Raw genomic sequence first — 72,089 nt, 5'->3', positions numbered from 1 at the left:
GGGAGGTGGGCTGAGGTCGGGTAGCTTGGAGGACTCCGTGCCCTTCCGATGCCCGAGCCCACCCGACCAAGATGATGGTGCAGAAATGTGGGCTGAGGTTAGGTAGCTTGGAGGATATTATGCCCTTCGGATACCCGAGCCCGCCCGACCAAGTTGATGGCACAGGAAGGTGGGCTGAGGTCAGATAGCTTGGAGGACTCTATGCCCTTTCGATACCCGAGCCCGCCCAACCAAGTTGATTGCACCCTCAGGCTCTAGTGTCCGCTTGATAAGGGCGATGCGTCGTCGTTAAAGTCCGAGTAGTCAACAGCGACGGGAGCTCTCTGATAGATGGTGGCTAGTCCTCCTTCGACTTGTAGTAGACGATCTAAATCCTTCTCCGACTCAGAGAGGGACTTGTGCTACGGGACCTCGGACCAAGACGGACTCGGTTCAAGGGGTTCCAGGTAGTCGATAAAAGTCGTTGATTGCATGGTTGACACCATGGTGGGTGCTTCAGGCTGCTTCTAATTGGAAAGCTGAAGAATTGTTTCCGCGAGCCCGACGCATTTTGCGATGTTGCAGTCAACTCGATCGATGCCAGAGTAGATGTCGCCAGGAGTAGCGAAAAAAGTGCAAGAAATCTCAGGGCTAATTGGGGGAAGCTGGTCACCGAAGTGTTAAAGGGTAGCCTCTGCAAGCTTGATGCACGCAGCGATGTTGCGGTCGACCCGGTCCACTCCGGCGATCAGGTCATCAGCGTTGACCTGTGGACATGGGATCGCTCCGAGGTGACTCGCGTGTTTTCCGATTAGATCGGAAAATTGAATTCCGCCGAGACCGTCGGTGTCGCAACGTGATGGTGCAGTTGGCACCTCCGGCTCCTTGGTGTCGGCCAGGCGGCTGTTGTAGCCACCTGAACCGTTGGCAATGTAGACCTAGGAGCCGAAAATGAAAGTTGTGCCCTCGTCGAGCACGGCGCTAGTAAAGTCGAAAGATGCCATCGAGTTCTCCGGTGATGCTCGATGAACACCCCTACCTGGCGCGCCAGCTGTTGGTGTTTTACCGCCAAGCCCACTGAGAGATACCCCCGAGGTGGTGAGTTGTAGGTGGGGTGTCGCCGAGATCAGGAACTCGAAGGTGCAAGGAACATAAAGTATAAATAGGTTTGGGCCACCGAGAGCATAATACCCTACGTCCTGTGTGGTGATTTATATTGCCTTAGGCGTATCTCTGTTTGAAGAGGGTCCCTGCCCGCCCTATATAAACTGGGGGGACAGGGTTACATCGAAATCATGGCCAGATACGAGCTTAGGAGTCCTACCCGAATACTATTCGGGTAGTTTCCTTCCCGACTAGTTCTAGTTCGGTATGAGTAGTTACAACTGATATAGGGCGTGGACCACGTCCCATCCCTTATCTTAGAATATGTAAGCCATGTGCGCACTCCTGTGGTCCCGGGTCTGACATAAAGGATATTTGAAAGAAATTATCCTTCAATATAATTAACTCTTATTATATTTGCATTTATGAAAACGATGTAGAACTTAGTCCAATTTTATTTGTAATTGTCTATGTATATATTACACTAATTAAATAATTAGTTAGAAAAGAAACTGGTGAGAGCATCTAAACGTCGAACTTTAGGGTTCGTGTTGAACTAAACAAATTAAATTACAAACACATTTTAGTTGATATTAATCAAGTTAACATTAATTATGAAAACCGGAGTAAAGACTTAATTAGATTTTATTTAGGAAAAATAGATGAGAGGATATTAATAAGATTAATTCTAATTTTAATTATGAAACTCAAGCTACGGTACAACAACGCTACTACACGATAGCTCATGCTAAAACAAAGCTAACGTAGCAAGAACGGATCAAAACGGATCTAAAACGTGGAACCTACGATAGGAACGAGGCTGCAAGGACCTAGTCGCGATTAAACGTAGACGCGAAGGACTAGCTGAAAACTTTTGCAAGACACACGAAATAGTGCTCGCAAATTAGTCGAAGGACAAGGTTAGATCTTGAAAAAGACCATGGGTGGGGCTGGGTTGAAAATATCTAATCTATTAGGGGGTTTTCTACAGACTTTGTAAGGCACAAAAAGAAATGTAGAAGTTACAGATTCCTCCAGGGACTAAATTGCAAAAGCTCGAAATAGCCCCATGGCAGACCTGTGGGTACTATAGCACCAATCCCCGGCCTTCTAGGACACGGCAGAGCACGGGAAGATGAGGAAAAGAGAGAGGACGCCGAGGGGTTTCCGTTGTATGTCTTACCGCCGACGGAGACTCACCGTGGCGGCAAGAATCAAAGCCGGAAGGGGTCGGGGGCGCGGTCTGTTCTATGAGGACACGAGTGGCGGCGCCAGCCTGGATGACGCGCGAGCACAGGGGCTGCGTCGACACGGCAGTAGGAGGCGCAGGGCCGAGGGCGCGGCAAAAGGGAGGGCGAGGGCGGAGGGGCGCTGCATCCTGGCGGCGCCCGCTCACGACTCTTGGCGACGGGAGGCGAACACGCCTAGGCAGCGACGCTGGGTAGGGGGCGTGCGGCGGCAGGGTAGGGCGCAGTGCAGATGGAACGAACGCGGTAATAGGTGGGGGCGACGCACGGTTGGGGGGATGATGGGAACGATGGTGGTGGTTGTGCGGCAACCGAGGCAAGGGGGCTGCTGCTGCAGGGGGCACATGGGGAGTCTCACGGGCAGAGCGCAGCAGCGGGGTGCAGGAAGGCGACGGCCGCAGGGTAGGGTGGCGCCCAGCAGGGAGAGTGCGGCGGCAGGGTAGGGCGCCTGGGCAGCAGGGCTTTGCGTTTTATAGGGATAGAACGTCCAGGCTCGGCATGGCATGAATGCCACGGTTCCAGCAGCAACGCAGGCACGATGCAGGCTGTGCAGAGGCTGATCTGGCCTGGAAGCTATTGGCAGGATCGGGTTAGGCCAAGATAGGTTTGTGTGGGCCGAACTGAAAATGGGTCGACTGAAAAAAGGTAGAGGCGCGGGCTGGCGAGCAGGATAGATCCGAGAGCAGACTGGAAAGAGAAAGAAGGGAGAAAAGGGTCGAGCGGGCTGCACTTTTTCATAAGGTGTGAACAGTCGGGTTTGCATGACGCATACGTCGAGGATAGCAGTGTGAGTCGTTTAGTCTCGAATGAAGTTCAAAATGAGCACACGGCGAAATGCTACCTCGGCCTGCAGGTGGCATACAGGCATACAGGCGTACGATGAGGACGAACAAGCATGGCCAAATTGAACTCGGCCAACAAGTCATAGCACGCACGCGTAGGAAAACCGAGCATTGCATGGTATGGTTATCGCGGTGAAAACAAAACGGATAAGAGGAGATGACAAGAGGGACCACAACGTCATAGAGAGAGAAGGCAAGGGAGAAGGGCATAGGTTGGCCATTGTTTCGAGGAAGAGAGAAGAAACGAAGGGCGCTCGGTTGGGCTGAGATTGATTCGTGCCAATGGGTAGAATTCAGGCCTGGAGAGAAGGGTAAAGAGAGAAGGAAAAAGGCTGGGGGCTGAGGGGGATCAACTTGAGTCTAGGATTTTAGAGCGACAGTGCTGGTCATCGAAGTTGACGGTGACGACAATGAAGGACCAGCACAAGACACTGAAACGAGCCACGGGACATCGTTTCAAGCATGACTTGTTGGAGGAGAAAGGGTAGAGAACGGGGAAACTGGAATAGGCATTTTAGGGTGTTGGCTACGACATAGTAAAAAGGGAGGATGGGAATGCAGTGGCTTGGCCTGCCTACAACAAGAAATGATGAACAAAAAATGAGGTAAAGAAAGGGAAATGGCTTGGGAGCTTCCTCATCTCACATGAAAGCTTCTGGATACATAACTCCAATTCGGTGGAGGAAGGCAATCGGCAGTTAGAGGCGGTCAGCTGTCACACCCGATTTTGGAAGGAACCGAATGCATCTCATGTGTGCGCCAGGATCAAGTTCACACATATGATAGATAATACAAGTATATATCCGAAACAATATCATAACGAAAAAGAGTATTACAGTACTTTATTACATGACTGGAAGTCTTAATCTTAAGCGAATGAATAAATGTTTATAACTGGCAGCGGAACTTCAACTTCACATGCAGATGACTGAAAGACATACGTCTGGAACTCCTCAAAATCTTCAGAGAACTTCGGATAATTATCTTGTTCTGAGCAGCATTGGTTTCAATAAAGCAAGCGTGAGTACAATTATGGTTGGTACTCAGCAAGTGGAGTAAATTATATGACATGCAAGGCCACAATCAAGAAATAGGTGACATGGTTTGACTACGATAAGCATTTTTAGTTGGCAAAGTTTTATTTAGTAAGCATTAACTAAGTGTAAGTATATACCAACCCTTAAATAAAAGAGATAAATAACAACAACATAAATAAAGAATATCAATTTAGATCATCCTCAAGTCAATTATCATGTGAGGGTTCAAACCGCTCTTAACCGTGAGCATTGTTGATATATGAGTTTTTACTCTGCAGAGGTTGTACACTTTACCCACAACTCGTATTTCCCTTAGTGGCCGAATTTGCAAGACCCTTAAACACTTTCGAGGTGAGTGGTAGGGATTTACTATGAGGCCTTTATAAAGATTTCCTAACTTATGGCAATCCGCTAAGATTTCGAGTCAAAGCGGTCGTAACCCTTCCTAATGAGAAAGTACCTTAACCAAGGACCACATATCATAAAGCCTCAAGAGAACCGAGCTATACCCCAACGATGCAACCCCTTTTGCCCTTTCGGTAAGATTATCATAAGCTAAAATTTCTAATTAATTAGCCAAGACCACAGCCATGTAGTATTGTGGTTGCACTGTTTTCCTGGTTGGCTCTCCATGTTCCAATTAATGCAATGATTAAAGTTATCACCATAAAGGTATTTCAGAACATGAAGTAAAACCAGTGTAGCGCGGTTTCCAAGTTATCCAACCAAATTCTAAGAAAAAACAACTAGTCTAGCTACAACATAAAGTAAACAACATAGGTTTAATCAAGAAAGTTCAAAAGAAATTAGACATATCCTTAGTTTGGGATCCATCATTTTATACACACATGCATGTATATAAAGTAAATATATGTATTTAGAAATTTATTAGGACCAAAATATGATCAAGAACCACTTGCCTTCTTCAAAGTACTGCTGCTGCTGCTCAAGGGCGTCTTCAAAGCCTTGCTCTTGCGGACCCTCGAACTATGCACCGTCTATCGCAACACACAAGTAGATACAAACAAATAAATATAATAAATAAGAAACAGTATACCAAACAATGTAAACATAGCAAAACAACATTATAACGCTATTGTACACGTTGCAAGGATCGCGTGAGCGCGAGAATTGGTGAAAACAAAGTTAAAACGGAGAAGTGATGGATAAAACATGATTCCAGGGGCTTATTTGTAGAAGATTTGAAACTAAAAGGGCTCTGAACAAAGAAACCAAGGGCTAAAATATAATTAAATCTTAAATCTAGGGTTTAGATTAAAAAGCAGAGGGAGGGGCTAGAGACGGCAGGTTCTATTTTAGAAAAAAGATAGGGGCTAGAGCGGAAGAAAAAGAATCTGTTTGTGAATAATTTTGAACAATCGTGGATCATGGGTTGATTTCGGTAAAACTCAGGGTTTGACCGGTACACTGGTTTCGACTCGGGTTAGATACATCTAACCCGTTGGATCGAGATCTGATGGCTGCGCGGGACTGGGGTGGCACGGGCGACGGTGCACGGTGGGGGGCGGCGGCGAGCTCGCCGGACTTGGCCGAAAACGGCCATCCGGGCTCGGTTTCAAGCGCGGGCAGCACGAGGAGAATGAGGGCGCTATGGGGAACGCATCTAGAGGCTCGGGTTGGCAAGACGAGGGCCGGAGCGGGCTGCCCACGGGGAGGCGCGGCGAGGCGGCGACGGCAAGCAATTGCCGCGACGGGAAGGGAAGAAGAAGGGGGGAAGTAGGCCGGCGAGGATCCTTACCCCAAGGCGAAACTCCGGCGGTGGCTCGCGGCGACAGAGGAGCGGCGAGGCGGCGAGGCGTCGGGCGGCCAAGGTGCGGCGGCGGCAAGCTCGGCACGGCTAGGGTTTGCGAGGTGAAGGGCGACGGCTGCGGCTTGACGAGGGGTCAAAGGCACGGGTGCGGCACCTTAAATTGGAGCCTAGGGGAGGCCTCGACGCGCGGGCTCAGGGTGCCGCGCGGTGAAGGCGGCGTGCCGCAGCTGGACTCGGGGTCGAACCCGAGTCTGGCTCGAGGTCAAGGATGGACCCGATGGGCGGGTCAATCTGGCGGTGAGGGAGAAAGGGTGAGAAGAGGAGGGGGCGGACTAGGCCGCTGGGCTGGGAAAGAGGGAGGCGAAACGGCCGGCTGGCTGGGCCGCGCGAGAGGAAGGAGGGGGAGAAGGGGTTGGGCCGGCTGGGTCAAGTAGGGGAGAAGGAAAAGGCCTGCTGGGCTAGGCCTTGCGGGAGGAAGGGAAAGGGAAAGGAAAAAGGGAGAGAGGGAAGTGGGCCGGGGCTAAGAGGAGAAAAAGAGAGAGAGAAAAAGAATTGCATTCAAATATAATTAAATTTGAATTTAAAATTTAAATTCAAATAAAAGATAAGCAATAAAATAATGCAATACGGCATGAAATGCACCAGACCTATATTTCCTTATATTTCTTTTTATGGTTAAGAAATTATTGTTAATTCACGGTAAATATTCTAAAATTAAAAGAATTTGAATAAAACCTTATGGATCCTGCAAAAAATCTAGCAAAATTTATGTAGATTCCTAATTTGAAAATTAGGGTGTTACATCAGCCAGCTCCGACAAGCAATTTAAGCTACGGAAAGGAAGGGCAAAAGCAAAAAATATAAGTGTTTGCTTCGGTACTTCAACTAGAAGCTTTGGATTTATATTTTCTTTTGTCGATAGGAAAACAATAAACGATGGAAGGACGGTGGCCAAGCTCAAGCTTGCGCGGGGCATGATTCTAGAATTTAGGGCAGACTAGACCCAAAACGAGTTGAATCCGGCTCGAGATGAAAAGAAAACGAATTTATTTTTGAAAAGATATATCCAGACTTAAAATAATCTAGAAAAGTCTAGATAAATATTTTAAACTACGAAAAATATATCCTGAGGATCCGAAAAATTTTGGAAAAAATCGTAGGACAGACGAGTCCAAATCAAATACTTGGATCTCGTGAAAAAGATTTTAGAGCCTTCAAATAAATGAATTTTACTCTAGAGAAAATGAGAATAATTGCTAGAAAAATCTGAAAAATTCCCGAAAATCCTATCGATGGGTGAACACATTCTAAAAGATATTCACATACTAAAATTAAATATTTTAGAGTGTGACAGTCCATCTGAGCTCCAGCGATTTAAAATTACTCCGCTGCATTCGCAGTGAGTGAAAAAGGTTTTTGCAGGTGCCTACAAGATCGGATTAAATGCCCAGTTGACCGATCAACTGGAATTTGCTCTTTTAATTCCATGCGTGCTGTGGAGTGACTTGAATGGCTCCCGTGAATATGATTATCGCTCAATTAACGGTGCTCGCAATCATTGCTGGAATTAAAATCCCCTGATGAAACCCAATTACGTTTACTATCGTTTATGATGAATTTCATGAGTTCATATCTATCCCTGTCATGTACGTTTTACGGCCTGGACAGGTTTTGATGCCTCCGCAGCCGTAAAAATTATTTCAGGGAGGAATATATGGGTGCATTAATTGAGTTGCTACTCATATTGGTGGATTCGTATGCATAGATCTCTGAAATTTATTTCCATGTGATTGGTTCAAACTTTCAAAGTGGGATACGCCTGGGAGTAATTACCATACAAACAAGGAGTACTTATGCATAACACAAAATAATTTGACTCAATATATTTTATAGACTGCTGAGCAGGGAGTAACTAGTATTGAAACTTGAAATGCTTAGTCGTAGACGTTTGTATATGTAAACAGAATTGTGAAAATTTATTTGTTATTATACAAGGTTACTCCTCAAGTCTCTAAAATATTAATCCTTGCGTATTTGACCAATTATTCCCAGAAGCATTTTCTTTATTTTCTATGAGCAATATTCATTTCTCAACAATCCCCAAGATGTAATTTTTTGGGGTAAGTAATATTCATTTCTTTATTTTAAATTTTATTTTTTCCAATCTACGATGACTTGAAGTAATTTTTAAAACTTAGAGCAGTATTTTAACTACAACTTGACCGTAATAATCTTTTTAACTTCAAAATTGCACCACCAAACAAGAAGTAATATCTGTTACATGTAACAAAGATCTCAAAAATCACTTGGCCGATCACATAGAATTTGATTCAACCAAGTTTAAGTGCCGTACAAGCTTATCACACAAACATATTGAAATTGCCCACTTTTTCCTAGAGTGAGCACAACATGCTGTTATAATAGACAAAATTTAAGTGTAGTTTGTGCTGGGAATGTTGTGAATTGATGATGAAGCCAAGCGGTGCAGCGGTATGGTAGATGGCAGATAAGCCCTCCTACACGAACTTCCTAGTTTCCGTTCTATTCCCCACCATGGCTGGAGTCTGAGGGGGTCTACAGTTTGCATATCTGATGCAATCTGCATGTACGACAAGGGGGAATTAGTCCTTGGATAAAATAAAAGTATGTTGGTAGAGAACATGCCGTAATTTTGCATGTCGCTGAATAAAATGCAGGCCAAGTAGAGTTTTTCAACCAACAGAGATGTAGGGTCCAATCATTTTCAAAATATGCAAGAAAAAAATATTTTAGAATTATTTCCACCATAGTATGACTTCAAATGGACCGCTGAAGTGGTCGTACAGTTGTGTGTGGCAGCATGACCTCATGATCGCATGATTCACAAGTTATAAATGTGGCAGAACCAACTCGAATTACACCGGCTCAAGTACGCGAGTCCACTTTTGCGGGCTCCGACGTGCTTCAAACGGTATAATCTCTTGGCCTGTCGGGTAACGTCCCGATAAACCACCAAAAACAGGATCAACAAGGTACCCCGCACGAAGGCGAGTCCAGAGATACAAATGCCATCACATTTTACATCACAGGCAGATATATTACATGAGTGTTTAAAAGTGACATAGCTTTCCCAACTGGGGAAAATATTACAAAACGGATGTAAGTTTCAGGTCAAGCAGCGGAATTCAAAGTACGGTATTGTACATGTCGTCATTGTGGATGTCATGCTCGCCCTGGCATGACATCATTCGAAGGAGTCTGCGTTGGCCGGGGACGGGTCCCACTCCACGGACCAACCATCAGGCAGGGGATACGGCCACGGTACAGGCAGTGCTGAGTCATCAGGAGGATTACCTGAACAAAAGTTACAAGGCAAGACTGAGTATTCTAATACTCAGCAAAGCTTACCCGGGATTGGGTATACTTTAGCCCGTAACTAGACTCATGAAGGCATTTCAATGGTTCTGGGTTTATTTTCAGCTGAAAAGCAACAAAGAGTAGATCCTTAATTTCAAAATTTAGCCTTCAGGTTCTAGTTGATTATCTATTCTAGGTAAGCACCTATAACTACTCAAGCATGGTAAAATCTTTAACCAAACATCATCTTTGATAATCATAACATTGCTCTTGTTACTCTGTGGTAAAGGGATCAAGTAGTCTCAATCTCCGCGAGAAACGGACGATTCTGAATCGAATTTTCAATCTTGCAAGGATAAACCTAACTCACACGCTTGGAACACCAAAGGGTCGTTCCGAAGCAACCGTTTGCCTTTCATTCCGACTCGTGGATCAGAGCCACTACAAGCGACTGCAGGACCATACGCACTTCCAAAGTGCAGGACATACGCCTGTAACGCGACTACATGACCGTACTCCTGGTTGCCCAGCAACACGTATTCCTACACATCGAATCGAGTAACAGGAAGAACCAAAATACGAGTGGTGGGAGGTATGTCCACTCCTCGGGCCGATTGGTCACTAGGCTTACCGCTTACCATATTTTGCGGCATGTGGCTAGTACTTTCAAACGCTTAACCACCGCTACCACACACTGCGACCTTATCAAATTCCGCAACACAGACAGGGTACCATCTCAACCATGATACTTCATATTCTTCCCGTCTGTCATCCTTATAGTGATTGCAGGAATATAAACATTACAACTCCTATGTCGCGCGAGTGACAGGAAATCACCCGACTTCTACCGGTCCTATTAGCGTAGCAGCTATTCGGACTCAAGTGCTAGTATCCATCACATTGGTTCCTAGGAGAATGCAACTAAGGTTTCAAGCAACTCCTGAGAACTTAATGCATAGAAATCTGTAATAGATATAGATTGCAGTGTAAATAAAATAGTGGGTTATATCCGGGGCTTGCCTTCTTGCGTAGGGTTCGGGGCAGTAGGGTCAAGGTTTTCCGAACTTTGGTTTGGAGCTTCAGTTAGACTTTCGACGGCGTCTCCGGGGTCTGCAGGAATTTCCACGGCTTGGTCCGCGATCAGCTCGTAATCACCGTTGGCGAAAGTAGTTGGGTCTACATGATATGCAAAGATATAAAATTAAGGAATGTATACCCTTTTATTTTATTTTACAATAAGTTGTAATCCAAAAAGGCTAACACTCAAGTACTCATGGCACAAAAAGGAATCCTAGTTTTGAATTATCATTTATATTCAACTTAGGACTATAGCATTAAACTAATTGAAAACAAGCATTAAAATATTTTAAGTTTAGACTCAAAATCAAATTTGAATTTTAATCCTTGGGTAAATAAAATTATAAAGTTTTGAAAATTTAAACATAGATCAATTACATACTTAAAAGATTATGACCAAGAGATCTAATTGGTTAAGTTTTAATAGGTATGCTTAGGTAATTCTATTATAAAACAAATTGAATTTGATCAACTTAAAAGAATTTAAGTTACAAGATAAAATTAGGTTTGAAAATTTCACAGCAATTCATACATAATTTATAGAAATTGTATACCTAAAATCATGATCAACAAAGTTAACATGTAAAAGCCATGGACATTATACTCCCTTATCTTAGATTTAAAATAGATTCAAAAATACTCAGATTCAAACCAAATTCATTTAACAAAAGTTGTAGGATTTAAAATCTAGTTTCTAGTAAAATTAGTTTTGTAATTTTTGGATTTTTCTACCGTTTGTTATGAAATTTACAAGACGGCAGCAGCATCACATGAAATAATAGCAAACTTAGGGGGGGGGGGGTCTCGGGCGTTCTTGCACTGGGGTCCCTGGGGCGAGAAATCTATTTGCAGATGGGTCCCTGCCCGACCTTGGCGATGGCCGGCCGATCGGCTTAGGTGGTGTTCTCGCTGGCGGCGAGCTTTCCGGCGAGGAGGACGGGCTAAACACGACCTACGGGACCCAGGGAGTGCACGGGAAGGGGGTGTGCTCGATGGGTAGCAGTGGGACATGGCCGACGACGGGAGGGTGCGGCGGCCGTGGCGGCGCATCGCCGTTCCCGGCGAAGGGCCGGCGAACATGGAGGTCAAACACGCGCACGAGCATCGGTGTGCTACGGGGAGTCGATCTGTATACCTGGAGGAGCCGGAGTTCAAGCGGAGGGAGCTGTCGACGACGGGGTCGAGCTCGGACGGCTCCGGTGAGCGGCGGCTCGGGGTGAGGGCAATTCCGGCGGAGGAAGGTTGGGGACTGGGCTAGATCAAGTCGAGGAGCTGGGGAAGAGGGTGGAGAAGCAGCTGGCCAATTGAATTTGGGCGAGGTGGTGCGCTTGGGGAGTATTCCGGTGAGAAACAACGACGGCGGCTCGGTGTCGCGAGGAGGAAGAAGGGCAATGCAGCTAAAGGAAAAAGGGAAAGTTCGGTCGGGTTTGTAGCCTCACTGGGTTTGCAGAAGAGAAGAAAAAGAATAGAGAAAGGGATGGCCACGGCTGCGCTCCGGATGGCGGGCGGCGAGGTGGCGGCCGGCAAGCACTCAGGAGCACTGTGGCGCGCAGGAGAGGACACCGGGGAAGGGCTACAGCGGCGGCAGGAGTAGGGGGACGCGTGGGGAGAGAGTAGGTAGGAGCTGAACGGCGGCGAGGGTAGGCAGCGGCCAGGGGGAATGTCCTGCGCCGGCGGCAGAGCGGGAAGCAGAGGGAGCAGAGGTGTTCAGAGGCAGGAGGAGAGGGCAAAAGTCCAGGGATTGGTTTGTAAAACTTGAAAAGTTCAGGGGTCTCTTAGTAAACTAAAATTTCTCACTGATCTAAAGATCAAATGAGGAAAAGTCCAAAATGAAAGTTGTAGAGTTTTTCAAACTCTACAAACTTGCTTTAGGACTCAAATTCAAAAACTCAAAGCTTGCAATATTACATGTTGAATTTTAAGCAAGGTAGAATTTAAATTACCCCTGTCCTTACCAAAAGAGATTTTGATTAAATTTTTGATATATTTGCAAATATTCATGAAATGTCATGATGACTAGTACTTTTACAAGTAGGCCCTCAGGTAAACATGAAAGTTACTTTTATTTCACAGCTACTTTGCATAAAAGATCTTATGGTTTATGTTTATTATCAAGTAGGTCCCTATTCATACTTAAGGGCTTATTTTTCTTATAATAACATAAATTTAACACCTAATATTATATTTCCCCTAGGTTTCAAAGCTACCTTCCAATCCACACATCTTGCACTTAAAAACCTATATTGCATAGAAATTACAAATATACCCCTAGCCCTTTATCCTACCCATATCAAACATGTCTATTTCACACTAGAGTTTAGTATTTATATCCCTTATTACCTGGATGTCACAATAAACTACTATAAAGCGCAAAAAGTACTACTCTATATTATAAAAATTACTACTCAAAGTTACGAAAATACTTCTCTAAATTGTGAAAAATAAACTACTTGAATATGAATAGAATACTACACTGAATTATGAAAAATACTACTATAGATGCATCTGCCTTGCGAGTTGCGATGTGGAAGCACAATGATGATTTTTGATGATTTGAAAATTACGACTACATTATTGCTTGTACTAAAACCATTCTAGCTTGATATTGCCCCAATTGACGTAGCCATTGGGGAAAAATGAGTTTTTTCATCTTTATGAAGGCAACGCTTGTACCCTCCAAATCCCACAAGAAAGCTACTAATAGTACAGGTTAATTGCCTAAAAGTGGATAAATTAGAGTGGAAAACATGGACTAGTTAGCGTGCAATTTGGAATTGAGGGCACACAAGAACAGATCTGAGGGGGAACGAATTGCAGAACTCATTCGAAAATGAAACAATCTAATCAAAGAACCAAGAAAGGAAATGATATACCTTAAAAACGGATATCACCGCTAACGAAACCTCCCAAGTTGGGTTTGGCAATAGGATCCCCATGGCTGTCAAGGTTCCATGAGGATGTGCCCCCCCCAAAAGAGGTGCTGCAAGCACCAGTAGAGGCAATCAGGCAGTCGTGCGTGAGGGAGAAGGGCGCGCCAGTGGTTCGGCCGGCGTGCTGCCGCCACCACGATGCTTCAAGAGGATAGGCTACAGCTGCTACATGCAGGTCAGAAATATTTAACGATTCGAACGTAATAGATAACTCTCCTCTGTAAAGAGTCCATGATCAAAAACAGCAAACGAGAAATCAAGGCTGCATCGAGGAGAAAAGGGGCTCACTATCATATCCTGAAGAGAGTTGGAATGGAATGCTCAACGATTGATTCATCTGAGCAGACTGTTACATATACATGTGCGTGAGCCATGAGCTGCTAACTAAGCTCCTAGATTCTAGCTAACGTGCATACAGAGGCCGGGAGAATAGCTCCAGGGCGTTACAATGGAGAACGGTCAGGATGACCGTGTCATCTGTTTCTACACCCCCACTCAGTGTGTGCATCGAGTGCTCGAATGCAGAGACTGTTTCGGAACTCATCAAATGCAGCAGATGGAAGCCCTTTAGTCATGATGTCTGCAAATTGCTGCTATGTTGGTACGTGGAGAACACGTAGTTGACCCAAAGCAACCTTTTCACGGACAAAATGGACATCGAGCTCAACATGTTTAGTCCGACAATGATTCACTGGATTCGCTGCGAGATATGATGCTGACACATTGTCACAGTAAACGATTGTGGCCTTGTCGACGGTGATGTGCATCTCATGAAGAAGATTTCTGATCTAGCAGCACTCAGCAGTTGCATTTGCCACAGCGTGGTACTCAGCTTCAGCGCTAGAGCGAGACACGGTCGTTTGCCGACAAGAGGACCATGAGATCAAGGAGTCGCCAAAGAATACACAATAGCCGGATGTTGATCGCCGAGTGTCCGGGCAGCCAGCCCAATCGGCGTCGGAATAGGCCACCAAGCTCGCTGAGGAAGAACCATGTAACTGAATGCCATGAGCAGTGGTGCCGCGAATGTACCTGAGGATCCGTTTGACGAGTAGCCGGTGCTTGTCAGTCGGAGCGTGAATATGGAGGCAGATTTGACGTGCTGCATATGCAAGTTCCGGATGGGTCAGGGTCAAGTATTGTAGCGCACCCACGATGCTTCTGTAGAAGCTTGCATCAGTTGCAGGTGTACCATCGAGGCTGACGTCTTTTGCTTTGGTGTCGACAGGTGTTAGAAGCAGGCTTGCAGTTGCTCATCCCAGCTCGATCAAAGACCTCGTCAGCGTACTTGGATTGATGAAGGAAGAACCCGTCTTTGGTTCTGGTGACATGAATGCCAAGAAAGAAGCTGAGAGCACCGAGATCTTTCATTGCAAACTCTTTGTTGAGGCTGGCAATGATCTGATGTAGCAGGTGAGGTGACGAAGCTGTCAACACTATGTCGTCAACATAGAGCAAAAAGATAAGCTGTGGCAGTGCCTTGCCGATACACAAACAATGATGTGTCAGATGTGGTCGCAGAGAAGCCGAGAGACCGGAGATGACCGGCAAACCGTTGATACCAGGCGCGGGGAGCTTGTTTTAGGCCGTAGAGCGACTTGGTGAGGAGGCACACATCATCTGGTCGCGAGGCATCCAGAAAACCAGCTGGTTGTTGGCAGTACACGCGCTCCATAAGATGACTATGGAGAAACGCGTTTTTGACATCCAGTTGATGCACAGGCCACTGTTTTGATGCAGCAACGGTGAGGACGCCGCGAATCGAGGCAGGCTTGACGACGGGGGAGAACGTTTGATCAAAGTCCACGCCGGCGCGCTGGTTGAATCCGCGCACAACCCAACGAGCTTTGCGACGATCAAGAGTACCATCCGGCTTCGTTTTGACCCTGAACACCCACTTGCCGCTGATGATGTTGGCACCATGAGGGCGAGGCACCAATGACCAGGTGCGATTGTCCTGCAGTGCACGGAATTCATCTTCCATGGCGGCACGGACAGAGCGCGGCACCGAGGGAAGGGCATCCGCAGTGACCACGTGTGCGTAGCGGGGGTTGGGGACGATGGTGCCCCCTTTGCACGTGTGACCATGTGGTGCGTTGGGTTCGGAGGTGCTGCAGACGGAGATGATACCGGCGACGGCGTGGCGGCCGGTGTCGATGGCGAAGGCGATGCCGATGGTGCCGCGGGTGGGGATGCAGTGGAGGTCGGGTTGGTGACGACTGGTGGCGAGTCGAGCTGGGCGTGGTTGTCGTGGCTCGGCGACGCGGGGGCGGCCCCAGGTTGTTGTAGAGGGGCGGCCGTTGGAGCGCCGTGCGGGTTCTGGGGACCGGGCACGCCATGCCGTGCGCGTCGCGGCGCGGCCGGTGCGGGTAAGGAAAAATTGTCTCGTCGAAAAGAACGTGACGAGAGGTTAGTCCGCGACGAGAAACCGGATCACAACATCTGTATCCCTTTGACTCGGCTGGATAGCCGATGAAAACGCACGGAATAGAACGGGGGGCGAGTTTATGAGGGGATGAGGATGTTGTGTTTGGATAGCACTTGCAACCGAAAACGCGAAGCCGATCATACTCCGGCGAGCGCCCGAAGAGGAGAGTGAAAGGGAGAAGCGCTATTTCTCGTCCGGCACGGGCGTCGGTTCAGCAGGAAAGTTGCCGTAGCGAGGGCGTCAGGCCAAAAACTGAGTGGTAGAGCGACGTCAACGAGCAATGTGCGGACCATGTCATTGAGGGTACGCAAGACTCGTTCAGCTCGGCCGTTTTGCGGTGATGTGTATGGACAAGTGAGGCGCAGCTGAATACCCTGGGTGCGGAGGAAGGATCGGCAAGCGTGGTTGTCAAATTCTTTGCCATTGTCGGTTTGAAAGCAAAGAATGGGCAGCTGAAACTGTGTGGCAACGTAGGCGTGGAATGAGATGAGCGTGGCCAAAACGTCGGATTTGTGACGTAACGGAAAGGTCCATGCAAAATGTGTGCAGTCATAGAGTATCACAAGATAATACTTGTAGCCTGAATTACTGAGCACGGGCGACGTCCAAACATCACAGTGAAGCAAGTGAAAAGGAAGAAAAGCAATGCTGTTTGATTGTGCAAAAGGTAATCTCACATGTTTGCCCAGCCGGCATGCTTGGCAAGAGTGATCACTTTCTTTATGACAGATGAAATCAAAAGAAGATAAAATGCGAGACAAAGTAGCAGCGCTAGGATGGCCCAGACGTGCATGCTAGAGCTCGGTGGAGTGCACGGCCTGGAGGTTATGATAAGCTGTGTTGTTGGCGGGGAGGCGCAGCGGATAGAGGCCCCCGGAGCTATCACAGCGGAGAAGAATCGTCCTGGTGTGAAGATCCTTGATGAAGAAGCCAAGATGATCAAATTCCACGGTAACAGAGTTGTCACGGGTTAGTGCACGAATAGAGATAAGATTTTTAACAAGAGTATCAAAATGTTGTTCAGATGCAAAGTGGAATTTGGAGTGGGAATAGAGACTTGTGCCGTATGGTGAACAGGGAGTGTTGCACCATTACCGAAAACAATGTGGGAAGAGGATGAACAGGGAGCAGTAATGGAGAAATTACCAGGGTTGAACGCCATGTGTGTGGAGGCGCCGGTGTCGAGAAACCAGTCCCCGCCGCCGGAGTAGCTGCCAAGAGCAGGGCCGCCCTGGAGGGCGGCGAGCAGCTGTGGTGACGCCAAGAGTTGCTGCTGTGGAGGCGGGAGGATGCCGGCAGAAGGAGCAGCAGCTTGGTACGATGCCGTCAGGGCCTGATTGGCGTTTGGGCGAGGGCCAAGAACGCTGCTGCCGGGGGCGTGCCACGGAGGCATGGACCAGAATTGGACAACGCCGGTCCAGGGATTGTATGCGGTGCCCCAGGGCTGTTGTTGGGGAGGTGCTTGGCCCTGTTGGGGAGCATCAGCATTGTTGCGACTGCGACCATCATAGGACTTCTTCTTTTTCTTGGATCCGAACTTGTTGGGGGAGAAGTTGGAGGCAGGTGACGTGGACTTGCCCGGGCTAGAGGAAGTGGACGAGCCGGTGGCGAGGAGGGCTGTCGCAGCCTCCATCTTGTGAGTGTTCGCCATACGGCGTTCCTCCTGGATCAAGTATGAACGAACGAAGAGGAAGTCGGGGGGCGGAGTCCTGGAGCCGAGTACGGAGATGGCGTTGGTGAACTTGGGGTTGAGCCCGCGGAGAGTGCTCACCACGAGCGCGGCGTTAGACACCGGGTGGCCGACGTCGCGCAGGATGTCGAAGAGTTTCTTGAGGCGGCTGCAGTAGTCGTTGACGGTCATGTCGCCCTGGAACAGGCTGTGGAATTCTTGAAGGGAGTAGACCGTACGGTGCATGGCGTTGTCGAGGAAGTGGTTGCGGATCGTTGTTCACAGGGAGAACGCCGTGCGCCGAGGCTAGAAGACGGTGTCCATGATGCCCTTGGTCACCGTGGAGTAGAGCCAAAGAAACGATGCAATGATCGATCTGGGTCCACTCTGGATCGTGGAGGCGGTTCTGGGCGTCGACCATGCCGTCAACATGGTCGATGATGCCGAACTTCAGGAAGGTGTTGTCGAGGAAGGCGCTCCATTGGGCGTAGTTTCCCTCGTCGAAGTCCAGCGTCACCGGAACATGGGTCTTGATGTTGATGAGGTTGACAGAGGCAGCAAGAATTGGCACCGGCGGCGCCTGGAAGAAGGGGTTGGAGCTGTGCGCCGAGGAGCCGTCAGAGGATGACGAACGCGACGCCATGGGAGAGCGCAGCCGGGAAAAATAGGATCGTGGTTAGACTGATACCATGAAGAGAGTTGGAATGGAATGCTCAACGATTGATTCATCTGAACAGACCGTTACATATACATGTGCGTGAGCCATGAGCTGCTAGCTAAGCTCCTAGATTCTAGCTAACGTGCATACAGAGGCCGGGAGAATAGCTCCAGGGCGTTACAATGGAGAACGGTCAGGATGACCGTGTCATCTGTTTCTACACTAGTGGATTGCGCGCGCGTTGCGCGCGCGTAGATCGGAGGTGTTTATTGGTTTAATTATTAATTTGTAATATACGATGGTAAAAAAAGTGTAAGGGATCTCAATTTAGATGAAGTCGAATATTCATGTGATGGACCATGTAATCTGTAATGGGCTGCAGTCCATATTAAATGGCCCAAAAAAAGAGTATACTTTTGGGGGCTCTGTTTCATGAGATGTGCTATGTAATTTGTAATGGGCTGCAGTCTATATGTAATGGGTAAAAAAAAGTACATTTGGGAGCTTTGTAACATTCAAGGGGTAAGATATAGTTTAGATTTAGTAGACTGCTATATCAGCTTAATAATAGGTATTCCTCGGTACATTGATTATTTGGAAGCAAATATATGATGCTCGAAATGGGATTAGTGCACGATAATATTAGCTTAGTACACAGAGTGTAGACAGTGCTAGAGTTCTTCAAAGTACAATGACAGCTAATACTTGCAGAATGATTCAGCTATTGTTACTGCTAATCATCACTAAGAGGGATGTGCATCTATACCGCTTTTCTACCAAAGTGGTTTCCCACTACGGCACTGCATATTCTAACTTGGATAAAATAAACTACGATGCATTGTTGCTGGTTGTAACTTGATGAAGTTCTGCTCTTCCACAGCAGCCTTGGAGCATGTGAATTTTCTTATTTCTTCTGGCTTCGTAATCCCTTGGAGGATGTAGCTTTGGGGACAGTAAGTGGTTCTGATTCTGTAGCTCCTCTGAGAGAGTACAAATTGTAATAATCAGAAATAAGTAAAGTAAACACATTACAGAAACGTACCTTTTAACACCAGCATGAACAACATCTTCAGAGTTATTGGTATTGGGTGATAAGTTTTGTGCAGCTGTATCTGCATTTGTGTCTTCTTCCTAGAAAAGAAGATGAAATATTATCATATTACCCAAAGTTTTGTAGATAAACAAAGAATGGAGTATCAATATGCATACCAAATTTATTTCTTCCAGAAGTAATTTTCTCTTTGTCTTTTCGTGAGCTTCATCTTCGGGATTCGGACTTTAAGTTTGCAATAAAATTGTAGACCATTAGGAAAGTACCACAGCAAAACATTTGTCTCAAATATTCCGTTAACAATACTATCGTTGACAGTATCTTACCTTGCAAGTGTGCGGCTAACTTCCTTTGAAGGAGGCGTCTGCAGGTAAACTTCATTAATGGGCAGAAGTTTAGATGGTGTATTAGCACAACTTGAGGAGCCTGCTATTTCAGTTTGACTGCTCTGAATCTGATTTGGCAAATGGTATGGAATATTCTTTTGTTTCCCAAATGCTGTAATTATTGCTGTAATCTGATATGTTTTCTTTGGGTTCCTAAAGCTTTTTTCACTCATGGTTACAGCGAGAGTGAACTTTGAAGAAACTATAGCTGCAATATCCATAGGAAGTCCATCACGACTTCTAGGGGCTCTCATGATAGTTTCAACAGATTTACCGACAATTCAACGGCCAATCTCACCAAAACATATCATTTCAGCTTCATCAGTCCCATCAGTGGCAATGAAACATAGTTTGTACCTGTAGGTAGGGCTTTGTGTTAATTAAGAAACTGTCTACTGGTGTGCAATATCTTCAAATAACCAGCATATTCAGATAGAGGAACATACTTGTATGTATATTTGTTAGTTGTGCCACATTCATAACATGTATAGTCTGCACCATCAGCTTTGTAAGATCTGTTGCATAAGTTGCACGAAGGAAACCACCATGTTCGATCGTCAATCAACCTTGAGATTGTGACAGTACATGTGCAACCTTTTTCCTGCAGAAGTAAATCACGTGGCAATTCTATTTAATTTTGAGATGAATACTAATGTGGCATTCTAAACTGTAAAGAATGTCAGGGTTCTATCTTACTGGAAATTCATATGGATCGATCTCCTGCATTTTTTGTAAAGTCATACTTTGCGCAACAGGTCTAGGCGCTGGTTGAGTTGCATCAACAAGAGGAGTACCAACACGTCTTATTGCTATGTCACTTCCATGCAAGCTAAAATCCAAAAACAAACAGAGTTTGGCGATTAAAAATTATTTAAAATTAATTAATTTAGTTCATCTGCAAATAATAGAGAGTTCTTTTATTTAAATGCTTACGATCTGAGTAGAACTTCTGCTTCAGGTATATTTGGATTAAAATACCAATGGCATGCAGAACTTCCACTCAGGTAAGGTTGGCCTTTATTAATTAAAACACGAAATAATTAGTCAACATGCGTATTTCGTCTTGCCGAATGCGGTCTAAATTAAAATCAAATTGCATTTCCAATTGTGGGAAAAAAGTTTATATTACCTTGGTATAACTTGACTAAACATCCAGTTAGAAGCAGAATAATGGGATTATTGCTAGATTCTATTGCCATATCAGTGGGCAAGAAATCTCTAACACGACGACCCCATATAGATACTTTTAGTTCCACATGCCTATTTAAGCAAAGAGCAATTAAAAGAGCATTACGAGCAAAAATGTTGTGTGAGCATGAGAATTGCGGAAATTAAAAATATATCCAAAATGATTGTGAAATATGGAATGCTGTTGTACTGTACTTGTCATCTCTAATGACTATGTCCCTTCGCAATGCAGGCGTTGCTTGGTTAGCAAAATGAACCCATTCTGGTTCATTGATTTGTACAAGGAAGCCAAGTACATCTACATAAAACAAATAGAATTATTCCTGAACAACTGTTCTAGCTGTTTCTTATGATGTAGATAGTAAAGGTGGTTACCATGAAATTTTTTCTTGTCTCCAATATATCCTGGAATCTCATCAAAAGGTGTTAAGAAGTAAACATACTCTGGAAATGTTGCTGTTTCACGTGCTAAATTAATCCGAGTGTGGCATGTAATCTCCAACATGTAAGGGCCTGGTAAAGACTTGCAATAATTCTTGGCATTGCAAACTCTGAATCTGCTCATAATATATATTTTCCCTTCTTCAAGAGTTGAGCTGTGTCTTTCTGCCTCAGATGCTGGGATCTCAGCATAAATAGAATTACCCTGAGTGAAAAAATGGAAAATTTAAATAGTTAGAATCCATTATTATATGTCCTATAAAGTCACTGTGTTTAAAAAGTCAATTGATGGCATAGTACAAAAATAACAATCAGAAGTGCACAGGTGCGCAACCTGATCATCTACAAGCACTAGATCAACATGCTGCAGAGGTCCATCATCGTTAAGCCCTCGAAACTCCCATTTTCTTGATACTTTCACACAAATTGTTTTCAGCTTATCTTTAGGAGTTAAACTAGAGAGCTGGCTGAAAGACATAGTGGTCCTGCATTTTAAACAGTTTGTGTTTAGTAAACAATTTATTGGAAAAATACATCTGCAGGGAAAGCACAAAAGGAGTAATCACCTTTTCACATAATATTTTAGTTGTTTATAGGAATACATTCAATTACAGCAGTAGCTATATATTAGAAAAAATTTCGGAGTAAACAATATTTCTTGTGGTGTCTGTACAATTTCCATCATCATCCTCTATTAGCATCTTCAGCCCTTTTTCGAATTGACACGAGAGACAGCAACATAGAGTTGACCATGGGTGAAGACAGGTTTTTAAGATAAACACCAACAGAGGATAAAGTCTGACCCTGGCTCTTGTTGATAGTCATAGCTTAGCATATTTTAATAGGGAGTTGCCTCCTTTCCATTGTAAAAGGTAATTTTGTATTCTTAAGAGTTTGGCTAATACGAGGTATCAAAACTGTACGTCCTGTGTGCGTTCCAGTCATAATTTGGGCCTCAATAACCATATTCCCAAGAGCTGTAACAATGAGTCTTGTACCATTACATAGACCAATAGACTGATTTATATTTCGCAGCAACATAATAGGTACTCCTTTTTTGAGGATCAACTCATGTGTTGGGAAATTGTTGCCATTTAAAGAATTCAAAAATTCAACAAGGTAAAGTATATCCAAGGATTCATGACTACCAGGTGCTTTAGATATTCTATCACAGCTTAAGTACTGTTTTGCTTCACCAGGAATCAAAGATACAACGTGATTATTGACTAAATCAACAATATCATTAGTTGGTGTCAATATTGCTCGTTCTCGTAAATAAGATGCGTCCATATATTTTTCAGTCAAATCATTATAAATGCTATTCACAATACATGCAATTTTATCACCATCAGTCCTAAGTATCAGGTCTTCTGGTATTTGTATCCATGTAGCTTCTGATTCTCCTTGCTTTGAAAAAGCAGGAACCTTCCCCTCTCCAATATCAAGGATCCATTTACTAAACATTTCTAATTCTTTAGCTGCTTCCTTGTTTGGTCCAGGTGATTTTAATCTCATATTTGTTGTTAGAGTTAGGATTTGGACATTGGACCAGAGAGATGAATTAATTATAGCTGCATTAACTATCTGTTGCTGAGAACCATTTTCAATCACCGGTAATATTTGCCGTGGATCACCTCCTAGGACAACCACCTTACCCCCAAAAGGAATATTAACTGCTTCTTCAGTTTGAACTGAAAGAATGTCACGGAAAGTTCTGTCTAGAGTTTCAAAAGCAATGCGATGGGTCATTAAAGCTTCATCCCAGATAACCAAAGATGTTTTCTTTATTAATTCAGCAAGCATACTACCTCGTTTAATATCGCAGACAGCTCCCTCTTCTAAATCACATGGTATTTTGAATCTTGAATGAGCAGTTCTACCACCAGGCAAGAGCAAAGAAGCAACACCGGAAGAAGCAACTGTAAGAACTATGTGCTGGTGCGCACGAATATAAGAAATCACTGCATTCCATAGATATGTTTTCCCAGTTCCACCGTAACCAGATACAAAGAAGAAACCAGGTTTATTATTTAAAACGGTCTCTGTAATGCTGTAAAAAGCTTCAAGCTGCTCGTTATTTAGACTTACCATTAAAGTTTCAGATTCTAATAGTAGCTCAGATGTATTGTAGGAAAGCTCTTCATCAACAAGGCGATTACCAGAGTTACGATGAGATGATCCAATCTTCTTAGGTAGATTAAAGTCTTCTATTCTGCTCCCATTTTTCAAGAAGAGTTCAGATAAATTGTCAATCAAAAAATCTTTTAAGTCTTTTTCAGACAAATAAAATGCTGGGTTTCCAATTGTTTCACGGAATTGATATTGTATGTCGTCTGAAAGAAGACGCCACACTTTTTCAAAGAAAGCGTATTCATCTGTAACCTCACAAAATAAAAGCATAGTAACAAATAGTTGTCGCAACTGAGATGAAGTAGCCCAGCTAGCAGCCTCATCAAAAGCATTGTACCATTCTTGATCATTTCCCAATAAACCACGTGCATTGCAAGCTTGTTTAAATGTTTCATATATTATACCTTCATATGTTCTTACATCCTCAAAGCACGTAGCTCCCTTGACAGTCATAAGCAACATTCTAAGATAATACCTCTCACCAACACTCGGGTGGACATAGTATATGCGGCCAATTTTACCACCGAGACATCTAGGTTCCCAAGCACGTCTATCTTCCATCCATCGCCATTTTGATGGGAATTCTAAATATGTTAGTGTTCTAGCTTCTGGATATTGTGTATTCGCTTCAAACCATTGAGTCAACATTGTTCTTCTTAGGAATTCATTTGAAACAACTTCAACCATGTTCGTCTCTTCATTGTACACTATGTTATTTTCACCAGGCAAATGAACAGGGAGCCGTTCGACAGATGGGAAATGCCTATGTATATCATAACCAAATACTCGCCAGCATGCATCTTGTTCACATATATAACGACAATCAAGATATTCTTGCACCTCATTCCTAGTTTGGGCCGTCTCATCAATTGCAACTTCTTCTCCCTTTTTTGTGTGTTCGATATATGCTTTACTACAATCTAGGCCCTTAGTAACATATTTGAAAAGATATTTAATAAAAATTCCTTTGTTGCACCACTCAACATTTATATGAGCTTGAAATTTCATTAATAGGTATGGATTGTAAGGGACAACCCACCTATTATCCAAACGACATTGACCTTTTTGAACAAAGCGGCCGTTGTCAGGCCTTTTATAAACAGCAAAACCATTTTTATCAATAGTCGTTTCCGACTGAAAAGATTTAGGAAACCCTTTCGAGCACTTTCCAGTCTTCATGCAAGGAGATTTTGGGTTATCAGGCCCACAAGGACCATGAATCATATGTTCAGCAACAAGAGTATATAGCAGAGGATCTTCATTCGGGTCAGGAATTTCAGCACTAATAAAATTATCAATAAAAGCTGCCGTTGGAGTAGAAGTATCCTCAGAAACCCAGAAAATAATATGTGCATGAGGTAATCCACGTTTTTGGAACTCAACAGTGTGGAGGACTGCAAACAGGCTGAAATTCCTGTGTGTTTTATATACCTGCAACAACAGTCCCAAAAATATTCCCATTTCTAATGTCTTCTAACATTTCCTCTAGTTTCATGTTATATACCCGAACAATTATATCTGCCCTATCACTTGGTTTTTGCCCTGGTTCAAGAATTCCAAGAAACATTTCTGGCCAATTGGAGTTACATGTGAATGTGACAAAGAAGTCAGGTGGTCCGAATACTCTGCATATTGCTATGCCATCGTGGTAATTTTGAACCATGTATCTACGGCCACCGGTACGTGAAGCTGGAAGCACAGTTAGCTTGCCCATTTCACTCCCATCTATACAACCACGGCCAACAGCATCAGCAATACCTTGCAGATTTTCAATTCTTAGTTTGGATTGGTTTTTTAATACATACCATAATCTATTTTCGTCTATAGCAGCTCGAGCATCAACTTTGATTTGGCTAGATAGAAGACCATAACAGAGAAATGGGTTGGGATGGCCCCGACGATAATGGAAATTATATCAAAAATAATCTTGCATAGTTATTGTTTTCCTCTTCTTTTTACTGTTCTGTTCAGGACCACTATAAAGAACACCAACTTGGAAACCTCGCTCGCCAAAAGGGAATAACAAAGGATATTGCAAAGCCATATAGGCTGGGTGCAGTGAAGAAATACGCCTGAGATAACCAGACTTAGTTTCTATAATTATGTCTCGTTGGAAGGAATCAGCTGAGAAATCACCCACAATAAGCATTGCAAGCTGTTCAGTTGATGGTAGATTATACTGAGCAGGATCTCCCTCTTGAGGACCAACGATTCTAATAACAAAATTTTCATCACTGTGTTGTTACAATCGATCTCTAGCCATTCTGAATTTTTGTGCTAATGGATTATGAGTATCAAGCATTTGTATTAAACTGGAAACAATTGTTGGATCAATAGGATCAGTTGGCATTTCATCAGGACAGAGAGCATTAATCCGATTCTGTACTTCATTAGAGGTATCATATATATAGAGCTGCAAAAATTTGGGAGCATTTCCATCAGCAGGTAGTAAAGATCCAATTCGGTGATGTACCTGCCCACTGATTTTGAATATAGGAGAGCCACGACCATCATTAACAGAGTGATCTATATTTGCACCCATTGATGTAAAAGCAAATAAGCAGTTGTATTGTCTTATATTTTTCATAAATTTTTTTGAGCGTGAGCCACCATCAAACCGAGCCAATGAAGAAAGAGGTTCAGGCCTCGGTGGAAAAGGAGGTATGACAACTCTCCCTCCTTTACAGCAATTATTGTAGATGATTCTGTTTCCACGCTGGGAAGAAGCACACTTTACTCTCTCTTGAAACCAAAAAACAGCATGACAATGGGGGCACTCATAATCAGGTGAGCCATAATAAGATCTCCCAGTGTATGATTCTGTATTTTTTTCCCCATAAGTTAATATTAGATTTCTGCACTGAAAAAATAGCAAACATGGAATTGACCTAGACAATTCCATACCTTTCAACGCATCTATCAATTCCTTTGGAAAATGGCCACAATTTAGAGGGGCACCAGCAAGACCATTTTGTACTGAAGAGAAGTCAGCACACATTTTCCGAGCAATCATGCATTATTTTATTTATTTGTGTACCAACAATAAATTGAATTAATACCTGCTTGTTTCATTTTCTTTTGGTTCAAATATTTCCTACGCTTGTGGCGAGCTTCCACGGGATCAGAAACAATAGGTGTGTGTATAGCTGGAGTGGCTGGATAACAAATTGCAAATGTTAATTAAAAATGAATATAATTTAGTAGGTTTTACTTTCTGTAGTTAAAAAAACCTTTTTGCATTACTTTGGTTTCTATCATAGAGGTTGGAGTTTCGTCGTTTGCGCCCCCCCTCCATCTCAGTTTTGTTTTTTTCTCTACAAAGGCGAATTAACTATGTACTTAGAATGGTCCTATTCATTCCTATCATTTACTGGATATATAAAGGCGATGCAGAAAAGCTTTTGCCTGCAAAGCAGACTGCTCGTAAGCCACAGCAAAAAATGTGGTAACAGTAGTCCAAAAAAATTAGCGATGTCGAGGTATAACAAGCTCTAGTTGAGGCAATTCCAATTCAACTCCGCATAATATATCCCCATCAAATCCAATCTCGGCTATCAATGAGGCATATGGAAGGCAGTAATGTCTATACAAGGTAGCAAGAAAATCTACGGAGCTCCCACCGGGCGGAGTCCTACTGTTTACACATAGACAGCGATCTAAGGTAGTTACTGAAAAAAAATGGAAACGGGCATATTAAAGTGATGTACCTGAATAATTAAAGTAGAACCAAGGCACAAACGAGATGTGAATAGTTTGATAGATGTAACCTACCAGGTTTTCAGGGAGGAAGCTAATTAGTAACCTCCAAGCATTTAGTAACAGAATTTTATAGATGTAGTAGAAATAACTGAGATACACATAATAACTGTACAGGTACGGATATTAAGCAATATGAAGAACACTAATACATATGTAATCTAATCTTAACGATCACGAGGTACGCATGCACATAATTAGGGTAGTCTTCTCAGTGTAATCGGTTCATAGGTCTAGATTATTGTCACTTTATAATAAGCTAACTAACTGGTAAGCATCCCTATGTAATTAGGTTATGCCAGCCTAATTAGGTTACCCTTATGTATCCAGTCGCTAGACAAGATTAGGTTACTGTTTTTCGCACTAAATGGCCGAAAAAAACAGTTTTTTTTTGTATAAATATAGCATTGATTTCCACAATGACCATGCCTATACAACTAAATTAAAAACTCAGCAAACCATTTTTTTCCCTGCCGCTAACTAAAACACATGGAATCGGGAAATATGTGCAAATCAGACATCTCTATGTCAGGATATTTGAAGCCAACGCTAGAATGAGCAGCACTGTAAACATTACTCAATAAATATAAATCAATCATAAAGATCTTCAGTTCAGAAAAGTAAACAACCTGTTAAACCGAGTTCAATGTTCGTTTCAGCACTCAGTTATCCAAAAAACAAATGGGAGGATCAGATCTGGAAACTGTGGCGTTTGGAAATATCACGGACAGAAGATCAAGACGCGCGACTGAATTGCAAACCTTTGCACTCAACGAGCAGCAAAAATATAAATCAAAAGCTTGAATGTTTCCATAAGGACTAGGCGCGCAGACTTGAAAGAACAAATGGAAGGGGAATAGTTGCTTACCAAATCGATGATAAATCCCTCAGTAAGAACCTTGAACCGAGCGAACGAGAAATCCCGAGGAAGAAGCCTCAGCCCAGTGTATCGAAATGCAGGACAAATCGATGGGAAATCCCTTAGCAAGAACCTTCAGCCGAGCAAATGAGAGCTCTGTCCGAGTGAATCAAAATGCAGGAGAGAACCGCAAAGAAGGATGCCAACGGGAGAGTAGAGAGACGCGGGTTGACGGGAGCTGCTAGGAAGAGGAGCTCGCTGTAGGGTCTGGTGATTTGAAAGGTCAGTGGAGTGAAGCTCGAGGCGGGCTGTTCACTTTAGGACTCCACGCCACCACTTCAAGCATGGTGTGAATACGGAGAAAAATTGGTGCGCAGTTATTACCTCGGTGTGAACACTAAAGACATGGTAAACGGCGCTACAGTTTCAACCGTGGAGAACTATGCCCGCGTCTAGTTCGTAAAAAGTTGGGTGAAAAGTTCCTGTAGTTTCGTTGTTACTTGACAAATAATATCCAATCATAAACTAATCAGGCTTTAAAAATTCATCTCCTACTAATCAGTTAGACTGTGTAATTAGTTTTTTTTCAACTACATTCAATGCTTCATGCATGTGTCGAAAGATTCGATGTGACGTGTACTTTAGAAAAAATTTTGGGTATGGCCGTGTTTAGTTCGTAAAAAGTTGGGTGAAAAGTTCTTGTAGCACGTTTCGTTTTTGCTCGACAAATAATGTTCAATCATAAACTAATTAGGTTTAAAAAATTTATCTCGTACTGATCAGTTAGTCTGTGTAATTAGTTATTTTTGCAACTACATTTAATGCTTCATGCGTCGAAAGATTCGATGTGATGGGTACTGTAGGGAAAATTTTGGAACTAAACGGGGCCTATAATGTCCAATCATGAATTAATTAGGTTTAAAAAATTTGTCTCGTACTGATCAGTTATTCTTTGTAATTAGTTATTTTTGCAACTATATTTAATGCTTCATGCATGTGTCGAAAGATTCGATGTGACGGGTACTGTAGGGAAAATTTTAGGAACTAAACGGGGCCTATTTTTACCGTCCGATAAACATCGAATGGGCAGTAAAATTGACGCGGGTTCACAGGGGCCTTGTTTGGTTTGGGAAGAATTGTAGAGCTAGTGAATAGTAACAAACTTTGACCACTAATTATGATGTCAAACAAAGTCAGTTTACAAAACCAACTTCAGAACCCCGCGCTAGTGACCCTGAAGAATCTAATGAGCCTTTCGCGATTAGAGAATGGTTACTGTAGCATCACTATAGCTAATTATCAATTAATTACTGTCATTAAATTCGTCGCGAAAAGTTACACCCATCCCTAAAAAAATTTTGCAAATAGACTTTATTTAGTGATTCATGCATGCGAGATTTTTTTTTTCGGGATGTGTGCGTGCTAGAATTCTAGCATTGCCAAACAAGGCCAGGAGCTGCTAGGAAGAGGAGCTCGCTGCAGGATCTGGTGATTTGAAAGTTCAGTGGAGTGAAGCTCGAGGCGGGCTGTTCACTTTACGACTCCACGCCACCACTTCAAGCATGGTGTCAACGCGGAGAAAAGTTGGTGGGCAGTTATTACCTCGGTGTGATCTTTACCGTCCGATATACATCGAATGGGCAGTAAATTTTTTTGCTGACGTGGACACGTTCGTCGCGAAAAGTTACACCCATCCCTAAAAAAATTTTGCAAATAGACTTTATTTAGTGATTCATGCATGCGAGATTTTTTTTCGGGATGTGTGCGTGCTAGAATTCTAGCATTGCCAAACAAGGCCAGGAGCTGCTAGGAAGAGGAGCTCGCTGCAGGGTCTGGTGATTTGAAAGTTCAGTGGAGTGAAGCTCGAGGCGGGCTGTTCACTTTACGACTCCACGCCACCACTTCAAGCATGGTGTCAACGTGAAGAAAAGTTGGTGAGCAGTTATTATCTTGGTGTGATCTTTACCGTCCGATATACATCGAATGGGCAGTAAATTTTTTGCTGACGCGGACACACTGAGCATCCACGGAGCCGCGGGGGTCTCATATATAGAAAAGAAATATCCAATGCTCACCAGCAAACCATAAGAATAGTGGCGCTGGGGGATGCTGGAGGATCCTGTATCTCGGATGCAGTGCGTACGAGGAGAGAGAAAGAGAGTATAAAAATGAGAGAGAAGGTGCAAGGAAGTTATATACTCGCTGGAAGTAAATATGTAGCTTATTTTACGGTTTCATTCCAAAGTTTTACCGTTGCGGAGGGGGTGGCCGGATTTTTTCTGACAGGGACGCTCCGCCTGTGCATTGAATAATATTAATTGCGCTGTGAGTAGATTTTGCTATTGGATTGGGAGGAGAAAAATCCAATAGCAACCAATGGCTTGATTCCCGAGAGGTTTGAACAATCCCGGTATTCTATCCAAAAAAAACACCCCCGATCATAAAAGGTGGTCTACGTTTTTAGTCATTTGGTTTGCTTGCCTGGCTGTTAAACATGGTCATCGTTATTAAGGTATTTGCATTAATTGCGCTTCTACGGGTGGGGAGTAATTGGGGGCTCCGGGTCGGTTTAAATTTCCGCTTGCCGGAGTTGTGGGCGGCGGCGCCGGTATGTTGAATAATAATCAACACACTATGAGTGGAATAGTAATTATATAGAGAGAGAGGTTGTAACAAGTCGGAAAGTGAAGCACCTCCCCATTCACCGTGCGCGGCACTCCCGTTGCATGGCTGTAACACCACAACCCAGCACCACGTTATTTCCATCTTCGCGACTTCGCCTCTACTCTAATTCTTTGGCAGATAGCCGCGTCCTACAGTAAGTTTGGTTTCTTACGAGACTCATGGCAGAATTTACCGTTACCGTCGCCGGGAGGAAATCAAGTGGCAGACATTGTTTTCAACTCGTTTGCATTGATACATGTGTGTACTAAATAAAGAAGTCATGGCAAAATTTACAGCCATTCGGAAATAGATCTTAGACACTTTTTTTTGAGTGGAGACCTTGGACACATTTTGGTTAAATGAAAACAACATATGGATAAATTAATCTGACAAAAATAATAAAGATTTCAATGAAACCATGGATCACTGCAAGTTTCAGTGGGCTGCGGCCTTGCGGGCCTCGTGGACCACATATATGGATTGGGTTAAGAAGTACTCCCGGCACGAGGCCTCGTGTACTAACACCTCTTCGTTGTTGCTTTGGGACTTTTTTAAAAAAAAGGCTAAAAAAATTGAATTCGAAAAAAGGTGCCGTTTTGGAAAATTTCAAAAAATGGGTGCCTCCCGCCCGATCAACGGGCGGGAGGCGTGGGGCCGGCGACCTCTCGCCCATCCAACGGGCGGAAGGTGGCAAAATTTTTGCCAGGCCCCTCCCAAGGATCTCTTCACGAATAAGAAACTTTTCTTATTCGCGAAGAGGCCCCCTGACGCGGCTGCGGCAGCATCCCGCCCCTCCAACGGGTGGGAGGTTCCCCGAGGGGCATCCTGCCCTCCCAATGGGCGGGAGGTTACCCGGAGGGGCATCCCGCCCGCCCAACGGGCGGGACGTTCCACCACCACTATTTAAGCCCTCACCTACCCCAAATTCCCATATTATTCAGTAAAAATCAAGAAAAAAAGAAAGAGAGGAGAGGAAGCGGCGAAGCTCTGTTCACACGTCAGTTTGGAGGTATATTCTTGTTCTAGTCGTATAATTACTTGAAAATAACTATATTGTGTAATTTTGCAGATGAGCTGGGCATATCGGCAGGTCCGAAAAGCATACTCGCAGTTCGCGTCCGAATTTGATCGGATGCGGCCACAGGATGTCATCTGGACCCTGTACACCGCTGCGGCTGTCCAGACACGTGCGCCGCACGGGTTGTCCTCCCTCTGCACGCGCGACGAGGCGTACTGGCTCACAAAGGCGAACCTAGTGTTCGATATTGTCGTCGAGCCGTACTGCGTCGAGCGAATGATGAGGAAGTTCGGACGACAACAACACTTCCCTCTCCTACCTCGAGTGTTCCAGACCGTGCCGCGCAGCGTACACGAGTAAGTTTGTGATAACTCGTTTTGTATTGATTATATAACCGTAATTATGAAATAATGTTATTTTTCAAATATTTGCAACAGATATTCACGCAGGGGATATCATGCCAACGAAGTCAACTGGGTTGTCAAGCAGGAGTACGTAGGAGGGTGGCTAGACGCACCTGACGATGTGTGGGACGAGCCGCAGCCACACACGGAGGCGTCTTACGGCGCATACCTCCGCTTGGTACCTCACTCGCACGCGTCCGTATATCACTCTTTCACGTATTGATGACGCGGAGCATCAGCACCCGCCGACCATCTCGGACACGTATCCCGTGTACCGTGATCAGGCGCAGCGTGGCGCGGTACGTCTTTTGCAACTTCAATTATTAAATCTTTTTTATACAAAATCGATAACAATATTACTCTGCTTCACATTACTCATGCAGATCGATCTGATCAACTGCGTGGAGGTCGAAGCTGCATCTCAGATCACGTTGTTTGAACGTGGAGTACGTGTACCGGACGCACAGTACAAAGAGAGCTTTTGTCGGATTCATGACAACTTGACGCGAGCGTTACGTGCACTGACGTGTCGCAGCAGAGATGACGTGGGGGCCTCCAGTTCATCTCATGCGTCCGCCAACATGCACACAGCTGGCCCGTCGACCTCTGCAGCACCGCACGCAGCGTCCAGCGGTACTGCCGCCAGTTCGAGCTGTAAGTCCTTTATAATTGCTATTTCGATCAACTTTGATTTACACGACTAATTTTGTTTATTTTTATAGTCATGCACTTGACGGTAATGGGGCCTCCTCCTGCAAGAATGGAGCCTCAAACGTTTGGCGCCTATGCTCTAGGAACGTCTCTCCCGTCAGGTTCGACGCCAGCTGCTCCGTATTCTCAGGGCTATACTCAGCATGCTTGGTCGATGGGAGCTTCTGCACACGGTGGTCTATTCGGTGTGCCGGACTGGGACGACTAGGACTGCGGCTCCGTCAGTTTCTCGGAGTTGGTGGGCGGCGGTGCCGGGCCTAACATCATTGGTCCCTCCCAGACGTATGACGCTCCAGCTCCACATCCCAGGATGACCCGTTCACGCCGGCGCCTCCTCCGCCTCGTCCTCACCGTGCTCCAGATGCACTCACGTACTCGGAGGGGCACATACGCCGACGGCCTAGGATTAGGGGGGAGGACCAAGAGAGCGCGAGGTCCGGGACAGGCGGAGTAGATACTCCTGATTCGGTGGATTCTATATATTTAAACTGTTTTTTGTATGATACTATTTTATTTTTAATGGGTTGATGTATCGTACTATCGTAATATTTGGATTCTACGTTGCAAAACGTTATCGTTTAACTATCTTCATACGAGTTTTAGATACAGTAATCTTCTTCGTAAAATTGAATTAAAATTTTATATGTATACAAAAAAGTATGGCGAATATATCTTGTATTTGAAAAAAGTATAAATTTTAAATAGTTTGTAAAACATAAATTCGAACAAAAAATAAGAAAATGGGAACTTTCCGCCCGTTGGGCGGGCGGGATGCCTCGGGGGCCTCTTCACGAATAAGAAACTTTTCTTATTCGCGAAGAGGCTCTTGGGAGGGGCCTGGGAAAAATTTTAGGACCTCCCGCCCGTCCACGCCTCCCGCCCGTTGATCGGGCGGGAGGCACCCATTTTTCTAAAATTTCCAAAATGGCACCCTTTTTCGAATTTAATTTTTTAACCTTTTTTTTAAAAAAAAACTCTGTTGCTTTGCCTCGTTTCGGCCCAAGTAGCCCGGTTAGCTTCTCCGGTTCTGTGGCGTCGGAAACATTTTCCATGCAAGTGGGCCATTGAGTCCGTCCTTGCAGCGAGCGAGCGATCGACACGGGCTCGGTAGTTCCGTCCACCTCGCCGTGCACCGGCGGACTGCTGACCCCAGCAGCCAAGTAGTGGCAGCGAGCGCAAGCCAATCGAGCGCCGGCAGGGCCTGGCGCGAGGCCGCCCGCACTTCAACGTCGGCGCGGCGAGAAATCCAGGGCGCCGGCGGAGCCGACCGGGACAAGTGTCTTCCCGGCACGCGGCCCTGGCAAGTGACCGCGCCTGCATGGGCAAGTGTCAAATCGAGCAGCTGCACGCAGCGTGGCAGCCGATAACTACTTCCGGGGCCGTGTCAGCCCCAGCCCTCTCCTCGTCTCCGATCCGTCTCCGTGCAAAGTCCAGCAGGACCTCGTGTTCGACCGGTTCGCATGCGCTGGACGCGCCCCGCCGATGTTCCTCCGTGCTACGACGACGGGTCACTTCACCGGCAAATTAAACCATCAGAGTTCCTGGCGATGGGGCACATGCGTCACGTCAAGCTAGGAGCCGCAGCGACTTTGAGATCAGATCAACAAGGGAAGTGTTGCCCATGCTTTCCTTAATTTAACCTGTAACCCAGCCGAAAATTGGATGCATCTACCTCTGAAATGGGAAATCCTCTCTCAATGGCATCAAGGTTGGATCGTGTGAAATCACTGGCTGTTAACTTGTTATATTTAGCATCTAAGTGAACCGTGATAAAACACTCGCAATGTCATTTTCCCCCCTGAGATACATGTAATTTTGCTTTTCAAAATTTAAGGTTACTTGCAATTCTCCGTGCTTTAAGGGCAGACCCAATGCAGTGACTAGAATGATTTCCATATCATTTAATTTAATATGATGCCATGTAGGCTGTTTTGCTGATTTGGCAATACAATAAAGAGGAGAGAGAGAGGAAAAGTCTAAGAAACTGGGTCTCATGCAAGAAATAGTTTCCTGCACAAAAATTAAAGTTTAAGAAACTACACGATACATATTGGGATGGATATCACAGATACCAAGATAGAATTAAATAGTGGGAAGGAAGGGGATTGGTAGAGGGAGGAGAAAGGTCATTGGAGGAATTTATTTTATAATCACGATTAAAAATTATACATTGAGAACTATAATTTTTTCATGACATGTCATAAACACTACCGTATAGTTTTTTTTGGTGGGGACTGTAGTCATATACCTGGACACCGTCCACAAAAGAACTGTGTATAGCTACGACTTTGGGAGCACAGGGGACATGATTGTTTGGTACGGGCAGCAGTGCAGCCAATCAAACGCGGCACAATATACGGGCACCCGGAGACCACGCCCACATGGAAGTCGGCAGAGGTCGCATGCACATCACACACACACGCTCCATGGCCACAAGGGGCTCGGCCCCAAGCCCGCTTTACTCGCCCTGCCTTTTGCGCAGCCCCACGGCGAAAACAGGCGCCGGGAAAAAGTCGGAGGAGAAAGACGATTGCATGATGCTAATAAGTGAGGAGAGAAGGAAAGATGGATGATGATGATCATGATACGGAGGAGGTGAGGGGGGAGGGGGAGCACGGTCACGTGACCGGAGCATCGCCCACTCTTTCCCCTGCCAAAAAGGCCGCGATAGGGCCAAGTCACGTGCTGGCCCACCCACCATTCCCGGCTCTCTCACCCTCCCTCCCTGTCCTCTCGTCTCCCTTCTTTTCCGCCATGGAAAAAGCTTGACCTACCGGTGAGGAAAAAAGAAGCATGGAGTAGTAGGAGTAATAACCACGAGGAAAGCTAGCCGCTGCAACCCGATGAGAGCAAAGTACTCCGATGCAGCTAAGAGAAAGGAGAAATCTCACCTAGAAATAACAGAAAACTGAAGGACAAACTGATGAGCATACATACAATGCAAGTATCCTAGAGTTTCCGTCTCTTCGAAACTTGTCGAGGAGATCTGTCACTCACTTAAGAAGATGGCACTCGCGCTCGCGGTGCACGCATACACGTACAAGTATGGAGCAGTGCGGACGGGGTGCGCGCCATAACTGATGATATGCTCGCTAAATCACAATCAGGACCATCCGTGTACGCGATACATGGCGTTTTTAGGCGCGTGATTGCTCACAAAGCGACCACAATTATACCAACAGAATTCATTGATCTCTCATAGAACTTGGAAGCGGGGAGGTAGTAGGTACCAACAATTTAATAGTAATTAACAAAAGGAGAAAGGAAAAATATCTGGAATACGCATGGCGATCGATCGAAGAAAGAAAAGAAGAAACGGCGGCAGAATTTCGTTCGCAAAAGGATCTAGAGGGCTCCATGCATGCAACGCACGGCCAGCTCCCCGGGCCGGGCCTCTCCGGCCGGCTGGCTATCAACACACGCCGTAGTCGCGGAACATGAGCTCCGGCCTCGGCCCGGCGGACCCGGCCGCCGCCGAGGCGGCAGCGGCGGCCGCGGCCGCGTCGCGGTGGCTGCCGCGGATGAGGATCAGCTCCTTCTGGCGGCGCAGCTCCATGACCTTGCGGTGCGAGTTCGAGTGCTGCGTCAGCACGAACGTGGGGCTGGCCGCCGGCCGGTACTCCGGCATGAGACGCCCGGACTTGAACCGCACGCCGCACGCGTTGCACAGGGTCTTGGGGCCCAGGGGCCCGGTCCGCCACTGCGGCGTCTTCTCCGACGCGCAGTGCGTGCACCGCCGGACGCCGCCCTCCATGCCCACCTCCGGCGCGGCCCCGCCGGGGCCCGGGCTCTTCTTGCCGCGGCTGCCGTTGGCGCCGTTCGGACGCCCAGGCTTGTTCGACGACGGGAAGTCCGAGGACGAGCAGGACGATGATGGCGACGACTGCGACGGTGGGCGCGGCACGAGGGAGTGCCACGCCGCGGCAGCCGCGGCGGTCGCGCGGGACCGCTTGCTACGCGCGCCGCGGCCGGGCGCCGCCGTGACGCAGCTGTCCTGACCGACCGAGTTGCCACCACCGTTGCCGGCCGCGTTAGCGGCAGCAGCCGCTGCCATTGCGGCATGCGCTGCCGACGAGTAATTCGGCATGTCGGAGTAGGAGTCGTCCACGAACTTGGATAGCCACTCCAGCTCCGCAGCTTCCTCGCTCTGCATCATCATCATGTATCGCGCGCAATTGTTCAGCGATCTCATGTCTCTCAAAGTAGCTAGGTAACTAAGCTACCAGGAAGGCAGAAACACATTCATATAGGTAGCTAGTGATGTAGATGCATGCTGGTTTTGCGATCGCTATTAATTTGGTGCTTACGGGTATGTAGAACTCGTCGGCGAAGGAGAGGAGCGACGTCTGGTGATCCGACGAGTTGGCGGTGGGCGACGGCTCACCCATGGCCCCCGAGTGATGCCCGTTGTCCGTGGCCGCGGCCGCCGCGGCGGTGGGGAAGAAGTCGTGGGCGCCGGCGCCGGTGGAGAGGTCGAGGAGCTCGTCGACCCGCATGGCGTCGCCCACGGGCGGCATCCCGTAGTAATGGTGGTGGTGCGGCGTGGAGAAGCTGGCGGCGCCGCTGTGGTGGCTGCTCATCGGCGCGGTGGTGATGCTGGAGGCGTTGTGGTGGTGGCCGTGGTACGTGCCCATGCCCATGCCGAGCTCCACCCCCATGGCCATTTCCCACTCCGACGCCATCGCACGCGGGCACTAGAGCTAGCCGTACGGCGTGGTACTTAAATTGGCACTGGGCAGTTCCTTGAGGCCGGCGAGCGAGCAGTGACAGTGTGCTCGTTTTAGTACGAGCTAGCAGCTAGAGCCTTGGTAGTAGCTGTGGCGAGAGTGAGAGGCGGGAGGAGGGGAGGGAGTGGCGTGATGAGAGGGGGAGAGGTGCGAGGAGGGGGAGAAGAAATAGTGCTGGGCTTTGGAGGGCTCCAGTCACTCGATCACCAGTAACGGAGCAAGGGGTTGTTGCGAAGTAATTAATATAGAGGGAAGCGGGGGAGGGAGAGGGAGAGAGGGGCGGAGCTAGCTAGTGGCGCCAGTGCATGTGTGTGCACAAAACTATGTTTGACAAAAGCTGTGCAGAAGATAGCATTAGGGGGGTGCGATTAGGGGGAGTATAGAATTAGCGTGCAGAGGGAGAGGAAGCTGCAGCCCAGCACGGCAGCAGGCCCCAACGTGACCCATCCCATGCACTGCATCCATCCTCTCTCTCTCTCTCTCTCTCTGCCCACCCACATTCATATGCTCCACCATCTCTCTCTCTCTCTCTCTCTCACCCCCTTACCTAGCATAATTCCGTTAGCTACTGGCTGTACTAGTAGCAGCAGTCTCAGTATTTTTTCTTTTGGAGAGAGAGGGGGTGGGGAGGGCCGGGGGAGAAAGAAAGAAAGAAAGAATCCTGTTACTTTAACCGTAATGCATGCACACGACCACGTGACTCCATGAGCTGTAGCCTGTGCAAGTGTCCATGGAAGTGGATGCCGAAGCATCCTGGCGGAAATCAATGCTGCTCACCTCGCAGGGGCATTCGTACGCGGCAGCAGGGGGAAAAGTCTGCCACGCACCGAGAATGGTTAATCGGTCAATTTCCCTCTGTCCTCTCCTCCGCCCTGTCTATCTACCCGACCCGACGGAAGTGACTGCCTGCCGTTCCCGGAGGGCGGGCTCGATTGGCTGGCGCCTTCGCCGCCTCGGCCGCTCGTCTTTGCCGGTCTCGGCATGCAATAAAGCCGCCACCCCCCCCCCCCGCCGTCAGACGGTGGCCTGCCGCGGCGCGCGCCCGCCTCGACGGATTTGGGAGCGGAGGCCCGGCCGGCCGGGCTCGCCGCGCCGGACCCCCTCGGGGAATCTTTCTTTATCCGGGGTGCGGGCGGAGCAGAGGCCAGCTGCGCCCGCCTGCGCGCATGCTTCGGTATGCGGCGACTGGGCACATGCGCCATCAAGGCCGCCCGGCCGGCCGGCGTGAGTACGTCGACGCGCAGCGAGCTAGCTAGCGTAAAGGCGAGCCTTCCCGCGCCACCACACGCTGCTTGGCCGCTCCGGCGAGCGCAGCGCTCGTAATAACTCGCGGTCGCCGCAGCGCAGCACAGGATCAGAGCGCACCGCGCGCCGCTGCGACACTAAATTTTTCCGATCGAACTGCGCTAGCCGCAGGGCTCCGCAGCCTTTTCGGTTAACGATCGCCGGCGCCGGCTCGTTCGAGCGAGCGAGAAAGTGAGAGAGGGCGCGTGGTACGTGGCCTCGTACGGTGAATGGATCATGGGCTCATTGATTATTACTGGCTGTAACCCAGTTCGTTTCCACCACCCCAATTAAAACCGGCCGCGTGGGGGCAGCTAGCTAGCTTGCTGCAGGTTGAAAAGAAAGCTTCCGCGCAGATGTGCACCACGCAGTAGCCAGTACTGCGACAAAGCCCGACACGGGACATGTTGACACATGGTGCCTCTGACACACGCGGAATATTGATACGTGAGCTAATGATGCGAAGCTGTCGTTTTACGCGCACCCCGCCCTCTCTCTCCCCCCCCCCTCATGTGTCATGTAGGAGGAGCGAGGAGGAGAAGTACTGCAAACATTTAGGTGAAGCCAGGGATCTGCCCAGATTTCTCCTGATTAAAGTAACTGGTGGTTCGTTAAAGCGCCCGTTAAACTTTTAACCTAGTACACTAGTACCCTACCCGCCCAGTAACCAGCGGCCGAAGTAACAGCTGGTACGGTGCGTAGTACCACAACTGCTACATAGTGAGCCCAACGTAACATACGGCTGCTAACGCTAGCTAGCTGGCAAGCTAGTGAAGAAAAAAAAAACAAGAAAGAAAAACTCTCTATAGGCAAAGGATCATGTTCGTGGGAGCTAGTCAAACTGGGCAAAAACTAATGATCTCGAGTGCGTGGGGAGGCTCCATGCCTATTCGATCCGTCGAATTAACAAGAGGGAACGGTGCGCCTGCCTGCCTGCCGGGCACACCGCACCGTGCGTGCACGCGATCGGTCACACGCCGAGATCACATGCCTAAAGCGCGCCGCCCGCGCGGGGCGCATAAGATAAGGAGCACCACCGGGCGGGCGGCATAATTCGTACGTGCCACCGCGCTGGCCGGGCCGGGGACGCGCAGCAGCGCCGGTCGACCGGCCTGGTCCGCCATCACAGCCAGCGAGCCCCGCGGTGAGCTGTCCCGGCTTGACTACAGCTAGCTTCACTGACACTCCTGGGTCCGGTCAAAAGGCAGCAGGTAGTAGCCGGTGGTGCTTAGCTAGCCAGCCAGCCAGCCAGCCAGCCTACATCCGGCACGCCTCCTACTGTGCGCCCAAAGCGAAAGTAGGAGAGGGAGCAGTGGGCAAACTGGCTATGCTCCTAGCTGGTCGTCATGCCATACGAGGAAGATGTGGGATTAATCTTTCGTGCATCATATATGGACAAGAAATGACAGTGGTAACTGCTGGGCGGCGGCAGCAGCAGTAGTAGTAGTATTGACACTCGTCAGTGACCTGATGAGAGGAGATAAAAGGGGGTTATGAGGTGAACCAATTCAACGGGAGGAGGCCACCGGAGTGGCGTTTACGTTCAGGAGGGTCCGGATAAGATAAGATAATGTTACTGCATGCAACATATAAACATACTCCTATACTCCGGACACCGGTCACTTTCGCCTGTGTGACGCACTGACAGCACCCCCATGCAGTAATCAATGATGAGGTGAGGTGAGAGCGCGCAGGGCAGGGAATTTAACGACGCCGGGTGGGGCCTGCTGCTGCTGAGGAATCGCATTGGCTGGTTGCGGTGGTAGTTACCGCAGGTAAAGGGCGCGCAGGTTGACGTCAAGGCAACGTGGAGTGTCGGCGCCCACGGGGACCCCCTGCCCGCGCGCCCCTCGGCTCCGGGCCTCTGGCTCTGCCCCGGCCGGCCAAGTCCCCACCACCCCCGCGTTTACTTTCTCTCCCCCGAGTGCCCTTTCCTTTTATTAACTCTTTCACCGTTGCCCGCCCAGTACGACGTGCCGGCCTTGCTTCTCTCACCTCGTCCGTCCTCTCATGAGAGAGATGGAGTTCACGAATCACGAGCCGGGGAGGAAGAGAGAGAGAAGCATGGTGCACGTTATCCGTCCACACACACATGGCGACATGGGGGCACTCGTAGTGGAGCAGTACAAGACATGAGCAGTGACTAGCTGCTTCCTCTCTTTCACCGCCGGGCCAGTGCCCAGGAGTGGGAACTGGGAACGAAAGCGCCCGCCCGTGCATGGTAAATCCCAGCCGTAAAAGCGACAAGAGATAACAATGCCGGCAGGTCTCCGTACTTGTGGCGAGGGAAAACAATAATACTAGCGCGCGGCCACTTTTGTTGGCAGCGTAATGGCCGTACCACCACCGTGCGAGGCTGGGCCGCGCTCTGCAAGCGGTGAGAAATTCCCTCCCTCTCACCACTCGCCATCTCTCCCATCTCAGCCCCAGAAAAGCCGGCGCCACCGCAATAATCATACCCCCTGCACGCTGCCCCCCGTCCTCCGGTCCGAGACGTGGACGCCCGTTTGGCCGTTCCCTTTCGCCCTTCCGTACAACGTCCCCGACCCATTGTGCTATGCGTGCTGCGAGCGACCTAATCCTCCCTCGCCGCTCGTTACCTGCTCATATATAGCTCTCGTTCGTTGCAAGGATACACAGTAATTGGGGGGCAAAAATACGGCTACAAAGATGATATGAAATTACGAATGGATTGTATAAGTCGCGCAGCATCGCCGTAAGAAAATTTTATTATGTATGCAGACATCTACCGATGGCATAGCTAGCGCTATCCAAATCAGAGACAAAATAACACAACTCATTTAGTGTGGTCTAGGGTTTGTCTCGGGCTGTATTAGTTCGAAAACATGTCTCCATTTCAAGCAACGACAAGGAGCGTATGGCCGCAACAGTTTGTGCCTTGGCAATAATTAGCACGAATACGGGCGGCATGTCGGATATCTCATTTTCTCAGCTAACATGTACGGTCGCGGGACTGTCATCGTTAACGAATGATACGGCTGGTTTCGTCCGCGCTGATATCGCCAGTTTTGAAGGAAAAAAACACATACTCTCGTCCCGCATGCATGGTGGGGGGCTGTGGCAAGCAAACTAATTAGAGTCCCGAGCGCTGCACAGGGAACCACTGATAGGGTTCATGATGGGTGGGATGGTTGCCATTCTGCGACCACATGAAGGACCACACGGCGGGGGTGTGGAGCAGGGCAGTGCTGTCTCGTCATGGACATGAGAAGTGCACGAAGATGGCTCCTGCTGGCTGTGCGCCCCCGTTCACTTGCGTCAAGGACCACCCCTCTCTCGCGTCCTTCGTCCTACACCCACCACCACTCAATCAAAACCATACGCACCATGCGTACACCGGGAGGCAGACACCCTATATAAGGGCGTACGTGAAGCAGAGCTGACATGTGGGGCCTAGTTCGTTCTATCTATCTATCTATCTATCTATCTATCTATCTACTAGCTCGTTAATGCTGCTTCCGCGACATCCCGTCGTACACCTATCGTCGCCATGCGTTCATGCATGGTACAACGACATGATGGTATATTTGTATGGTTCTGACTTCCAGGGAGATGAACGAAGTTTCACCTACAGGGTATATAAATAAAAAAAAAAGTTGCAGGGAAGCTGTGTCCAGTACACCCGGCGCTACTTGACGGAATTAAATAATTACTCTCGAGCCGCAGCTTAGCAACGAAATGCCTGACAAAGGCCAGTTGTTTACTAGCAATAATGGCATCTATACACACTACACTGCAGAGCGCAGAGCATCAATTATTTTTGAGTACCGCCCGTTTTAATACTTGCGACACATGAAACATACAGCTCCGGTCCCCCTGTCAGATGCCACCCTCGCAAGCGCATGCCTGCATGGATACGCCAGTACGATTTCTGCCCAGGAAGAAAACCCCATTGCATTTTAATTTCGTGAAAAATAAAAACCTCCACCTCACAGCTCCGTTATGAAAAGAGGAAAACTCTGTTGCAGTTTCTTTCTTTTTCCGAGAGAACTCCGTTGCATGCAATTTCTCAGGACATGGCTATCTGCAACCAAACGGGGAAGAGTGAGGCCAAGGGAAAGCGGGCGGGCGCACAGCGGGGTCGTGGGGACGGGCGCGCGACGCCGCGGCAAGAGCCAAGGGCGCGCGAGGAGCCGGCTCCGCTCGGTGCGCGCGGGGCGGGCGGGGGGGGGCATGCTGCGTGCATGCGCGCGCGGCGAGTGCGTGCCGGTCCGGTAGTGCGGCACGGCGACGGCATCGAATCACGTGAGGGCGACGAGGATCCCGAGGCGCGGGCGGGTGGGGGTGGGGGTCCCCGGAATCCCCGCGGCACGTGCCCACTCGTGCTTACGCAGTTCCGTCCCCCGCCCACGTGACGCCCGGCCACCCCGCAGCTAGAGCGCGCTAGCCCGTCAGAATCCCCGCGCCCGGATTAGTTAACGGATCCCCTGGCCAACCGGCTGCCCGGAGCCAGCTTGGCACGGTCAGGTTAACAAGCAATCCCCTCTCCCTCCCCTACAAAAACCACGGGAAATAACCGGCCTGACCTTTATTCACTAGAAAATAAATAATAATCGGCCTGACCCTGACGACGGGCCGTGATGCATGGCGCTGTTGCTCGACGGGGGTCGCGGGGCATGTGTCGGTTGGAAACTTCGCATGGGGGCGCCCTAGGGCGGAGCGTCGCGGCGGGGCGGGCGGGCGGGCGGGCTTGTGGGTTTTGATGAGGGATGGGGACGCGTCCCTTTCGGGCCTCTGACACCGGCCTGCTGGGCATCACGTGGCGGTTGCTTTCGCAGGGCCCCTGCCGTACCCTGCCACGTGTCGGTTGGCGGCCGGGCAGCGCGCCATACCTCCGGCCTGCCGACGTGCGCCGGCAGCTAGCTACCGAGCTGGGCCTGCCTGCCATCATGCGTTGCACGCCTCTCCCTCTCCTAGTAATAACCTCCTCAATTGTCCCGTTTTACTTGCTACTTGCACTCGTGACATGCAATGTAACCACATACACAAGCGATCGAGTAGCGGCTTGATGAGAATGTGTGCTGTCCTGGCCGCCGGCTGTCTCACTGACCTCACTCACACACACACACACACACACAGCTACCTCGTCAGGCAACACCCTCAGTGTCAGTGGTAGCTGACCTTCACCGGCATCTTCTCTTCTCCGAGATGCTGACCTTCACGTTTCGCCGCCGCGCGCGCGGGCGCCCAGAGATATTTGCAGCCAGCGGCCCCAATGATTCCGGATGGGAAAGCAGTTGTTTTCGGGGCAGTGCAGATAATCATTACTCGCTGGCCACTCGCTTACAGCGAGCCCCGTAGATAGCTCTCGCCGGACCACCGTCACGTGGCCAGCGCCCAGGCGGAGCCGGGCTCGCCGCCGGGGGCCGGGTGGGGGTGAGCGTGACGAGGCTGGTCCTAGTTTTTGCCCCTCTCGTTTCGCCATCGCGCTGCCTCACCGCACCTCACCTCGCCGCACCAGTTGATGTGGCCCTCCTCCTGCTCCCCGGCCGGCCTCAGCTCCCCACCAATACAATACGCATGGAGCCCGGCCGGTGGTGATCGTAGCTACTAGCTAGCTAGTACGAGTAGTAACTTGCCGGGCTAGTCCGTACCGGTGCTCTGGTGGTGGCAATGCTCTGTACATTTCTCTCCGTCTTACCTACTACTGCCGTACGTCTCGCAAACCGAGACGAAGACGAGACGAGACGAGAGGAAACTTGGATATTTTCTTTATGCACAGGATGCTGCGAGCTCAGACAAACAAGAAACGGTCTGGTTGGGCTCTGAGTGCGGGCGGTAGCTTTCACGCTGGTTGGGGAGCGCATTGAAGGGATCTTTTCGTTGCTCCCCTTTATGCAGGCTTCAGTTTGTGCGTTGCGCTTGCTTGCGGGCTTGGATAAAGCTGCCGCGCGAGCCTAGGCCCGTGCATGCATGTAGGTGGGAGGAAAAATTTATTCTTTTCGTAAGGTCTATTTATATCGAACATACACATCATGCTTTTTGAAAAAGGCTTATTTGAGCCGGATTAAGCTCCTTTTTTGTTTCTCCTAGAATAGACCTTTTCAGTTAGGCAAGCAAGGGCCCGTTTTTCCTACATTATGAGCTAGGCAAGTTCGTCCAAGCTAGACACCCATTTGGTTCATAGCTGCATCAACAAATAAGATCCTTTCTCACCAGCCACCTAGATCCTACGTGTAGGGATTAGAGTGTCTCGTAAAACACTCCTTTTCCAACAAAACTGTATGGAATCAATTTTATTTGCATATATAGTGGCATTGTCATGTTTGGGTCCATGATTAACTTTGTTGGCTACTTATAAATTGGAGAGTTAAATTGGAAAAGTCGTGGCATGCCATTAAAATTTGCAAGCTATTTAGGTCTACAACAAGAAGTTCCCTTAAATAGCAAGTATATGACCACTAAAAGAAAATAGCGTAATTTTGTCGGCCAGAAACCGTCGAAAATAGCCCGAAAGCCGTCGAAAATAGCTATTTTCGTCGGTCGGCCGACGAAATTAGGCCGACAGAATAAAATCGACGAAAATAAGCGCATTTTCGTCGGCAACCGACGAAAATAAAACTATTTTCGTCGGCCGTCTTGGCCGACGAAAATGTGCACCTATTTTCGTCGGCCAGTCTGGCCGACAAAAACGATGGTAGTATTTTCATCGGCTGGACAGGCCGACAAAAACGACCGCACATATTTTCGTCGACTAGTGTAGCCGACGAAAAAACTGGACACGCTGCAGTATTTTCGTCGACCAGGTGGCCGACGAAACCTAGCCGACGAAAATACTGGGATCCTACTAAAAAAACAGCTGCATATAATAGCAATTATGAAACACAATCATCCATAAGCATCCATAAGCAGTTACTTAACATATCCATAAGCAGAATTATGAAATACATCATCACACAATCATCAAATACATCCAATAAGTACAATCATGAAATCCATAGTCTAAATGGCATATATATGTCAACGAAACGCGAAAACACAAATCAAGGAGGGGTAATATTATGTCCGCTGCCGCAGTCACCTCCAGAAATATTACGGGCTGTCGATGGTGGCCTGGACGGGCTGGCAGAAACTCCTCGAGGATGAGTACTTGTCGAACCCTGATTATAGATAAAGTTAAATGTATATAGTACGTATATATAAGAAAATTTGAGCATTGCTAGTTATACGATAGAATTACCACTTGTGGAGACAGTATATGCATATATGGTACAAAAGTCGATGGTGGTGGAGGAGGCGAAGGAAGAGGTGGCAAATTAAATTGTGAGCCAAGGGTAACCGCTAGTATTTTCTAAAAACCGATAATAAATCAAGTATCTTATAGCAATAAAAAGTGCATAAGGACATGAAAAATTATCAAACTTGCATAGTACCTGAATCTGTCGTTGCTGAGCGAAAAAACCTTGCATGTACTCGTGTTGTTTCCTTGCCCACTCCTCTTGCCTCTGCATCGCCTCTCTATGTTGCTTTATCTCCTCCTGCAGTCGACTTTCTTTTTTTCTTTCCCGTTGGTAGCTCCGAGAACTCTGAGAGGACTGAGAACACCTTGCCTCACTCAAAGCACCACTTGTATCAATAACGCCATTCAAAATGCTGAACCTACCATGCTTCTTCCCTCCCCCGCTTGAGTATAAGGCACCGATATCCACATCACTCCTCCTCCAATCGTACTCCTCCCCATGACGTGCCACCATTTCATCACCATATCTCACCTACCATTCAGGCAACCAATAATAAGATAATATTCAAATCATCACTTAATTGAAATTAAATTATTTTACTAACCAGAGTCTGTGCGGTATTTTCACTGCAAAGCAACTCTGGCTATGTAGGATCTGCGCCGTGGTGGCCTCGAATGTATGTCTCAATATAGCTTGGGGCCACCCCACTTTGTGCCTCCTGGCAAAAAAGAAATTGTGATATTGCAAGTAAGTACATAATAATCAAATTGAAATAATAAACACCTACCATTCGACGAGCCAAATGAAGGTGTCCATCAGCCCCATATCTTTGTGTAACCCATGGTCCTGCTTGACGATTAGCTCTCTTCATCTTGGATTTTTCCATAAAGCTGGGTGAAGCCTAATAAGCACAAAGTGCTCGCCAAGCATCTGGATACTTTCTCAACCAAGGCAAACCGCTAATATCAACTTGAAGGTACTCATCCTCTCGGAGATATATCTCAGAAGCGCCCAGTTTCTTGTTCATGTCTTGCAGCTTTATTTTTTTATAGTATAAACAAACACACTGTATACGAGCATTGGACATCATATCCCTTACCACCTTCGTCGCTGCCTTGCCGAACACAGAACGAGCCCTAGCTTGTAGGCACCGCTCCTCCCCCTCCGGCAAACGATACCTCTCCTAAAAAGGAAAATAAATTAGTTAGACAACTTATAAATGAATCAAATAGATAGTAGTTATACAAGTTAGACAAGTTATGATAAAAAATTACCCAGAACTCATTCCAAACCCTCGCTGCAGTCGTGACGCCCTGATCATCCGATTGCAGCTTATAGTGCTCCCACTTCAATGCAGCCTGAAGCACACCTTCAATTGTGACCATTCCTGGGTAGTGAAATCGACAAAGTGTTCCCAATGTTGCATTCACAGGTCTTAACCTATTTCTTCCTTCCCAACAAATGTCGTCCCACAGCCTACAATTAGAGCATGATAGCCATTATGTTTCTTACTTGAACTATATAATGTATTAAATGAAACAATCACAACAATAAAATAGATTATTTACCAATCCCCATATGGCCTAATCTGTCGACGATTTGCCGAATTGGTTGCTGCAGGAGTCATCACATTGTTGCCTCTAAGTCTAAATGTATTGTATTAGTTAGCTAGCTCATATAAAATTTTTCATGAAATGATCATAAGTACCTAAACATAGGTTGAGCAGCAGTATCCTCCTCTTCCTCCTCCTCTGCATCTCCATCTCTATCCTCGCACTCTTCTCTGTCCTCGCACCCATCTCCCTCTCCACCTCCATCTCCATCTCCATCCACATTCACGACATATTCTTCCTCATCCGCACCCCTACCTTCCTCTTCTTGCTGTTCAAAGACAAGTAGATATTTAGTGTTATTAATGAAATAAAATTACACATGCAAACTACATATGACTAACTTGCACAGTCTCATCTAGACATCGCTGAAGTGCACTTCTTCGGCTTAGGTGAGAACTGCTGCCTCTAAAGAGAGAAGACCTATCCGAAGATACGGAGCCATCATTCTTCTTTGCCTGACTCCTTAAAGATGAGGATACATACTTCTTTCCCTTCAGAGAGTGCACAAATGACCTCATCCTGAAAAAAATGAAATATGGTTAGTTAATATCATATAAAGCAATGGTAAATAAAAGATAACAAGTTTCATAACAACAATTAGCAAATAAAACACTACTAAGAAAAACTAGTTTTTATATCACATTACATGTTAAAAGTCCTTGGGGTCATCTTCTTCAGCTACGGAGTCACCATGAGTAGTACCATGCCTATATGTTGTCAACATTATTTTGCTTGCACGATGTGGCCTTTTTTTCTTACGGACCTCAGAAACTATTACACCACCGGTGTCACCATCTAATCTATCATTTATCATAACCTTCATCTCCAGGAATAGACAATCGACCAGGAGGACATACTCTCTGAACAATCCACCATGGTTCTAAACTTTCCGAACAGCATGGATACGACATATAATAGACCATCTCAACTTGGTGTGAGAGGATAAATGGATTGTAACCAGAAAGTCGCAATTTATGGTTCACCTCCACTAAACCAAGTTTTTTGTTATGCTTTACCCCAGAACCTAATTTATTATTGAATCAATCACAATAAAAGAACACAACTCTTAAATCTTTTGAACCTTCAAACTTCAGCTCCAATATATTCTAAATGACACCGAAATACTCCGTGATAGAACCATCTGATGCACTCGCAGTGGTCACAACTCCACTATTTGTTGTGACGGCACGTGGATTTTTTTGCTTCAAACTTGGTTGAACGGAACCGAAATCCGTTTATGTCATAACAACCATAAGTCCTTGCAGTCGTGCTTCCATGTGAAAGCAATCTTAGATCATCATGGACACTGCTATCCTTCATGCACTACAATTTTTAAAATTTTGTTAACTCATAACGAGTTATATAAATAAGGTAGTTAGAGTAAGGATGCTTACATGTCTTCGATCCTCTCTCATTTTCTCAAACTAGCTACTTCATAACGAAAGTGAGAAATATCACTTCATTAATGATACTAAGCAAACAAAAATTATCAAGAAAATGTAACACAAATATTTTTAGAGTAATACAGCTTCTGGCCTTAGAGTAATGGACAACAATGCATCACTAAGTTTAATAGTTATTCAGTTAGTTCGAAACTAGCAGGAAAGAGAACGGGCAGGCATACCTGTGGGCGGCGGTGGGCCGCGGGGGCACGGCGTGGGGCCTCGGGGTGGCGGCGGGGGCCTGCGGGGCGGCAGCGGGCCACAGGGCCGCGGCGGGCCGCAGGGGCATGGCGTGGGGCCTCGGGGGTGGCGGCGGGGGCCGGCAGGGCGGCAGTGGGCCGCGGGGCCGCAGTGTGGGACCTCGGGGGCGGCGACGGGGCCCGTGGGGAGGCGGCTGGCCGTGGGGGCATTGCGTGGGCCTGGGGGGGGGGCGGTGCCGCGGCGTGGGACCTCGGGGGTGGTGGCGGGCCTCGGGGTCGCGGCGTGGGACCTCGGGGCCGGCGCCGGTGGGCTGCTGCGCAGCGGAAGGCCGCGGGGCCGCGGCGGGGAGCCGTGCGAGGCGGCGGCAGCCCCCGGGGCGGCGGGGCAGTGGGGCGGCCGCAGGGCCGCGGGGCGGCGGGGAGGGGGGCACGCGGGGCGGTGGCAGGGGGGCCGCGGGGCGGGGCCGTGGCGGCGGGGCGCTGGGCCGGGGGCGGTGTTGGCGGGCGCTGGGGTGGGGGCTCAATCTGCTGCGTAGAAGACAACCAAATCGAGGGGAGGCCGGTACTTAGGGTACCGATATTTTCGTCGGCCAGAGTGAGCCGACGAAATTAGATCTATTTTCGTCGGCCTGCCGACGAAAATCTCTGCTTTGTTTCGTCGGCCCGTGCCTAGCCGACGAAAATATGGACTTGTTTTCGTTGGTCCGCGCTAGGCCGACGAAAATACGCTCAAATTTCGTCGGCTTGTGTAAGCCGATGAAATAAGTTTGTTATTTTCGTCGGCTTGCGTTTGGCCGATGAAATTAGATGTGGCCCATAAAATTGAGCTAATTTGGTGTAGTGGATATGCGGGCGTGCAAGCCACAGTTGTGGCAATATTGGTCCAATGCTTAAGGTTGTGATGCCTAACATTTTACAAGCACCAAAGTTCGTAACCGGAGTGCTTCACACGTCCCAAGCCCGACCCGAGTCTGATTGATCACAAAAATGAAGGGACGATTGACTTGTTAGACGTGCTTAGGTAGGAATTTCGAGGCCAAATGATTAGGCCTAGCCCGAGCCTAGCCCGAAATTTATAAAAAAGCAAAGTATTTTTACGTGGGAAAAGAACGGTTGACTAGTTCGAGGCCAAACCCAACCTGACTTGGCTTGATTTTGCTGCACCGATCAGGTTATCGGGTGGGCCTAGACGTTGATATTATAGGCACAATAATTTTTCATCCTTTTATAGATCTCAACCCGATCCTGGCTTGGCTTGTGGAATCTACAGGTTGCCCTCTCATAGAGATGATTCTGTTCCTAACTTCGTCACACCATCTGCCTTAGTAACCAAACAAAGGTCAAAATATATTAGCAAACAATTAGCTTGACCTCAAATGAAGACAACTAACAATTTGTGTGTAATTTCTTTTGCTCGAAACAAAATATAGATTGTTTTTGGGAACACCAATATATATGGACACTAATCACAGTAAAGTCACAATATATATGGCAACTTTGTGATACTATGCCTTTATTTTTTTTACCTAGAATGGCACTGCCCTTCATTAAGTCGAAGAAACCTTGAGATGCCTAGCCAGGGTGGAGCTACGTGTAGTTGGCGTTGTCAGCTGACAACGGCAACATTTTCGTAAGCAAGTGGAGGCCGAAAGAGCTTAGTTTCATTCTTCATTCTTTGATCTACTTTTTTTTAGCAGAATGTTAGATAAGCGACTAATTGTTTTTACAACTCATGATAGTGGTTATTGCATATTCAGATATTCCAAATGATGATGTTAAACCAATCTCTGTGCATAGTTTCATTACATAGTTACCAAGACTAAGAACTTGGTAACTGTGCTAGAGGAGTGTTATGGTGATAAACCTCTCTCTCATCCTATGAAACTCTCCCACATCTCTCCTCATAGTTACCCTATCATGTCAGCAAATGTGCTGATGTGACACAACATTTTGCATAGTGGTAGCGAGGAATTGAAATTGTAAAGGATAATTACTATTGTAAAACTTAACAATCTCATAATATATCATCATTTAGTTTTCATTGTGTTATCCATAAAATTATAATTTCAAAGTATAGGTTAAGTACATTGCACTGACATCGACGATAAAATTTTCTGACTTTGCCCATCATTTTTTTACGAACATAATACAAATGCAGATGCTCACCACATGCACGCACACTCACCCCTATAAATACATGCACGCAAACATGTTGTAAATTGATTTGTTAAATTTTTTGAGCTTCTATTGCAACACTATTTGACATATATATGGAGATTACTCAAGCCAAAGTCTAATAAGGCTAGTGTTTCTTTCACAGTCACAATCATGTGTGCCCCCACACTTTTTTTTAACTATGCCCTATCATGGACAATCTTCCACCCATCTTCGCAACACTCTGCCTTATTTTTTATGTACCGGCAGTAACACTGCTCTTCAATTAAGTTGAGGGAAGAAACAACCGCCTGTCACATAGTTATGGTAAAAGTAGGCAACAAATCATCAGATCTTGACTCAGACGTCTATAAATTGTGTCGTCAAAGTTTTCAACTAGAAACAAGTTATGGCTTGCTTTAGGCTATGTTTGGTTCAGTTTTTTGAGCCTGATTCTGCTTTCAGAAAGCGGAAGTTGAATTAAAGGGGTTCAACTTTTCTGCAGCTGCTTTAAAAAAGCTGCTTTTCTGTGGTACAAATTTGAAAGCAGGTTGTACCCTGATTTTGCAGCTTTTCCGAATTTGTGAAAACTACACACCTACATTGGTCACATATATACCCTTTCAATTCTTTTTTATATATAAAAAATAAAGATTTTCATATATAGAAAAATAAAAATAAAAAAGAATACAAAAAAATTAACTCCAAATATTTTCATATATATAAAAAATAAAGATTTAAAGGAAAAAGAATTTGGTCATCACAAATAAATATTGTATACTGTCAATTTACATAAAGATAATATATAACTTTTCACAGTCGACAACTCACAGCTGTTTGAACCAAACGACTTTCAGTTTTTTCACGGCAGTCATCTCACAGCAGACATGTGACAGCAGCTTTTTAACAGCTCACAGCTGAACCAAACGCACCCTTAGTAACATTGATACGTGGTCAGTTGCTTGAAGGAAAACTAAACTGTATCATACGAACAAACAGCCCGGTCGAGTAAAACCAGAAAGATAAAAAGCTCAGCTTCTCCTAACCGAACAACACCGCACATGCTTCGATTGGTTACCTGCATGCAGTATGCTTTCCGAGCATCAGATGCTAATGTGGTAGGGCATTCGTACATCCATCGACTTTGCTTTGCAAGAAAAAGCTGCCAAAATGTGCTTTCCCCGTCGGGTGAACCTTAAAGAGAGAGGACGGGTTTATCGTGCAGGTAAAGGAAATTAACTGGCGCGGCAAGTACTCCCACGGTGACGCACTGCACTTGCACATGCATGATTGCGGAATTGCTTCTAGCAGGCGCCATGACTTTTCCCCTCTTGTCTTCCCAGCTTGAAACCAATCTCTTTTGGCATCCGCATTGGTTGTGCTGTGCGTAGGCCATGGCCTACTTCGAGCCCAATTAACGGCTCCTATAATTATGCTTGCATTATTGATGTCTATATGAATAGCTGGTACTAGTAGGTTGAACGTCTCAAGGATTACTCATCACCATCCGTCCCTAATACTGCTACTTCCGTTTCAAAATATAGGTCGTTTTGATTTTTCTATAGATTTTGCTATATATCTGGATATAACAAAGCTAAACGATCTACATTTTGGAATATATATATGTTATTGGATGTATTCCCGTTATATTACCACTGGTTACTGGTGTCGTAGTCTAATAAGCCAACGGCAACAAGTTAATTAACCAGATTGTTATAATGGTCAAAGTCTGTATTCCAGATGGAATTTTGGTTGGATATATGTATATACCATGGAGAGTAGCTTGCATGCTTTTTTGTTTTGCGCTCTTTCGTCTTCCCCCTTTTCATTTTTTTTTTGCAGCTGTGCTGTGGCGTGCAATGCTGCTGCATCTTCAGACTCCGATATAATGCTCCTCGCCCACGAACCAAGCATGCCTTCTGTTCCGTGGACAGAGAAGTAATTAGGGCCGATTTGAGAGGCAGAAAAAAACCATTGATTGCTTCTGTTTTCTCGCGTGGTTTGCACCTGCACGGCTCGTACGTTCAGCTCGCCAACAGGGCATCTGTATGATTTGCCCGCCTGCCAGTTTCGTCAGAAAGCTCTCTGCGCTCCGCTCAGTTAGCTACTCGTTCAGCTCGGTCCCTTCCCGCAACGGCCAACGGCAAGCCATCCATTCGGCCAAGCTTTGAAAATTGGAATCCATCAACCCAAGAACAATCGAATGAAACAAAGAAAATAAGAACAATCGAATGAAACAAAGAAAAATAAGAGAAGCTGCAAGCTAGTTGGGGCCGGTCAACGGTCTCCAGGAAGTTCAGATACAAAAAAACGTTCAGGTAAAGTGCTTGGCGGTGAATTATGGACGAAGAAACAGAGACTCCGGTTGCCGGAGCTGGCGAGGCTGAGCACCCAGCTGGCTACCACGCCGCGCGCTTGGGTCCCTGCAAAAACTGCACCGTCCACGCCCCAAGCGCATGGTCGCGAGGCGTTGACAACTCGAGTACGAGCCGACGAGCCCTCCCCTGATGGCCGGGCTCTGCCGTCCCGGCCGCCGCCGCCGCCGCCGCCGTGCGCGCGCAGCGCCGCTGCAAGTTGCGAGCCCGTGCCTGCCGTGCCGAGGAGGTCGTTAAAGTACGAGCTACGTCAGTCTCCACGGCATGCATGCTTGCTGGCGCGCCCGGGTTCCGAGGCGCGCGGATGTGGAGATACCGATTCCGCCGTCGCTGATTGGTTCACGTTCACCCGGAATTGCAGTAAACTAGTGCCCCTGCTGTTTACAACCATATCCTCTTTTGGGGTTACGGTGATCGGAGCAGGAGGGAGTAAGATATTGGAAACCGCATGTCTAGGACATAGGAGCACTCCTGTATAACAGATTATCAGTCGAGGTACGTTGACCTACCAGGCTAGTAGCATAAACTTACTGGCATAATCTACTCGAACAGTTGAGCATCAGCGGTTCAGCACGATGCGGCCTCCTCTTGTTTTCACTTTTTGCGAGTGACGTCTGGAACGGAACGCCTCGACAGAGGCCTTGTGCTGTGAATTTCGAGATGGAGCCCTCGTGGGTCGTGGCCGTGTGTATACTATTTGCAATGAACAATGATGATGATGATGATGCACCGTACACACAAACCGATCTCTCCATACAAATGTGAAGACTTTTTTTTTTGCATGTTGGATGGACTTGTGGCCAGCGGCAAGAATTGGTTAGGTAGGCCTACTGGCTGAGCCTTCAATGGGTTTTGTACTCGTAAAGAAAAAAAGACGAATAAGGATCACAACATGTGGATTAGATGATGACCGGCCGCCCATGGTATGGCTATATCAGGCCCGGTTTAAGGCACCACATGGGCCTTAAAATTTGGGACATTTAAGTTAGATGGACCAAAAGCCCAATAAGAGAAAGACAAACTAGTAAAGCGTTATTTCGGTTCTGTTTGTTTTAGCCCGACGAGGAGCATCTGCGTAGGCGTTTAGTGGGCCGCGAGCTGGGCTGATGGATCCTAGTGTTAGCCGGCCTATATGATGAGGCCACAACTCCAGTCCTAAACGCGGATCGACGCATCTCGAGAGGCATCGATCGAACTCGAGCCCTAATTCCCCACGGGCAGCCAACTTTAAAACCCTAGCCGCCGCCTCTCCTCCGGAGCTGTTCTCCTCCACCTCCTCGGCTGCCCTAGCGGATCCTCTTGAAGAGAGGCTCCAAGGGTGAATATCGGCTGGGTAATCCCCCTCCTCTCTCCCATTCTCGTCATGTTGCGATTCGTGCTTTGTTAGATTTGATTCTTGATGTTTGTAGCTCTGTTGTTTGTGCGATTTGTAATGAGAGCGACTTAAACTTCAGTTCAATAGCCATCTCCCTTGGGAGAATCTCATGATGCGGTGGTCGTATGGGTTTTCGAGGTTACAAAGTGGCCAGCAAATAATATGCAGACTCCTGGTTAAGTCTGTATTTGGTCTCGGTGGCTAATTAGCCAATCACACACCGCAGCCACCATGGCAGCAATCCCTGTGTGGATGGTCAGTAAGCCCACCAACATTAACTCGTGTTGTTGTGCTAATCGAAGGGATGGCTCTGCCTAGTGCAGCAGTGCTTCCTTCTCTGACGCATCAACTCACAACTCGGCACTAGAAGGCTAAGAGTTTAGTTTTCTGTAGATTAGTAAGCTAGTGCATCCTTTTTGGACCTGGCGCAAATGAACTATTTTCGTTTTGATGTCCCATTCTAATGCCTTAGTGTTTTATTTTGAGGGGTATCGGTGCAGAGAACCACGGTGACTCGTTAGCCGGTTGCATATTTTTTTCAGTTGCGCAACTGGTAGTAGGTTCACCTAGATGTGGTTTTCGCGACTATGTCTTGTATATTGGGCTACTGGCAGTCAGTTAAATTGGCCCTTCAGGTTGTAGCTGCGGACACTCCTTTTGCATCCTTTGCCTGTACTTCTAGCCTGTATATGTAATTTGTCTACAGCGGAATCTTTGAACACTCAGGGATTACCATTGAACTTCCATCTCTTTTCAGTATTACTAGTAGTTCTTTTGCCATTAATTTGATATCCTCAGTCTGAAATTTAAAATCAATTATCATCAGTATCACCAATTATTCTTATACAAATAGTGAGGGACTCATCTAAAAAATAGCGACTGACTAAGGTTTCGCTATTCTTCTCTCTACCAGTCTATTTCACAGTTTTTGTGCCTTAAGAAACAGAAAGAGAGCATCGTTTGATGCTAGCACTATGTTTCCACCACATCTGATGCTGTTTCTTCTTAGCACTGTTCAATTAAATGCTAGCCCAGACATTCTATGACCTGCCATTGTTGAGTGGATGTTTGAGGTTAATATCTCCAGGCAAACAATTATATGATGCCCATTCTGGACCAATACTGAACTTTTGCCTAGGTGATTTGTAGCTTAGCTGTGCTCTTCATGCCATTTGTGGTTACAGATTATTGCAGATGTTGTAGTTAGTATCTTGTTCAGAAAGACGCCCAAAACAATTAAAAAGTTAGTATCTTGTTCAGAAAGACCTATGTGCTACTCCTGGAAACCTGATACTCTTACTTACTCTGTTAAGGAGCATAGAATCACTACTTGTTTGTGATTTTTTCTTAGTTTCTCTTGGGCGATGAATTGGTTCTTGTGCTATGGCTTACATCTTTTTATTTGGTTTGCAGTTTCTCAAGATTATGTCTAGTGGCACCCAATCTGAGGGATCACCCCAACCAGCTTCAAAACGTGCTGTGAATTCATGCCGAAAGAATGTACCCGGCAGTTCATTTGTCTCAGATTTGAGAGATCACATCCATGAGTTCATCCATGCCTCTGCCGATGAACACCGGACATGCTTCACAAAGACAATGAAGAAGATGTTTGGGATGTCAAAGAGTGCCGCAGAGAAATCCTCTGGGGTAGAGGAAGCTGGACCCGAAAGTGTGTTGCCACTTCAGACGACAGTGTCGCGGTAGAAGTCTCTCCACTTCGGTTTGTCTCAGTAGAAATAGAATGAAATGTTAATAACTAGGGGGCTCTCTGGTGTGAGGTTTTAGCTGTCAGTGAGCATAGTTCTCTTGTGTAGATAACACATTTTTCACACTTTCTGACTGATAAGATGATGTACAGTTGCATGGAACATTTCTGCAAGAACAAATCTACACGAAGAGAGACGCATCTCTCTTGCACACATTTGTGTGCAAAATTAATCTAACCTGCAAGAAGAGACGTTTCTCTCTCCCTTAGCAGGATCATGCTACCTAATGCTTTCCCCCCGTTCTGTTCTTATCCTTTTTATACGTATTATAAACCTGTCTATCCATCTACAATTGCGTCACTAGTATGATCAGGACTGCACAAACTATACTAGCTGACCCTGCAAGCCAGTTGCTCCTCCCCGTCGCCATGGATGAGTCCTGCTGGTACAGTGAACTGAGACTGAACCCCGGGTTTGGTCCATACAGCCACTGGACGCCTTCGATGTCGTCGACGGTGAGCGCCGCCTTTTTCTGCCGCGGGCTGAGGCTCGGGTACATGACCGCCTTGGGCGACGAGGAGTGCCCCAGCCCGAGGACGTGCCCGATCTCGTGCGTGGCCACGGACTCCAAGTCGATAGCCGAGTGCGCCGTTTCCGTGTCCATGTCAACCGCCCACCGCTCTGCCGCGTCGAGGTGGAGCCGCCCGTTCCTGGGGGAGAAGGCGTGGCCGAGCACGCCTAGCGGCCCGTCGAAGGGGATCCCGTCGCCGTGGCTGCCCACATAGAATCCCACCCTGATGTTGGCCTCGTAGTAGTCGTCGGTCTCGACGAAAACCACAGGGATGACCCGCGCCCACCGCGCGAACGCGCGCCGGAACACGGCGCGCACGGTCTCGGCAGGCAGGTAGTCGACGGTGGCCGTCGGCGAGATGGCGTACGTGAGCACGAGCGGGTCCGGTTGCGTCCACCGCGGCTCGCCCTTGAAGAACGTGAACCGGCTGACCGCGCCGGCGGCGGCCTGGCTCCCCGTCCCCGCGGCCGTCAGGGACACGGGCGTGACGCCGTGGCCGTTGTCGCCGACGCCGCAGCGCGGGGCCATGATTCGGTCGAGCGTGGTGGAGTCGAGCTGCCCCGTGACCGGCAGGCTCAGCGTGGACTGGTACCGCCGGACGGCAGCCTCCATGTGCGCGTCAAACGCGTCCGTCGGCTCGTGCTCCGCCCCGTGCATGTAGCCGAACCTCGCCAGGTAGCGCTTGAGCTCCGCCAGGCCCGCGACGCGGCTGCCCCGGCGCGCGTCGAGCAGCTGCTGGAACGAGCGCCACGCCGGGCCGTCCTGCCGGTGGTCCGTCGCCGTCAGGGGCGCGTCGGCGGCCACGTGGAGGCAGGAGACGGGGAGGGGGCGACGCAGCAGGAGCAGCAGCACCACCGATACGAGGCACGCGCGACATGGCAGCATCAGAGCCAGGCGCCGCCGCCTGCCGTGGCCGTTAGGGTGTCGCCGAGGTAGCTGTGGGCGGGCGGTTATTCCCGTTACACGGCTACCACTACTTGTCGCGGAGGCGGCAAAGAATTTCGTGCTCGCGCCGCACGAGACGAAACTAAGAAGGCTGCAGATAGGAGGGGAGTGGGTCAGGCGACGGCGTCCCGGTTGGTCACCGGCTGACCTCGTCGCCTCCTGCCCTGCCCCCTGACAGCAGAGGCGTTCTTCGTCACGTAAACGACGGGTCACAATTCAATCGTGCCGTGCCCGGGAAGACCAGCTAGCTGCTGTGGCGGACGACCTGCTGTGTCGTCAACGTACAGCCCATGGCAGCGGTGTTCATGGAGGTGTTCTCGGCGCGTGATGGTGGATTAGGCCGGCGTGCTCCCGATCGGCTATTCCAAAGGCAGACATGGCCAAGCGAGGAAAGGCGACGCATTTGAGAATTGAGCCAGATTTTTAGAGATTGGTGGCTCCGGTGCTTTGATGGGCATGGGCCAGGGGCAACTGAGGGGGATGTATTGTGGATGGGCTTGTCGAATGACGTTGCTACACGAAAGCCAAGCTGAAAGCGAAAGGAGCCTATCCATCTGATTGAGCTTGGTTTTAAGTACTTAATTAAGTGGATTTTGTACTTCGATATATGTAAGTGTATCACCAGAAAAAAATTGTGTCTACTTGCTTAGGCGTCACAGCCAGGAGTATCATATCGATAAACTCGATCAGGAAGCTTGGGGCATCCGAGCTTCTGAACCGAATCCTCCCCCAAGTCCCGATCATAGTGAGCGATCAGCGTCGGGGTGCTTTGCTCGTGTTGCTTTAAAGTTTAAATAACCGAGCTCGAGTGCTCGACGCGGTGGAATGGAACTGGAAGCCTTGCTGCGGTGGAACCAGTGGCTGGCCCGATCCCGACCCCACAGCCTCCACCCGCCCGTCAGCGCGCCGGAGCACGCGACGCGGCCGCGAGCGCTTTCGGGGGTCGCCGTCTCGACGCCGACCGCTCGGCTCCCTCCACCTGTTTACCTGCTGCACCGCGCGGCCCGGGAGCAACGGCCTCGGTGGCCTCTTGCGCGGGTTGGAGCTTTCGGCCGCAACCGCCAGCCAGCCTCATCCTCTGTGCTCATGTCATCCTGGTGATTCCCTATCCGGGATGCGCGCGCGAGCGAGCTAGGATGGGGATGATGATTGATGAGTGCGGTTTGGTCTTGGAACAGGATGCTATGCTACGACAGGGGAGCAGAGCACCTCAGGGCCTGTGGATGCTGGTGTCGCCTCAGAAGCCAGACCCAGCGCACGGCACAGCCCCTGCAGGGACCCCAGCTCAGAAGGCAGATGCGTGGCATGGCGAATAGCGTGCAGGTACACGATCTGCCCGCATGACGATCAAGCTTCCCGTTGCGGGCGTACAAGTTGACAAGTGGTGCAACGGCATTCGACTGCAGATTTATAATGCGAGTTTGTAATCTCAATTTGTAGCGCATTTGTTTCCACGGGAATGGGCAAAGTAAAAAGTTCATTTTATCTTCTACATCTATCGAGAAAGTCTGGTTAAAACAAGGCTGGGAGGAAAAAATAACCAGCATCATGTTCGGTAGTGTCTGGTATTGTAGATGAGGGAGTAAAAGTGTAAAACTAGCCTTTGCACAACAGTTTTTTTTTTGAGATTATTTTGCGCAACAGTTAAATGATGCAGAAAAAGACTTTGGTAAAATTGCAAAGCCCATTCGTTGAAGAAGCCCACCCCAAGCCGGCCTGGTTGTAAATTTCCTCTACAGCCCAGGTGACCGTGCCACGTCGGCCCATGCCCGCCAGCGTGGCACAGTGATGGGCCAGCTCATTGAGCCCGACTCGCACTGCCCAAGCCGCTAACTCAACCCGCCTCCGGGCCGACCAAGCCAGACACGCGACCCGGCAGCCGACTAGGCCGGCGAGCGGCGCGACGAGGCGTCCATGCGGAGACAATGTCACGGCCTCGCAGGCAAAAGAAGCTGTGCTAGGATCAGGTGTGCCCTCAACAACTTGGACTCTTGGTGTCAAGCTACTGGACCTGGGGATTTGCTTTGAGAATGCCGGTAAACCGGTAATGGACGGTGTGAGACACCGATACAAAGTTGGCCCGGGGGCCTTAGATTACAGCCAGATGGTGGGAGAGAGAGGGACCTGTGCCATTCTAAAAATGTTACACCAGTGATCAGCCAAATGTTTGTGTCTGGCAGGAAGGCGATAACGCCAGAGGAGGCACTCGGCCTTGCACTGTTCGAGGAGACGAGGAAGGCTTGGTGTTGCACCACGGAACACCACTTCGTGCCGGTGCTTCCAGATCTGCCAGCAGCGCGTTGCTTTGAGAACTGGGGATTAAGGCTTAGGAATTGCTGGATTCTTATGCATGCGATTGGAATATGAATGGTACTGGGTGAGGTCTGGGTGGATTGCCGAATGACTTCGTGCCTCAGTTTTTGATGCAATGTTGCTGCAATGGAGCGAGGGGAAGTGGGAGCCTGACATGAGTGAGCCCACCATGTGAGAGGTTCGGGCCAGATTGCAAACCCAAAAAAACAAGCGAGCAGGCGGGAGGAATGCATGCAATGATGCAAACAGGCTAAGTCAGGAGGACGGCCCAGATCAATTTAATCCGTCCTTTTCAGACTTATTATAATTTTCGGGTTTTCTGAATGTTAACCGGCTAAAGATTTTGATATATAGGACGGTATGGCTCCAACTCTAGAAAATTCGTGAAGTTCTCGGAGCTGCTCATAAATTAAGGGTCTTTTGCTGCCCACCTTCAGAAATTCTTGGACCTAGAGGTGTAAATAAACTAAATAAATCAAGGGTCTTTTACCGAGTTATTATACTTTTATTTTAGATTTAAAATAAAAATACAAAATATTTTAATCTATTTTACAAACTTCAGCGCCAGCATGAATCTCAGAGCTGGAGCGATACCAAACTGGCCCATAATAGATAGGCATGCGTTAGTTATTATATGCAAGGCAATAATGGACGGAGTTCACTGTGGTAAAACTCTTGATCAAGGTTGCTTTTGTTAGTCTTCAAATTGCACTGCTACTTGTATTTTATGCTATTTTTTTAGTGATAGATGATGTGTCCATTGATACGAGGTGATTTCATCAATTCCATGATCTATCGTCTAGTACTCTAGTCTTTTACTCTTTTGGAGGTATTGATAGGGTAGATTGTACATGTGTGTTCATATAGGTGATATGCGAGCACGTTGTATATGTTTAAAGAAAAAACCCCACATAATCTCGCTAGGAGTGAACCACTCTGATTTGCCTTATTTTTTTTGTCACAATAATGCAAGTTCTGATGATGTCGGAGGAGTTCCTTTTAAATGGAAGCAAGTTAAATTTACTTCTCAAATTTATCTAGGAGTCAACCCTCTTCCCCACTAATAACTAATAAACTTGTGTATTCATATAGGTGATATGCGAGCACGTTGTATATGTTTAAAGAAAAAACCCACATAATCTCGCTAGGAGTGAACCACACTGATTTGCCTTACTTTTTTTTTTGTCACAATAATGCTAGTTCTGATGATGTCGAAGGAGTTCCTTTTAAATGGAAGCAAGTTTAATTTACTTCTCAAATTTATCTAGGAGTCAACCCTCTTCCCCACTAATAACTAATAAACTCCAATACCAGTGATAGGTGTTTGCAGCATGGTCTTGAGCTCAGTCGGACGATGCATAGGAATGAAACTATACTCCCTCCGTCCTGAAATATAAACCATTGAAGGGTTCAAAATTTGTACCCAAATATAAGGCATACTAGGATATTTTGGAAACTAATTATTTCCAACCAGCCATAAAAATTAGCGAAATGACAATCAAACAAGGTATTAAATAGGGGTACATGCATCTTTTTGTTTTCTTCCTTAATCTGTCTTAAAATTGCTAGAATACCTTACATTACAGAATGGAGGGAGTACATAGTTAAAAAAAATCGGCACCTCCTTTTCTTGTGTTATTGATGTACTTTGTTTTATCTGCCTATATATATATATATTGTCTATCGATTTTTAACGCATTCTACTATCTCTAGCTGAAGTCATGAAGCTCTTGGTCCTATTCAGAATGTATTCGTACTCTTATTAGGCAGTTGCAAGTTGAGATCTGAAAAACAAAGGCAGGTGCAAGTTGCACCAGTTTGTTTGTATAAGGTCACTGATGGTGTGTGAATTGTGATGTGCAAAACTCAGAGTTATTTCGTACTCCAATTACCTCGCCTAGAAGGTAAGAGTTTCAAATAAATCTGGATCTTTAATTTTTTTATGAGAGATAAAACAACTAAAAGAGGAAAACGAGAAAAAAAACAGGCTACAATAGGCGAGATCTTAGACCTGCATGCATGTAGCATACCGATTCTCTTCTCGTGTCCTTCTTTTTTTTTTTGCATCAGGTTGTAATAAACATAGCATGCCATATGTTTCTTAGATCTACATTCCAAAATGTACCACACACACATATATATATATATGTCACGTTTCTCTTAGTGCAACATGTTAAAATAAAAAAAGCGTACAAGCATGTCCAGTTAGATCTAATCTAGTCAACCCTCTTCGCCACCAACTAAATTCCAGTACCAGTGATAGGTGTTTGCAGCATGGTCTTGAGCCCGGTCAGATGATGCATTAGAAAAAAAAAATCCTTTACGTCAGTCCACTAGGTGATGGCGGAAGTGTGCCCCACTATGTTCTTCAAAACTACACATAAAAATCGGCACCTCCTTTTCTTGTGATATTGATGCACTTTGTTTTATCTACATATCGCCTATCGATTTCTAACACGTACTACTATCTCTAGCTGAAGTCATGAAGCTCTTGGTCCTATTCAGAATGTATTCGTACTCTTATTAGGCAGTTGCAAGTTGAGATCTGAAAAACAAAGGCAGGTGCAAGTTGCACCAGTTGGTTCGTATAAGATCGTCATTGATGGTGTGCGAATTGTGATCTGTACTTGGCGAAAATAATTATAACTCATCAAAGTCAATGCTTCGTAGAAGAAGCAAGTTACTTGTTTTTTAAAAATCTGGACACGGTGTGATGTCGGCCATATGTTTGTCCTCCTTTTTGTAGGAAATTAGCACTGACACCATTTTTTTTACATGCAAGATAAAACCCAACGTTCATTCCAGAGTAAGTTTGGGGGGATACAAGTAGATCAAACTGCAACTGCAAGCAATAGCACGAAGCAAAACAAAAACCGGAAAAATACTTCAGCAGGAAAGAAACTTCAGCACATGATCAAGCAACAAGCATTATTCATATCCATTGCTTCACAGACAACCATCAACTCTTCAAGCTCTCCAGGTGATCCCTCCCATCAAGCTTTGCCGCGAAGAAGCGTGTGATAAAATCCATGTAACCAATTGAGCTATACAGCGCCTCACCGTCCCTCTTCACAAGCTCCGGCAGAGGGCCGACGGTGGCATCCTGGCATGGCTGGTGGAACACTGCCGCCGACGTGCGCTCCTTGGTTGGGTGCACCACGGCCCTGTGCTCAATGCTTTTGTATCTTCCATTACTTAGAATCTGCAAGTTGTTTAAAAATCACGATTAAAAGAGCTAATATTCCAATCACTAGTTCGTTAGCATCAATGGAACACTGTAGACAGCATTAGTGGTTCAGTGCTCGCACAAAATGTTTTACTAGCAGCTACGCATGCATCCTTACCTCAAGTATGTCGCTGACATTGACGATGAACGCGCCATCCAGGGCGTTTATAGCAACCCACTTGCCATCCTTCCGGATCTGCAGCCCCTGCACGCCATTCGCCTGGAGCAGCAGCGTTAGGCCGGTAGCATCAGTGTGCGGCGACAGTCCGACCACCTTTTCAGCCTGCTTGCATGGCGGGTATAGGTCATCCGCATGCTTTGAGGCTGACCTCTGAATCTCTCAAGGAGAGACTCCGGCTCAACACCCATGTCCATGGCAACAAACCGCAGCAAGCAAGACACAAGCTTTGCTGCCTCAGAGGAGTACACATCTATGGAGTCCCTATCAAGATTCAAGTGTTTACCATGGAAGGGAGGTTAAAAATCAGGATGAAGTGGCAGATATGATAAAGATTCATGGCACAAAACTGAACATGTATATGTGAGTCCAGGCAGACCTGAAAGATGGAGGGTTGCTAGGCCAGAACCTCAGGTTCCTTGAATCGCTTGGACGGAGCATGAGGTAGAACATGTCTGCCCAGTCCAGTTTCTGCTTCTCGGAAACAACAAAGTGCTGGCCATACCCTTCAAGATTGCCCGGTTCCATCGAGTACACCTTCTTTGCTTCCAGTGGCTGCTTGAAGAATTCAGTCATGTCATTCCTGAAGTTGCAGATCACTTCATCTGGTACACCATGGTTGATGAGCTGCGGTTTTTGACGGCAACAGTAAATTTTCCTGCTTGTTAAAAAATGTGAATAAGCGAGTTAACTCTGTAGAATATCTAACTTGTAGCCATTGACATCAATCTTTTCTGAAACAAAAACGGAGTCACAGGGTAGTTGCAATCTTAGCTACTTAGCTCCGATCTTTGTTATACAGGTACGATGTATGGACCTGCATCTAACTGTACGATGTTATTAAACATGAAGATCTTAGCTTTATGTACCTGAAAGAAGCCCCACTGCTTACAGGCAGATCCAAGCTTGGCACACTCCTCTTTGGATGACTGCGGATCCAGCAACTTGTTGAGATCAATAATTGGGATTGAAGAGGAGATGTCATGACCATCGATGACCTCCTCGGCGGTTTCTTCCAACCTGATGTACCTTTCGGGGATCTGCTCCTCTGAAATGTTGTAATTCTGTGCAAATTCCTGCACATTTGGCACTGGTAGAGATCCTCCAGCTTCTGCGTGAGCCATTGTTACCTTACCTTGCTCTTGCGTACCTTGAGGAGCTCCTTTTTATAGCAGTTCTGGTGCTTACACTATATACTTAGCCCACGAAGTATTCAGGGTTTTAAATATTAATACTGACGGCCAAGAAAATTAATAAGTTGTACATATTTCTAGGACTGCCGGCCAACCACTCAAGCTTTATACTACTACTAGTGGAGAGAATCACACGTAGCCTCTCATTGAAGTATTCTCACAATTAAAAATTCAGAGACGGGGACTTCGGCTTAACTTATACTGATCCTCCGTGGCATTATGGCTGGCAGATTTAAGATAGCTGAGCCGAGTTCTCCTGATAAACTCAAATTACTAAATTAACAACTCAATCTTTAGTACTGATCTTATCTCTAATCGATCAACCGTTACCTAAAAGCTCTTCTAACTTGAGCAAAGGATTGAACTTGCTCCACTCGGAGTCTTATCCTCATGCACAGTCATACATCAACGACCTAGCTAGATAACTAGACATGAATATTGTCATTAATTTAAACACCGTTGTATCATACTGGGCGGTGCAACATCAATTGTTTTCTTGAGGGCCTGCGAAATATCACGTTAGTTTTATGCATACATTTTTCCAAGCTTGATATTCTTAACATAATCCTAACACTATATCATTAGCTGTACAAAGCGTATAGTTTATAAGTAATAGATGATATAGAAAATCAAATACTAACAGATGGCTCATGGTGTGATGTGAACCCGTTAGGGTTTGTTCCTGATCTTTCGATGAGAGGAGTGAAATAACTCGATTGATGGAGGAGACAACGTTCACGGCCCGACTACAGCCTTTCAAGGATGTTGCGCCTTAGCAACCGATACACCACCTCCTTTGGCTGCCGCGATCTTGTGGAGCGCGACACCCGGCCACCAGGGCACTCGTCCTGCAAGCAATCGAAGAACCAGCAAGAACAAGTAGAACAAGTACTGAAATTATGAGATGTAATTGAAGGTCTCAAATCGAATCTCAATTACGGTGGGGTTCCGAAAACAAGTGGACGGGCGGCTGGATCAGCACGCGCGTCTACAAGGAAGTAACAAAAGCTAAACTTGTATCTAACAAAATCCGAGTGTTCTTGACGGCGGCTAAAGGTTATAAAGAAATGGGAGAATGACCACAAGGGTGCTGGGGTCGTGTTCCAACCCTAGGACGCATCCGACTTGGACTCAACTTGATACACGGCCCGTTGGACCAAATTAGGGTGATGCTGCACCGTGGCTGAAAAGGACTCTGTAGTAAATCTAAGATTGTGGTTGACTCCGAATAGATATGGAGGTGATTCCGGATCCGTTGGAAAGTAGATTTGATAAGCTTTCCAGGAAGTATTTGAATGGCCAAAACAGAGTCCGGATGAAGTCGTGGCGACCGTCACAAGTCGTGTCTGTCCTGCAGTCCGAATCCAGACTGCGCTATGCCTATCCCCTTTTGATCCAATCCGTTGTTCCTGAGTAAAATAAGAGTGCACGTGTCTTCATTCTCTAAATATGATGAACCTGAGCTTAAGAGTGAACTTACTTAATGGGTAAGCCGACGAGCACGAGCGAGAGTAATAGGACCAAGAGGTGTTGTCGAAGTAGATACTGGTGTAGATGTGGATGTATCGTTAGTGGCGATGTCCTCATCATCCTCCCCTTCTTGCATTTGAGTCGTCCTCGACTCAAGCTCATCGTCATCTCCCAAATATGGCTTCAAATCTGCAATGTTAAATATGGGACTAACCCCAAAATCCACAGACAGATCTAGCTTATATGCATTATCATTAATTCGTTCTAACACTTTAAACAGTCTATCAGCCCGAGGCATCAATTTAGATTTTCTCAAACTAGGAAACCTATTCTTTCTCAAGTGCAACCAAACCAATTCACCATGTTTAAAAATCAATTGCTTTCTACCTTTATCACCAGCAAGCTTATACTTAGAATTCATGCGCTCTATGTTTTCTTTAGTTGTTTCATGCAGTTTTAACATCAGTTCAGCACGTTGCTTAGCATCAAAGTTTAATTTTTTAGAAGTGGGTAAAGGCATTAAATCAATAGGAGCACGAGGAATCAAGCCATAAACAATCTCAAAAGGGTACATCTTTGTAGTATAATGCATGGAACGATTATAAGCAAACTGAACATGAGGCAAATATTCTTCCCACAACTTAATATTCTTCTTTAAAACAGCTCTTAACATGGTAGACAAGGTTCGATTAACAACTTCAGTTTGACCATCAGTTTGGGGATGACAAGTGGTAGAAAATAGAAGCTTAGTTCCCAATTGTGCCCATAAAGTTCTCCAAAAGTGGCTAAGAAATTTGGCATCACGATCAGAAACAATTTTGTTTGGCACACCATGCAAATGAACAATTTCTCGAAAGAATAAATCAGCAACATGTGTAGCATCATCAGTTTTATGACATGGAATAAAGTGTGCCATCTTGGAAAATCTATTCACAACCACAAAAACGCTATCACGTCCCTTCCTAGTTTTAGGAAATCCCAACACAAAATCTATAGAAATATCCTCCCAAGGAGCACTAGGAACTGGTAAAGGCATATACAAACCATGCGGATTTAAACGTGACTTAGCATTTTGACATGTAGTGCTGCATGCAACAAATCGCTCCACATCTCTTCTCATTTTTGGCCAAAAGAAATGACCAGCAAGTACATCCTCTGTCTTCTTTGCTCCAAAATACCCCATCTAGCCACCTCCATGCGCTTCCTGTAACAACAACAAACGTACGGAGCTAGCTGGAATGCATAGCTTGTTAGCTCGAAATACAAACCCATCATTGACGATGAATTTGTTCCATACTTTTCCATCCTTACAATGCAGCAAAACATCCTTAAAATCAGCATCATTCACATATTGTGTTTTAATTGTGTCCAAACCAAAAATCTTGCAATCAAGTTGTGTCAACAAAGTATATCGCCTAGACAAAGCATCAGCAATGACGTTCTCTTTCCCTTTCTTATGTTTGATGACATAAGAAAAAGATTCAATAAATTCGACGCACTTAGCATGTCTACGGTTCAGTTTTCCTTGACTAGGAATATGTTTCAAAGATTCATGATCATAATGGATAACAAACTCTTTGGGCCACAAATAATGCTGCCATATTTCTAATGTGCGCACAAGAGCATACAATTCCTTATCATAAGTAGAATAATTCAGAACAGGTCCGCTCAATTTCTCACCAAAATTGCAACAGGTTTACCATCTTGTAACAAAACACCACCCAAACCAATTCCACTAGCATCACATTCAAGCTCAAAGGTCATATTAAAATCAGGAAGTTGGAGGAGAGGTGCATGTGTCAACTTATCTTTCAACATGGTGAACACATTCTCTTGTGTGGTGCCCCAAGAAAAGGGCACCCCCTTCTTCGTAAGCGCATTCAACGGTGCCGCAATGGTGCTGAAATCCTTCACGAAGCGACGATAGAACCCAGCAAGTCCTACAAAACTCCGCATCTGTGTGATGGTCTTTGGTACAGGCCATCCCTAAATAGCTTCCACCTTGGCTTGATCAATTTTAATTCTCTGTGGAGTAACAACATAGCCAAGAAAAGATACTCGATCTGTGCAAAAGATGCACTTCTCAAGGTTACCAAATAAACGTGCATCACGTAAAGCAGTAAAAACAGCACGTAAATGATCAAGATGTGCCTCCATGAATTTGTTGTAAATCAATATATCATCAAAGTAGACCACAACAAATTTGCCAATGAAAGCACGCAGAACCTCGTTCATTAATCGCATGAAGGTACTAGGTGCATTAGTTAACCCAAAAGGCATGACTAACCACTCATATAACCCGAACTTAGTTTTGAAAGCAGTTTTCCATTCATCTCCCAATTTCATGCGAATCTGGTGGTACCCACTACACAAATCAACTTTGGTAAACACAACAGCACCACTCAATTCATCAAGCATATCATCCAAACGTGGAATAGGATGTCGATATCGAATTGTGATATTGTTAAGCTCTACAATCGACACACATATGCCACGTTCCATATTTCTTGGGGACTAAAATAACCGGAATAGCACAAGGACTAAGGGACTCACGTATATAACCTTTGTCGAGTAGTTCTTGCACTTGTCGCTGAATCTCTTTCGTTTCTTCCGGATTGGTCCTGTACGGCGCACGGTTGGGCAGCGATGCACCTGGAATCAAATCATTTTGGTGCTCAATCCCTCGTATTGGTGGCAGCCCCGCTGGTATTTCACTTGGAAACACATCAGAATACTCCTGCAAAACGTTAGCGACAGCAGGGGGCAAAGAATGCTGCATATCGTGAATGGAAATCAAAACATCTTTGCACACCAAAGCATAGGCAACAGAAGTGGTAGCAATCAAGTCATTAATATTAGATTTAGTAGCAAGCAAGCAAGTCCCTTTCAAGCGTATCTCATCTTGCTTATTAGCAACCGACTTGATAATTTTATTGGTCTCACTTTTATCTTTGGTAGCTCTAGCAGTATCATCACGCACAATAGCTTCAGGAGACATAGGAAGCAACACAATTTTCTTATCATGGTGCAAGAGCGAAAACTAATTTGATCTGCCATAATGCACACAATCCATATCAAATTGCCAAGTCTTACCGAGCAGAATATGGCAAGCTTGCATAGGCACAACATCGCACTCAACAACATCATGATATGATCTGATCGCAAAATTAATGCGCACCAGCCTCGTTACCTTAGCCTTACCACTGTTGTTTAGCCATTGAATGTGATACGGGTGTGGGTGTGGTTTGGTGCTGAGTGCAACCTTCTCCACCAGTTCGCTGCTAGCTAAATTGTTGCAGCTTCCTCCATCAATAATCATACGACAAGAACGCTCTTTAATGACACACTTAGTTTGAAACAGCGTGTGTCACTGATTTTGCTCCGCCTTCTCCATTTGTGCACTAAGCGCACGCTGCACAATGAGACTCTCGTAGTGTTCGGCTGCACCTGCATCAATGTGTTCGTCTGGTGGTCCCTCGTTACCTGCATGGTCAGCAACAAATAAAGCAAGTGTATCATCATCAAAATCACTAGCAGAGGAATACGCATCATCATCTTTGACCACCAAAACGCGCTTGGTAGGACAGTCACGCTGCACGTGCCAAAAACCCTTGCACCGATGACACTGGATATCCCTTGTTCTACCCGTGGATGCAGCCGAGGAAGCACTAGCGGCTGGCTTCTGGACAGTCTTGGTTGCTGAAGTGGTGGGAGGAGCGCGTGGCTTGTCGCTGGATGGAGAAGATGCTGCTGTATGACTCGGTGAAGGAGCTGGTACAGGTGCACGTCCGCCCACAGAAATAGTTATACGTAGCTGCCATGATGTAGATTTATCTGCAGAAACATTAGACCTAGCACTAGCACGTCGTCCCTGTACCTCCTTTTCAGCTTTACGAGCAAGATGGAACAAACGGGTTATGTTAGTATAATCTTTGTACGCAAGAATGTCCTGAATTTCTCTATTTAACCCGCCCAAAAATTTAGCCATAGCAGGTTCCTCACCCTCCACTAAATTACAACGTAGCATACCCATTTGCAATTTCTGATAATATTCTTCTACACTTCTAGTGATCTGCCTCAATTGTTGTAACTTATGTAACAGATCACGTGCATAGTAAGAAGGAACGAATCTAGCCCGCATGACCCGTTTCAAAGCATCCCAAGTTTGTGGCATGTCATCAACATTTTTCTTGCCATGTTCTATCCACCAAACAGAAGCAAAATCAGTGAACTCACTAGTAGCAGCCCTAACACGTGCATTTTCAGAAAAATCATGGCATGCAAACTTTTGATCAACAGCAATTTTCCAAGTAATGTACGCATCAGGGTCATATGTACCATCAAAAGAAGGTATCTTAAATTTAATCTTGCTGAAAGCATCATCATTGATGCTTACCTCACGGTGGCGAAAACCACCCATACCTCTACGATTAGTGCGTAGCCGGCGGCGATGGCGAGCGTCTTGTTCATCCTATTCGGTATCAGCAATATATTCATCCTCCCAATCATCACGCTGTTTGTTGGTCTTCGCATGGAGCTCATCAAAACGTCGCAAAAGAGCAGCGAGACTCTTGTCAATATTACCTACTGCTGTCTCCAGGCCCGTAAGCTTGGTGTTGGTGGCAATCTGCGTAGCCTCCAATTGTCCAATCTTGTCATGCGTCACCTGCATATCATTATGAAGTCCCTCTGTGTGCCGCTGCACATGCCTTTCAAAATGTTGTATGATGCCCCTGGTACGTGGAGATTGATGCAAGCTATGATCCTCCTCCTCGGAGCCTGCCATGGTGAGAAAAATAAGAACAACAAGAAAAGCAAGTGAAGTAGTAAAATCCCTTCAGCTAATAGGGTGTAGCTACTGCAAGGCGCTCACTCTCAACCGGTTGCACAAGCTCTTACCAATTCTTACCTTGCTGCTAGGAGGGGACGGCAACCAACAAGTCCGCAACCGTAGAATGAAGTGTATCAGCGCTACAGCAACAAGACCTGTGGAGCTGTAGTCGGATATGTGGAGCTGTAGGTGGGCTGGAACAAGGAAGTACTAGCACCACGTTAGTCACAAAAGCAAGCTGAATAATCGTTCAACGGTGGTACGGTGCTGGTCCTAGTCTAGGCCGTGCTAGAGACGCGAGCCTGGACACAAAGGAAGTCACAAAGCACTACTCCGAACAGAAGGGAAAAACAAACACAATGAATTAGCCCCTTGCTTCTTGTTTTTTTTCTTTTTTTAACACTGATCCTTTTTTCTTTTTTTTTTCTTTTTTTTCAGGGGGAACCTCAAAAACAGATTCTATGAATAAAGGAATACAAGTGAGCACGTCACCACACACGCTTTTTCCAGAAAGAGTAGGGGTACACAGGTAATTAAAAGATATGGAGGTGATTCCGGAGTAGGCCGAACACCTAAATATATGTGTGAAGTGTTATTG

General features: G+C 46.8%; 3 protein-coding genes and 1 pseudogene across 3 annotated transcripts; all 4 read right to left on the bottom strand.

The window, feature by feature from the left end:
* Nucleotides 1-18,982: 18,982 nt before the first annotated feature.
* LOC112873165 lies at nt 18,983-21,622 on the bottom strand. The gene is made up of 8 exons (XM_025936184.1): nt 21,479-21,622; nt 21,147-21,349; nt 20,212-20,344; nt 19,962-20,116; nt 19,814-19,872; nt 19,695-19,723; nt 19,121-19,209; nt 18,983-19,058 (listed from the first exon to the last, which is right to left on the bottom strand). Exons 1-8 carry the CDS (start codon nt 21,620-21,622, stop codon nt 18,983-18,985), a joined length of 888 nt encoding a protein of 295 aa, XP_025791969.1.
* Nucleotides 21,623-35,848: 14,226 nt separating this feature from the next.
* On the bottom strand, nt 35,849-37,715 carry LOC112876021 (GATA transcription factor 2-like). Its single transcript, XM_025940050.1, has 2 exons — nt 36,994-37,715; nt 35,849-36,833 (listed from the first exon to the last, which is right to left on the bottom strand). Exons 1-2 carry the CDS (start codon nt 37,366-37,368, stop codon nt 36,099-36,101), a joined length of 1,110 nt encoding a protein of 369 aa, XP_025795835.1. The 5' UTR covers nt 37,369-37,715; the 3' UTR covers nt 35,849-36,098.
* A 19,086-nt stretch (nt 37,716-56,801) lies between these two features.
* Nucleotides 56,802-58,713, bottom strand: LOC112876412 (metalloendoproteinase 1-MMP-like). Its single transcript, XM_025940517.1, has one exon. It carries the CDS (start codon nt 58,218-58,220, stop codon nt 57,111-57,113), a length of 1,110 nt encoding a protein of 369 aa, XP_025796302.1. The 5' UTR covers nt 58,221-58,713; the 3' UTR covers nt 56,802-57,110.
* A 4,663-nt stretch (nt 58,714-63,376) lies between these two features.
* Nucleotides 63,377-65,137, bottom strand: LOC112876413 (annotated as a pseudogene).
* Between the last annotated feature and the right edge of the window lie 6,952 nt (nt 65,138-72,089).

The sequence above is a fragment of the Panicum hallii genome, chromosome 9 (assembly GCF_002211085.1).
Source record: "Panicum hallii strain FIL2 chromosome 9, PHallii_v3.1, whole genome shotgun sequence".
NCBI lineage: Eukaryota > Viridiplantae > Streptophyta > Magnoliopsida > Poales > Poaceae > Panicum > Panicum hallii.
The sequence above is the reverse complement of the archived record's forward strand: the minus strand, read 5'-3'. Positions and strand labels throughout refer to the sequence as shown.

Coding starts and splice junctions, on each gene's coding strand:
- LOC112873165 (XM_025936184.1), bottom strand. CDS start 21,622: ATGTCTTTCAGCCAGCTCTCTAGTTTAACTCCTAAAGATAAGCTGAAA. Junction 21,350..21,478: donor TAGTGCTTGTAGATGATCAG/GTTGCGCACCTG, acceptor TTTTTCACTCAG/GGTAATTCTATTTATGCTGA. Junction 19,724..19,813: donor AGCTGAAATGATATGTTTTG/GTGAGATTGGCC, acceptor TGGATATTGCAG/CTATAGTTTCTTCAAAGTTC.
- LOC112876021 (XM_025940050.1), bottom strand. CDS start 37,368: ATGGCGTCGGAGTGGGAAATGGCCATGGGGGTGGAGCTCGGCATGGGC. Junction 36,834..36,993: donor CCGACGAGTTCTACATACCC/GTAAGCACCAAA, acceptor ATGATGATGCAG/AGCGAGGAAGCTGCGGAGCT.
- LOC112876412 (XM_025940517.1), bottom strand. CDS start 58,220: ATGCTGCCATGTCGCGCGTGCCTCGTATCGGTGGTGCTGCTGCTCCTG.